At 31.6% G+C, this 72089-nt stretch overlaps 2 protein-coding genes across 2 annotated transcripts; one reads left to right on the forward strand and one right to left on the reverse strand.

Moving 5' to 3' along the window:
- The first annotated feature begins 25708 nt into the window (after positions 1-25708).
- Positions 25709-26478, forward strand: LOC139891820 (uncharacterized). The gene has a single exon (XM_071874825.1). It carries the CDS (start codon positions 25821-25823, stop codon positions 26313-26315), a length of 495 nt encoding a protein of 164 aa, XP_071730926.1. The 5' UTR covers positions 25709-25820; the 3' UTR covers positions 26316-26478.
- Positions 26479-27793: 1315 nt separating this feature from the next.
- LOC139894424 (pentatricopeptide repeat-containing protein At5g67570, chloroplastic) lies at positions 27794-34173 on the reverse strand. Its single transcript, XM_071877710.1, has 9 exons — positions 33525-34173; positions 33225-33416; positions 31941-32022; positions 31645-31836; positions 31458-31571; positions 30293-30386; positions 30049-30206; positions 28923-29357; positions 27794-28696 (listed from the first exon to the last, which is right to left on the reverse strand). Exons 1-9 carry the CDS (start codon positions 34115-34117, stop codon positions 28019-28021), a joined length of 2538 nt encoding a protein of 845 aa, XP_071733811.1. The 5' UTR covers positions 34118-34173; the 3' UTR covers positions 27794-28018.
- Positions 34174-72089: the final 37916 nt, after the last annotated feature.

Raw genomic sequence — 72089 nt, forward strand, 5'->3', positions numbered from 1 at the left:
CTTTTCTTTGTTTTTACCCCTTTGTGTAATCGAGTTAGCTAAAAATCTATGTATTACTCTTAATTCGGCTCTATCTATATCCAAATAAGAGTAGTTTCCCCCTTTAAAACGGTGGTGGCTTGTCATTTGACTCCACACACCGTGTGTATCAAAATTCTCATCTATTTTCCTACCGTTTAGTATCAATCCTCTACAATCGGCAGACGCTAATTCCTCAGGCGTATATATACGTAAAGCCTGAGCCATGTCTAGTAAAGACATGTGGCGCATCGAACCGCCTAACAAAAATCTAACAAAAGAACGATCGGTTAAACTGGCTACCCGATCATTCAACTCTATACTACATAACAACTCTTCACACCATACTTTATATACAGGTCTGCGTATGGTGAATAAACATATCCAGTCATTAAAAGAAGAATTACCATACCTCTGTACCAGTAATTCCCTAATTGGCCCGGCCAATTCTACAGCTTCCAAGGGTCCCCATTCTATGACCCTCGGTACCTCAACAACCTTAGAGTGAAGAGTATGCAAACCCCGTTGATATTTTGGATAATCTATCCAAAGTCTGTCAAATCGCAGGTTCGGGTGCAACTGTTCCAAGTGCATATCTGAAAAGGTCATGACTGGATGAGGTACATCCTGCTTGTAGTAGTTATCTACCTCCTGTTGTTCCAAGTTCTCAGCAGGAGCATGACGGGCTTGGGATGAAGATTCACCCCTTTCAGTCTGCAAAACACATCAAACACAAATTTTGTGCATCCAAATATGCATTAGTGTCAGCAAAATCATCAATCAAAATAATTACAATGACATTATCAATTTATATCAAACTTAAGCTTATTTTCACATTTTTATCAAATCTACACTTTTTCAAATAAGCATATACGAAAATTTTCGCCAAGTTCATAAACATTCAACTCAAATAACATGTCAAAATAATCATTACTAGCAAATAAACAAGTCTCAAATGGCATTATCTTTCAAAAATCAAATTCATGAATTTTGGACTTGAAAAAGTCCACTTTAATTCTCAAAATCATGTTTAGGCTCAAAGTTTGGATCTTTTAACTACCTAGACATGTTACACTACTCAATTTAGCAACAATTCATGACAAAAATCGGCCATAACCTGTTTATATCAAAAAGCCCCAAATTTCTCAAGAACACAAACCCTAGATTCTAAAGATTTTGAAGTTTTTGGCTTCAAATCATGTTAACAAGCATCAATCTAGGTTATACATGCATAATATACTAACAATTTAACACTAATTACACTAAAAATTAACAAAATGTAAATTATGAAAATATTCTCAAGAACACACTAAAATTCGGATTTAAAGGTGATTTGGGGTGTAATTGTACCTGTTTTCTTGAGTAGTTCCTAGATATCATCCTTCTCAACATGATTGTAGTGTAAAATTTGAAGATTAACGGTGAAAAATCGAGTTTTTGGGATGATTTTCGTGGGTTTTCTCGGGTTTTTTCGAGCTGTATTTGGGTGTTTTTGTGTGTGTGTGAGTGATCAGTTCGTGTGCAGCTGTTTTATTTTTTTCTGTAATTTGGTCCCTCCGCGAGTCGCGGAGGTTTTCACTTAAAACTCCGCTAGTCGCGGAGTTATTATTTTTTTTTTTTTTTTTTTTTTTTTTTTATATAATCTTTAACTTATAAAACAATTAAGAAATTAATTTTAAAATTTTGTTTCCCTTGTTATTTAGGACGAGGTCGTTTCGGATCGATGTCCTAGTCCGTCCCTCGACAAAATTTTAAAATTTGTCTTTTTGTAGCGATTGTTTTAAAAGCTAAGATTTTTGGGTTTTTTTTTAATGTTTTTGCATACTTTAAATCAATAAGATTAAAAATAATGATAATAAAAGTTCTCGTCCCTCCCTCGGGTAAAGCAATTTCGGTTCAAAGACCTAGTCTTCAACTTACGACGAATTTTAAAAATCATATTCTTAACTTAATGAGATAAAGTAAATTTTTGTTTTTAAATTCACACAACATAAATATAAAATTCAAAATTAATATTAAAAATTCAAAATTCACACCAAACTTAAAATTTGAAATGCATAAAATTAAAATTTCATATTTTAAAAATTAAAAATTCACACCAAACTTAATTTAAAAATTCATATTATAAATTCACACCAAACTCATATTAATTTTTCAAATATTTACAATTTTAAAAATATTGTTTTTACAAAGTTTACAATATTAATTTAAGATTTAAATATTAATTTTTTTTTTAAAAACATGGTAAAAATAAAATTGAAAATCTTTTTGTCTTTTTATCCCACTTTAATCAATCAAATATTATCAAAAATATGCGCCCCTCTTTTCGGTAAAGTAATTTCGGTTCCAAGACCTAATTTAACTCATGACGAATTTTTGAAATATTTTGGGTTGATTGATTAAAGATATTTATACCTTAAGAATAAACGTTAAATTTCGCAGTGATGTAATAAATTTTTGAATGATATCAATAATTTCGGTCGCCAAACCTAATTTTATTTAATACCAATTTAATACTTTTTAGCGAACAAATTAGCGTTTATTATCAAAAGGTTAAAAATAAAAATAAAAATAAAAACTGTACAGACATACCTGTGACATAGATTTCTTAGTTATATGATCTATTATATTCATAAGATAGTCGGTTTAATTGGTCTTCCATGGCTACATAGGCGTAACCTCTAGCATTCATTGTCTTTTCTTCTAAACATATGAACGGTCCGTCTCTGCATAAAGTAACAAATTCGGTATTTGAATAGGTTTGATTATTTGAACATTTACCTCCATGTGACCATTTTCCGCATTTGTGACATTTTTCTAGGTGTCGTGCTCTTCTTTTCGCTGCGGATTTTGATTTTCCTTTACCAAACTGTAACTTATTATCTTCGCATCTGGATCCTTTTCTAACTCCGTCCATTCTTTCTCTGATTACTGATACTAATTCACTCGGTAGTATGTCATTATTTCTTTTAGTGATCAAAGCATGTAGCATTAGACCATGGTTTAGTTCACAGGCAGTCTTCATTTTGTAAAAACCTAAAAAAAATAAAAATTCAGAATGGGGGGAGAAGACTAGTTCTTTAGGGTCTGCTAGGGAAAGACCATACGTGTTCCATTTTCGAGAACTACACGAAAACAGACAATCTAACTCTAACAGAAATACATATTATCCTTTAAAGACTTGATTCTCCCCACACTTAGTTAGCTGTGGTGTTGAAATTGTGATTAACTTCGTTGTCGACCTCCATCGGACCATGTATGTAATGTTTAACTCTGTGACCATTAACTTTAAATTCAATCCCATTTGAATTTATTAATTCTATCGTTCCGTATGGGAAAACTCTTTTGACTATGAATGGTCCAGACCATCTTGATTTCAATTTTCCAGGAAATAGCTTGAATCGTGAATTGAAAAGAAGAACTCTGTCTCCTTCTTTGAATTCTTTTGAACTTCTGATTCTTTTATCATGCCATTTCTTCGTTCTTTCTTTATATATTAACGAATTTTCGTATGCTTCATGTCTTAATTCTTCTAATTCGTTTAGTTGACTTAATCGTAGACGTCCAGCTTCATGTAAATCAAGATTACATGTCTTCAAAGCCCAAAATGCTTTGTGTTCAATTTCTACTGGAAGATGACACGCTTTTCCATAAACAAGTCTAAAAGGTGTGGTTCCAATTGGAGTTTTGTAGGCTGTTCTAAAAGCCCAGAGTGCATCCTCCAATTTAATGGACCATTCCTTCGGATTTGATCCTACGGTTTTCTCTAGAATACGTTTTAAAGCTCGGTTTGTATTTTCAACCTGTCCACTTGTTTGTGGATGATATGCGGTGGAGATTTTATGAGTTACTCCATATCTTTTAAGAACTTTCTCAAGTTGATTATTACAGAAATGAGTACCCCGATCACTTATTAAAGCTTTCGGTGTTCCAAACCTTGCAAAAAGACGTTTTAAAAAGTTTACTACAACTCGTGCATCGTTAGTTGGGAGAGCTTGTGCTTCCGCCCATTTAGATACATAATCAATGGCTACGAGTATATATAGATTATTATGAGATTTTGGAAATGGACCCATAAAATCAATACCCCAAATGTCAAATACTTCACATACTTGGATGACATTTTGTGGCATTTCATCACGTTGACTTATTTTTCCGGCCCTTTGACATGCATCACAGGATTTGCAAAGAAGGTGTGCATCTTTGTAAATTGTAGGCCAATAGAATCCAGCTTCATAAACTTTTCTTGCTGTTAGTTGAGGCCCATAATGCCCTCCTGTTGGTCCTATGTGACAATGGTTTAAAATTTTACTAGCTTCATCTCCAAATACACATCGGCGTATTATTCCATCGGGACAACTTTTAAACAGATGTGGATCTTCCCAGAAATAGTGTTTTATATCACTGAAGAATTTCTTTCGTCTTTGGTACGATAATCCTTTTTCAAGGAATCCACAAACTAAGTAGTTTGCATAGTCTGCAAACCATGGGATTTCTTTATAATCTATCTTCAATAGATATTCATCAGGAAAGTTGTCTTGTATGGCCGATTCATTTAGAACTTCTAATTCGGGATTTTCAAGACGAGAAAGATGATCAGCGGCGAGATTTTCTGCTCCTTTTTTATCTCGGATTTCAATATCAAACTCTTGTAAGAGTAAAATCCAACGGATTAATCTTGGTTTAGCATCTTGTTTTGAAAATAGGTATCTAAGAGCAGAATGGTCGGTATAGACCACCGTTTTTGCTAGAACTAGATATGATCGAAATTTGTCAAAAGCAAAGACAATAGCAAGGAGTTCTTTTTCAGTAGTTGTATAGTTCGTTTGTGCTCCTTGTAATGTCTTACTAGCATAATATATAGGTTGAAATCGTTTTTCAATCCTTTGTCCTAAAACGGCTCCCATTGCAAAATCACTTGCATCGCACATTAGTTCAAATGGTAGATTCCAATTTGGTGTTATCATGATCGGCGCATTAGTGAGTTTTTCTTTAAGAATATTAAAAGATTTGATACATTCATCTGAAAAGATGAATGGCGCATCCTTTTCTAGGAGTTTATTCATAGGAGTGGCAATTTTAGAAAAATCTTTTATGAAACGTCGGTAAAAACCGGCATGCCCTAGAAAACTCCTAACTCCTCTAACATTGGTGGGATGTGGAAGTTTAGCAATTACATCTATTTTAGCTCTATCCACTTCAATTCCTTCTTTTGAAATTTTATGTCCAAGAACGATGCCTTCTTTAACCATAAAATGGCATTTCTCCCAATTAAGTACTAGATTTGATTTTTCGCATCTAATTAGCATTCGTTCCAGATTAACTAGACATGATTTAAATGTATCCCCGAAGACTGAAAAGTCATCCATGAATACTTCCATGCATTCTTCTATCATGTCGTGAAAAATCGCCATCATACACCTTTGAAAGGTTGCAGGGGCGTTGCAAAGTCCAAATGGCATGCGTTTGTAAGCAAAAGTACCATAAGGGCACGTGAATGTGGTTTTCTCTTGATCTTCGGGTGCTATTGGAATTTGAAAATATCCGGAAAATCCATCTAGAAAACAATAGTAACTATTTCCGGCTAATCTTTCCAACATTTGATCTATGAAAGGTAAGGGAAAGTGATCTTTTCTGGTGGCGTCATTTAATTTTCTATAATCAATACATACACGCCATCCTGTTACAGTCCTAGTAGGAATAAGCTCATTCTTCTCATTTGTGATGACAGTCATGCCACCCTTCTTAGGCACGCATTGAACTGGGCTTACCCATGGACTATCAGAAATTGGATATATCAAACCTGCATCTAGCAGTTTAATAATTTCCTTTTTAACTACATCTTGCATATTAGGATTTAGTCTTCGTTGGCGTTGCACATACGTTTTATGACCTTCTTCCATAAGGATTTTATGTGTGCAATACGAAGGACTTATTCCTTTAATATCATGAATCTTCCATGCAATGGCTGGTTTATGAGCTTTCAACACAGAAATGAGTTGTGATTTCTCATTTTCAGTAAGAGAAGACGATATTATTACAGGTAATTCAGATTCACCATGTAAATAAGCGTATTCCAAATGGTTTGGAAGTGGCTTTAACTCTAATTTTGGAGGTTCTTCTATCGATGATTTATATCGATATCTGTCTTCTTCTTTTAGCATTTGAATTTCTTTTGTTGTTGGTTCATATCCATTAGCTATAAGTGTAGCTAACATTTCAGCTTCATCAATTGGTTCATTTCCTTCTCCTAAAGAACATTCTCCCGTTCCTTGTAATTCTGGAAATTCTTCTAATAATTCTGCATGTGCATCTATAGTTTGAATATAATAACATGTATCATCTGCAGATTGTGGTTGTTGCATGGCTCTATCAACTGAAAAGGTAACACTCTCATCCTCTATACTTAGGGTCAGTTTCTTACCGAACACGTCTATCATTGCTTTAGCCGTGTTTAAGAATGGTCTTCCTAATATGAGAGGAACTTGAGAATCTTCTTCCATGTCCAAAACAACAAAATCTACTGGAAATACTAAAGTACCAACTTTAACTAGCATGTTCTCCATTATCCCTCTAGGATATTTTATTGATCTATCGGCTAGTTGTATGCTTATTCTGGTTGGTTTCAATTCTCCAAGGTCTAGTTTAGCGTATAGTGAATACGGCATTAGATTTATACTAGCACCTAAGTCTGCCAATGCTTCTATTGAACTAAGACTACCCAGAAAACATGGAATTGTGAAACTTCCTGGATCAGATAGTTTTTCTGGTATCTTATTCAACAGCACTGCTGAACAATTAGCATTCATAGTAACAGCCGAGAGTTCTTCCATTTTCTTTCTATTCGTGATTAGATCTTTCAAAAATTTAGCATATCTTGGCATTCCTGAAATCACATCAATGAAAGGAAGATTTACATTTATCTGTTTAAACATATCCAAGAATTTGGATTGCTCGGCTTCAAGTTTTTCCTTCTTCATTTTACTCGGATAAGGAAGTGGTGGTTGGTATGGTTTAACATAAGGTTTATCCTTAACTGTGTTATCTTCATTAACCTTTTCAACTACCGGTTCTTTTTCCTTATCTTGATCAGGTTGTGGTTCTTGTGGAGTAGGAATAGTTTCATCAGAAGTTACCGGTATTTCAGGTGGTTTAAGTGTTGTACCACTTCTTGTGGTAATAGCTTTAGCTGTTTCATTCCGGGGGTTAGCGTTTGTATCGCTAGGTAGACTTCCCGGTTTTCTTTCACCTATTAACCTTGCTAGGTTACTTACTTCTTGTTCCAGATTTTGAATAGAAGCTTGTTGATTTCTAAATGCTTGAGCATTTTGTTCATTGGTTTGTTTTTGAGATGTGAAAAACTGCGTTTGAGTTTCAACTAGCTTCGTCATCATATCTTCTAAATTCGGCTTCTTATCATCGGTTTGTTGTGGTGGTTTGTTTTGAAAATTCGGTCTTTGCTGATTGTAAGTATTATTGGATACTTGTTGATTGCTAGGACCTTGTTGGTTGTTGTATGGAATATTTCGGTTATAATTCTGGTTTTGATTGTAAATCGGTCTTGGCGGTTGATAATTATTCTGATAATTATTTCCAGGCCTTTGGTTTATGTATGAAATATTCTCTCTTTGTTCCATTGTTAATTCAATACTGAGACAATCTTTTGTCAAATGTGGTCCTCCACACTGCTCACAACTAATTCGTATAGCATGAATATCTTTAGTCATCTTTTCCATTCGTCTCTCGAAAGCATCTATCTTTGCGGAAATGGAATCTAAGTCATGGCTAGAATCGGCTCTAGCTGCTTTAGATGATCTAATGATGTCTTTTTCTTGGTGCCACTCATGTGAGTGGGAAGCAGTGTTATCAATAATTTTGTAAGCATCAGTTTCGGTTTTCTTCATAATCGAACCACCAGCTGCTATATCTATGTCTTTTCTTGTAGTGATGTCGCATCCTTGGTAGAATATTTGTACTATTTGACAGGTGTCTAAACCATGTTGCGGACATCCTCTTAACAACTTTCCATATCTTGTCCACGCCTCATATAGAGTTTCATTTGGCTTCTGTGTGAACGTAACAATTTCTGCTTGAAGTCTTACGGCTTTAGATGCAGGAAAGAATTGTTTAAGAAATTTATCAATTAAAACATCCCATGTATCAATCGCCCCTTCAGGTAACGATTCCAACCAATCTTTGGCTTCTCCCTTTAAAGTCCAGGGAAATAACATGAGATATATTTGTTCATCCTCCACTTCTCGTATTTTAAATAGTGTGCAGATCCTATTAAAGGTACGTAAATGTTCATTTGGATCTTCCTTCGGTGCACCACTAAATTGGCATTGATTAGTCACCATGTGTAGAATTTGTCCTTTGATTTCATAATCTGGCGCATTAATGTCTGGATGGGTAATTGCGTGACCTTGGCCAGTGCGTTTAGCTCTCATTCGGTCTTCCATACTTAAAGGTTCCAGATTCTCCATAATTGAATTTGTTGAATCGGTATCACTAGATGATTCTGATTTAATAGTTCGTTCCTCAACAATCTCTGTTTGAATGATTGGTGGTTCCGGAGGAAAGTTTAATGGTTCAGGATCTATGAACCGTTCCTGAATATTTTCTGGATTCTCAATTGTGAGGTTTGTTTCAAAAACTGGATTATCGGAAATTTGAACTGAAGTACTTGGTCGACTGGATGACGATTCTAAAGAAAAATCAACGGCGGTTATATTTGTTAAACGATGTCTTGATCGAGTTACAGGTGGTGAACGTACAAAAGGTGATGAACGTCTTGCTCGGTGCATTCACAGAATATCCTATTAGTTTTTAAAAGGAAAGAAAAATTATAATAAGTTATCCAATCAATAGACTTTTCTGATTTTGCCCACGTTTCGAATAGCCAAAAGATGCAGCAGAGGGGCAGGATTCGTTTGGTCTCAATATAATTGAGGACTGTTTGGCTCCAATAACCCGGTCCACGTACAAATCCAACTATTACTACGAACCAGAAAATTTTGATGTCTATCAATTTAACCACTTAAAATAAATTTTCGTAATTTTAAGAAATTTAGATAAGAAGTAGATAAAATTCTATGTCCTAAAAACTAGAATGGCGAGAAATAAGAGAGAAAAAGATTGCGCGTCGAAAAATGTCGAAAAAGAAAAATGGTTGAAAAATAAAAGGTGACGGAAAAATAAAAGAAACTTATAAAAACTTAAAAATACTTAACTAATTTAACCTTATTACTACAACTAACTTAAAATTATAATCGCAAATTGATATTACTAATTGGAATGATAATTGATACATAGTAAAAGGTCTAAAAATATTAAAGCTTACAAGAAAAACTAAATCCCAAATGGAAATAACTTAAAAAGAAACTAAAACTTAAAAAGGCGTCGCAAAATTCTAAAGCACCTAAATCTTAGTCTAAAGAAAAAGCACTTAAGGAATTCTACGGCAAAGCCTAAAAATCTAGGAGTAAAAATAACTATAGCAAAAACTAAGTTTAAAATTAATTATGAGCTAAAAAATACAAATATTACGCTACAACGATTAAAAAGGTATAAAATATAAAAATATACAAAAAGTTGTAAAAAGTACAATTTTTATAAAAATATTATTTTTATATTATTTATTTAATAAAACTACAAATAATACAATTTTATTAAACTTATTAATACTAAATATATAAATAAAAAGTATAAGTAAAATTAAAACTAATAATAATAATAATAGTAATTAGGTTTTAATAATAATAATAATTAAAAATAATTAAAAAAATAACCCGTGATTAGGGTTTTGTCCGTGTGTCAGAGGGCCTCCGCGAGTTGCGGTGAATAAAGAGGAAAACCCCGCGAGTCGCGGGGTTCCAGAAATCAGTTGACAGGTTTTGTTTTTACGCGTTTTTCTTTATTTTTTTTTTTTTTTATTTTCTTTTTTTCTGTTTTTAGTTTAAATAAACGATTTTTAATAAAATTTATATTTTTATAAATTAAAATAAAGATAAAGAAACTTATAAAACTTAAATATTTAACAAAATCCTAAAAATGCTAATATTTTTGTTTCTTTTTATATTTTTGAATAATTAAAACGTAATTTTTACAAAAACGAATTTTAATAAAATTAAACTAAAAAAAAAAATCTTTTTTTTTTTATATTAGCGTTGCGCTTCCGGCTTTTAAGATGATTCCCCGGCAGCGGCGCCAAAAATACTTGATGTCGAACGAGGTGTATATAAAATAGTTTATAATTTTAGCAGGAAATACTATTAAATACGATACAATTTTACACAAGATATTTATTTATTTATAGAATGGATATACTTAAACCTTGCTACAACACTTATAGGCAGTGTACCTAATCGTACAGTAGTGTAGTTTTTAGTAAGTCCGGTTCGTTCCACAGGGAGATCTTTAAGCAAAGCTCAACGCTATATTAGTTTACTTTTATAAAAATACAAATATATATATAAGTAATATTATTATTATAAAGAGGGGTTTTTACCGTTTAATGACCGGTTTGTCGATTTTAAAACTTTAGTCGCAGTTAAAACCTAATGTAAAATATAAAATAAATACAAGACTTTAAATTAAAGCGTAAAGTAAATAACGATAATGAAATTGCGAATAATAAAAATGCGATAAAATTAAATTGCGATAATTAAAAAGTACGATAATTAAAAGTGCGATAAAATGAAATAACAATAAATAAAAGTGCGATAATTAGAAGTGCAATTAAATATAAAATAAAGGAAATAAAATATGATATAAAAGAATTATGCTTATTTAAACTTCCGTAATCATGATGTTTGACGTGTTGATTTTAGTTTTATGCCCATGGGTTAATTGTCCTTTGTCCTGGATTATTCAATATGTCCGTCTGGTTTTTGTCCATAACAGTCCATCAGTCATAAATATAAATTGCAAGTGTCCTTGTCAAATTATTATTATACCCGAAGATAAATATTCCAACTAATTGGGGATTCGAATTGTAACAAGGTTTTAATACTTTGTTTAATGAATACACCAGGTTATCGACTGCGTGTAAACCAAGGTTTTACTACTTTGTTAACAATTACACCAATTACCCTTGAATGTAATTTCACCCCTGTTTTGATTATTCTAGTGGCTATTAACCCATTCCCGTGTCCGGTTAAATGAACGATTATTCGTACATATAAATACCCCGCCCATCGTGTCCGATCGAGTGTATATGGTAATTTATAGGGACGCCCAATTGTAAATCTTTATATTAACATTAACAAACTTTCATTTAGTTAAACAAATATAAAGCCCATTAATAGCCCATAGTCTAGTTTCCACAAGTGTCGTTCTTTTGTCCAAACCCCAATTATGGTACAAAGCCCAATTACCCAATTTTAGTAATTAGCCCAACATCATGATTACTTCGTTTTAAACAAGCATAATAATAACTTAGCTACGAGACATTAATATAAAAAGGTTGAACATAACTTACAATGATTAAAAATAGCGTAGCGTTACACGGACAGAATTTCGACTTACACCCTTACAACATTCGCTAACATACCCTTATTATTAGAATTATAATTAAAATTAAAATATAAAATATAAATTATAAATATAATACGTATATATTGAGAGAGATTGAGAAATATATGATATAAATTCGATCAGAATTCGGTTGGCTTTATAGCCAGAAATGAAATTTGGGGCTCCGCGACTCGCGGCAAAAAGCCCTTCAAACTCCGCGAGTCGCGGAGAGGTATTTTCATTTTACACCCTTGGAGTTTCTGGCTGCCGACGGTTTTAATAATATATATATATAATATATATATAATTAATATAATTAATTATATATTATATTATATTTATATACATAGTTAACTTGTAATTTTTAGTCCGTTGCGTCGAGCGTTAAGAGTTGACTCTGGTCCCGGTTCCGGATTTTCGAACGTCCTCGCGTACAATTTAATATCTTGTACTTTGCGTTTTGAATCTTGTACTCTTGTGATTTTGAGACGTTTCTTATCAATGATTGGAACCTTTTTGATTGTCTTTTGTTCTTTTGAGCTTTCTGGTCGTTTGCGTCTTCAAATCGTCGAATCTGTCTTTTGTCTTCACCTTTTATTATTTAAACGAATATCACTTGTAAATAGAACAATTGCAACTAAAAGCTTGTCTTTCTTGAGGAATAATGCTATGAAATATATGTTCGTTTTTAGCATTATCAACTTATTTGATCAACTACAAGGCTCGTCGGTTTATTCAAAAATCGATTTACGTTCTGGATATCATCAAATGCGAGTAAAGGAGGATGATATTCCAAAAACTGCTTTTAGGACGCGTTATGATCATTACGAGTTTATGGTTATGCCGTTTAGATTGACTAACGTACCAGCTGTGTTCATGGACCTTATGAACTGAGTGTGTGGGCCATATCTTGACAAGTTTGTCATTGTTTTCATCGATGACATACTTATTTACTCAAAGAATGATCAAGAGCACGAAGAACATTTGAGAAAAGTGCTAGAAGTATTGAGGAAAGAAAAACTGTACGCTAAGTTTTCAAAGTGTGCATTTTGGTTGGAAGAAGTTCAATTCCTCAGTCACATAGTGAACAAAGAAGGTATCCAGGTGGACCCGGCAAAGATCGAAACCGTTGAAAAGTGGGAAACCCCAAAAACTCCGAAGCATATACGTCAATTTTTAGGATTGGCTGGTTACTACAGAAGATTCATCCAAGATTTCTCCAAAATAGCAAAACCCTTGACTGCATTAACGCATAAAGGGAAGAAATTTGAATGGAAGGATGAACAAGAGAAGGCGTTTCAGTTATTGAAGAAAAAGCTAACTATGGCACCTATATTGTCATTGCCTGAAGGGAATGATGATTTTGTGATTTATTGTGACACATCAAAGCAAGGTCTCGGTTGTGTATTAAGGCAACGAACGAAGGTGATTGCTTATGCGTCTAGACAATTGAAGATTCACGAGCAAAATTATACAACTCACGATTTAGAATTGGGTGCTGTTGTTTTTGCATTAAAGACTTGGAGGCATTATTTATATGGAGTCAAAAGTATTATATATACCGACCACAAAAGTCTCCAATATATATTTAATCAGAAGCAACTGAATATGAGACAACGCAGGTGGATTGAACTGTTGAATGATTATGATTTTGAGATTCGATACCACCCGGGGAAGGCGAATGTGGTAGCCGACGCTTTGAGTAGAAAGGACAGAGAACCTATACGGGTAAAAGCTATGAATATAATTATTCGTACTAACCTTATTACTCAAATAAAGGAGGCGCAACAGGGGGTTGTAAAAGAAGGAAAGTTGAAGAATGAGATACCCAAAGGATTAGAGAAACATATTAATATTCGGGAAGACGGAACCCGATATAGGGCTGATAGAATTTGGGTACCAAGGTTTGGAGATGTGAGAGAAATGGTACTTAAAGAAGCACATAAAACTAGATATTCAATACATCCCGGAGCGGGGAAGATGTATAAAGATCTCAAGAAACACTTTTGGTGGCCGGGTAGGAAAGCCGATATTGCTAAATATGTAGGAGAATGTTTGACGTGTTCTAAGGTCAAAGCTGAACATCAGAAACCATCAGGTCTACTACAACAACCTGAAATCCTGGAATGGAAATGGGAAAACATTATCATGGATTTCATTACTAAATTGCCAAGGACTGCAAGTGGTTATGATACTATTTGGGTAATAGTTGATCGTCTCACCAGGTCAGCACACTTCCTACCAATGAGAGAAGATGACAAAATGGAGAAGTTGGCGCGATTGTATTTAAAGGAGGTTGTCTCCAGACATGGAATACCCGTCTCTATTATCTCTGATAGGGATGGTAGATTTGTTTCAAGGTTCTGGCAGACGTTGCAACAAGCATTGGGGACTCGTCTAGACATGAGTACTGCCTATCATCCACAAACTGATGGGCAGAGCAAAAGGATGATACAAACACTTGAAGACATGCTACGAGCATGTGTTATTGATTTCAGAAATAGTTGGGATCGACACCTACCGTTAGCAGAATTTTCCTACAACAACAGTTATCATTCTAGTATTGAGATGGCGCCGTTTAAGGCACTTTATGGTAGAAAGTGCAGGTCTCCGATTTGTTGGAATGAAGTGGGGGATAGACAGATTACTGGTCCGGAGATAATACAAGAAACTACCGAGAAAATCATCCAAATTCAACAACGATTGAAAACCGCCCAGAGTCGACAAAAGAGCTACGCGGACAGTAAAAGAAAAGATATAGAGTTTGAAATTGGAGAAATGGTCATGCTTAAGATTTCACCTTGGAAAGGCGTTGTTCGATTTGGTAAACGGGGGAAACTAAATCCAAGGTACATTGGACCATTCAAGATTATAGATCGTGTCGGACCAGTAGCTTACCAACTAGAGCTACCTCAACAACTCGCGGCGGTACATAACACTTTCTACGTCTCAAATTTGAAGAAATGTTTTGCTAAAGAAGATCTCACTATTCCGTTGGACGAAATCCAAATCAATGAAAAACTTCAATTCATTGAAGAACCCGTCGAAATAATGGATCGTGAGGTTAAAAGACTTAAGCAAAACAAGATACCGATTGTTAAGATTCGATGGAATGCTCATAGAGGACCTGAGTTCACCTGGGAGCGTGAAGATCAGATGAAGAAGAAATACCTGCATCTATTTCCAGAAGATTCGTCAACACTTTCAACATCTTAAAATTTCGGGACGAAATTTATTTAACGAGTAGGTACTGTAGTGACCCAAACTTTTCCATGTTTATATATATTAATTGAGATTGATATTTACATGACTAAATATTTTCAACGTGTTAAGCAATCAAACTTGTTAAGACTTGATTAAATGAAATAAGTTTCATATAGACAATTGATCACCCAAGTTGACCGGCGATTCACGAACGTTACAAATTTGTAAAAACTACATGTTGTGGTATATATAGACATATATATGGTTGACATGAGTTTATGGTGAGTAATTATCTCACTAAGTATATTAACAATGTGTGATATACATAAGAAATGAGATTACTAAGTTAAGAAACTCGAAATGATATATATAGCGATTATCGTTATGATAACGTCTACTAAATACATATGTATCATATTAAGATATTGATACACTTTATTTAACATGATAAATTGATATTTAAATATATCATTAAGTGTGTTAACAATGAACTACAAATGTAAAAACGAGACTACTAACTTAATGATTTCGAAACGAGACATATATGTAACGATTATCGTTGTAACGACATTTAAATGTATATATATCATATTAAGATATATTAATATATCATAATATCATGATAATATAATAATTTAACATCTCATTAGATATAATAAACATTGGGTTAACAACATTTAACAAGATCGTTAACTTAAAGGTTTCAAATCAACATTTACATGTAACGACTAACGATTCCTTAACGACTCAGTTAAAATGTATATACATGTAGTGTTTTAATATGTATTCATACACTTTTGAAAGACTTCAAGACACTTATCAAAATACTTCTACTTAACAAAAATGCTTACAATTACATCCTCGTTCAGTTTCATCAACAATTCTACTCGTATGCACCTGTATTCGTACTCGTACAATACACAACTTTTAGATGTATGTACTATTGGTATATACAATCCAATTATTAGCTCTTAGTAGCCCATGTGAGTCACCTAACATATGTGGGAACCTTCATTTGGCAACTAGGATGAAATATCTCATAAAATTACAAAAATATGAGTAATCATTCATGACTTATTTACATGAAAACAAAATTACACATCCTTTATATCTAATCCATATACCAACGACCAAAAACACCTACAAACACTTTCATTCTTCAATTTTCTTCATCTAAGTGATCTCTCTCAAGTTTTATCTTCAAGTTCTAAGTGTTCTTCATAAATTCTATAAGTTCTAGTTTCATAAAATCAAGAATACTTCCAAGTTTGCTAGCTTACTTCCAATCTTGTAAAGTGATCATCCAACTTCAAGAAATCTTTCTTATTTACAGTAAGATATCTTTCTAATACAAGGTAATACTCATATTCAAACTTTGATTCAATTTCTATAACTATAACAATCTTATTTTCGAGTGCAAATCTTACTTGAACTTGTTTTCGTGTCATGATTCTGCTTCAAGAACTTTCAAGCCATCCAAGGATCCTTTTAAGCTAGATCCATTTTTCTCATTTCCAGTAGTTTTATCCAGAAAACTTGAGGTAGTAATGATGTTCATAACATCATTCGATTCATACATATAAAGCTATCTTATTCGAAGGTTTAAACTTGAAATCACTAGAACATAGTTTAGTTAATTCTAAACTTGTTCGCAAACAAAAGTTAATCCTTCTAACTTGACTTTTAAAATCAACTAAACACATGTTCTATATCTATTTGATATGCTAACTTAATGATTTAAAATCGAAAAACACAAAAAACACCGTAAAACCGGATATACGCCGTTGTAGTAACACCGCGGGCTGTTTTGGGTTAGTTAATTAAAAACTATGATAAATTTTGATTTAAAAGTTGTTCTTCTGGGAAAATGATTTTTCTGATGAACATGAAACTATATTCAAAAATCATGGTTAAACTCAAAGTGGAAGTATGTTTTCCAAAATGGTCATCTAGACGTCGTTCTTTCGACTGAAATGACTACCTTTACAAAAATAACTTGTAACGTGTAATTCTGACTATAAACATATACTTTTTCTGTATAGATTCATAAACTTAAGTTCAATATGAAACCATAGCAATTAGATTCACTCAAAACGGATTTAAAACGAAGAAGTTATGGGTAAAACAAGATTGGATATTTTTGATCTTTTTAGCTACGGGAAATGTTTAACAAATCTATACAAATCATATCCTAGCTAACTTATATTGTATTATACATGTATTCTAATATATTATGTAATCTTGGGATACCATAGACACGTATGCAAATGTTTTGACATATCATATCGACCCATGTATATATATTATTTGAAACAACCATAGACACTCTATATGCAGTAATGTTGGAGTTAGCTATACAGGGTTGAGGTTGATTCCAAAAATATATATACTTTGAGTTGTGATCTAGCCTGAGACGTGTATACACTGGGTCGTGGATTGATTCAAGATAATATATCGATTTATTTATGTACATCTAATTATGGACAACTAGTTGTAGGTTACTAACAAGGACAGCTGACTTAATAAACTTAAAACAGTAAAACGTATTAAAATTGTTGTAAATATATTTTGAACATACTTTGATATATATGTACATATTTGTTATAGGTTCGTGAATCGACCAGTGGCTAAGTCTTACTTCCCGACGAAGTAAAAATCTGTGAAAGTGAGTTATAGTCCCACTTTTAAAATCTAATATTTTTGGGATGAGAATACATGCAGGTTTTATAAATGATTTACAAAATAGACACAAGTACGTGAAACTACATTCTATGGTTGAATTATCAAAATCGAATATGCCCCTTTTTATTAAGTCTGGTAATCTAAGAATTAGAGAACAGACACCTTAATTGACGCGAATCCTAAAGATAAATCTATTGGGCCTAACAAACCCCATCCAAAGTACCGGATGCTTTAGTACTTCGAAATTTATATCATATCCGAATGGTGTCCCAGAATGATGGAGATATTCTTATATATGCATCTTGTTAATGTCGGTTACCAGGTGTTCACCATATGAATGATTTTTATCTCTATGTATGGAATGTATATTGAAATATGAAATCTTGTAGTCTATTGTTACGATTTGATATATATAGGTTAAACCTATAACTCACTAACATTTTTGTTGACGTTTAAAGCATGTTTATTCTCAGGTGAATACTAAGAGCTTCCGCTGTTGCATACTAAAATAAGGACAAGATTTGGAGTCCATGTTTGTATGATATTGTGTAAAAACAGCATTCAAGAAACATATGTCGATGTAATATATTTCTATTGTAAACCATTATGTAATGGTCGTGTGTAAACAGTATATTTTAGATTATCATTATTTAATAATCTACGTAATGTTTTTGAAACCTTTATTGATAAAATAAAGGTTATGGTTGTTTTAAAAATGAATGCAGTCTTTGAAAAACATCTCATATAGAGGTCAAAACCTCGCAACGAAATCAATTAATATGGAACGTTTATAATCAATATGAACGGGACATTTCACATCCCAGGTCAGATGCGCCGCATCTGCACCTGAGTCAATGAGACTGTTTTAAAAACTTACAAGTCTCGAACCAAACTTCAATTTAACGCAATTTATGATCCCTAAACATTTAAAACATGTATCTTATATCGTTGGAAAGGTAATTTGACAAAGAACACAACTAAACACATTTCAACAAACAATTCAATACTTGCAACAACCCAATTCACATTCAATGCTCATCATTTAATGCACTCAAGTTCATAAATGCAACTCAATGATTCGGGCAACCAATTTACATGAATGACATGCCGTTTCGAAGATAATTAAACATACAATACAACTAAACACTTACTAATAACATCTCGTGTCATTCAAAGCATCAAAAGTTCATTTCAAGCTCATTAACACTAACTCGAATTCACCAAAATCAATAATCAAGTTTGTGAAGTTTTCTAAAGCAACCTACACATCAAATTGTTGCTAATGATGCTAGGAACATATTTAATACTTGCGCTTTATCATAACAACAACATTAAATCATCCAAAACTCAAAATCAAACACACACTTTTCATGTTCATGCTAGTTACACTAAAACAACGAGATCGAGCATATAAATCATATATTCATGTTAGACTTGAGCCATAGACACTAATTAACAACTTTATAAGTTAAAAACATCAAGAATACAAAATCTAGTGATTTTAGAAAGTTACCCAAATGTAATAAAATCGGTATGAAATCGAAGAGGAAGTTGCAAAGATTCCAAATATGTAATTTGTTTTGTTGCTAGCTTCCTAATCCGAATTTAGATGATGAATTCTTGTTGGTGTTCTTGAGAGAGAAAAAAGGAAGTAGTAAAAAGTGAAAGAGAAGAATTGAATGGATGAGAGTGAAGTGTTGACCCTTTGACCTAGTCAAAGGTTTGGTCATTTGGCAAGTTTGGTCCCTCTAGTTTCATTCGGGTGCGTGAATTACCTAAACGAGATAATTTAAAACGCGTATTAACGGAAGATGTTATAAATATAAAACGGACTTTGAATAAGTAAACGGAAAAGTAAACGGAAAAAGGTGGGATGTTACAGAGAAAACTTTGCATTCACAAAATCATCACCATGTATCTTATTTTGACTGCATTGTCAACGGATGTATTATTGTAAACTATTATTTACGGTGATTGTCTATATGTAGAAATCATCAGATGTTAAAAACCATGGATTTAGATATTCATTTATGGTGTGCCTTTTCAAAAGAATGCAATGTTTACAAAACGTATCATATAGAGGTCAATACCTCGCAATGAAACCGGTGAATAACGTACTGCGTCAATAGCGATTTTGGCGGGTCGTTACAAACAATTACTCAAGAAAAAATGTTCTATATCTATATGATATTCTAACTTAATGATTTAAAACCGGAAAACACGAAAAACACCGTAAAACCGGATATACGCCGTCGTAGTAACACTGCGGGCTGTTTTGGGTTAGTTAATTAAAAACTATGATAAACTTTGATTTAAAAGTTGTTCTTTTGGGAAACTTATTTTTCTTATGAACATGAAACTATATCCAAAAATCATGGTTAAACTCAAAGTGGAAGTATGTTTTCCAAAATGGTCATCTAGACGTCGTTCTTTCGACTGAAATGACTACCTTTACAAAAACAACTTGTAACCTGTATTTCTGACTATAAACTTATACTTTTTCTGTTTAGATTCATAAACTTAAGTTTAATGTGAAACCATAGCAACTTGAATCACTCAAAACGGATTTAAAACGAAGAAGTTATGGGTAAAACAAGATTGGATAATTTTGCTTGTTGTAGCTACGTGAAATTGGTAACAAATCTATATTAATCATATCCTAGCTAACTTATATTGTATTATACATGTATTCTAATATAATATGTAATCTTGGGATACCATAGATACGAATACAATGTTTTGACATATCATATCAACCCATCTATATATATATTTCGGAACAACCATAGACACTCTATATGCAGTTGTGACGCCCCGTACTAAATCAACATGTACGGACCATCAACAACAGGATCATTATAAGGTCAAACACTATATGTTGTTTCAAAAGAAGTTTGCATTCATAATCAAAGGTGATGTCTTAACCAACATCGAAAGTTCTACAACAAAAGTATGCTTCAATGAACAGAAGCAATTAGTAATAGTGCGTGACCCCAACGGTCGTTACAAATCATTGTTCAAAAGTAATAATGTTTGAATGCAAGATAAGGTGTTTCATGCGGTGACATCTCTAGAAAGCACAGCGGAAGTCTACAAGGCATGACTAGTACAACAGCGGAAGCAAGCTAACCTTAAGCACCTGAGAAAAAGATGCTTAAAAACGTCAACACAAAGGTTGGTGAGCTATAGTTTAAGTATAACAGTAATGTAAGGTAGGCCACGAGATTTCAGTGCTACAAAGAGCGTTTCAAAACAGTATGATAAAGTATATGTTTAACCGTGGGCACTTGGTAACTAACTTAACGTTTATAACCCCCTGAAAGTACACTTGGCGCGTGCGTATATTTACGAAGTATTAAACACCCGTTAAATGCTAGCACTACTAGCTCGAGTGGGGATGTCAAACCCTATGGATCCATATCTAAGATTCGTGTTCACCGGTTCAAAGACCAATGACTAAACGTTACCGAGCTAAGGGGAAAGTTTATGCCGTTGTATAACCCACAAATATATAAAGTTTAAGTACTCGTGCCTAGTATGTAAAACGTAAAATGCGCATGTATTCTCAGTTCCCAAAATAGTTAAAGTAAAAAGGGATGCTATAACTCACAGTGATAAAGTAGTAGTAAGTTGACACGGGAAAAGTAAGCAAGTATGGTTGTCCGAAAAGGTCCTAAACCTAAGTCAAAAGTTACTAAGTCAGTAAATCGTTCCCAAAGGTTTAAATGTATGTAAATTAGGTCTTAAGGGTCATCATCATTCATCATCAAACAAAAGTATGAAGTATGTTTCATTCTAGAAAATAGTTTAAAACAAATACTGACTTCGATCAGTCGCTACGGACTCTATACAAACTGAAATAAGGTGAGACCAGTGACCATGGCTCCGTATATGAGTCCCCTATAGGCTGACCAATTTTTAGAACCAAACTCGTCTTCGTTTGACCGTGGTGACGGTTTAAGTGCGAGTAGGTCGGAATTTTCAGCAAAACGTTAAAAGGACATAGTGATATTCGGAAGGCCATAGATCCTAAACCGTAACTCGGATTAAGACGAGTCTTAAATGAAAAATTATCTACTCAAACAGAGCTAACTAAAAATAACTTTACAGTAGCCCAGGTATTCTGATCAGTTCCAGAAAACAGTAAACAGTGTGTTCCAGTGGGTTCTTGGTGCTCGATGCTCATCACGGTTCTCATCCTTGATGCATATAGCTTCAAGTGTACAACTCGTTGATGTGTTTGCATCATCTTTACCAAGTTTTGACCATAATAACACAAGTGTAAGTCTAAGATAAGTAGCACAACTCAATTAAGTGTTGCAAGTAGTTTGATGAACCAAAGTTACATCAAGATCTTAGATCCGACACATACATGAACTCTAAAAGTAATATTGAACTACAAACTTGAAAGTAAACTAAATAATTAAGATCTTAAGTTGTAGAACATAGTTCTTAGTTAGATCTTAAAGATCCAAGACCCAAAAGTCTAGATCTAAAGTTACTAAGTTAAATCCTAAGTCATAACACTTGAATCTTTACTTTAATGAAACCATAAGTTATGAAACTTAGATTCTCATCTTGAAAAGTGTATGTAAGCTTACAAGCTCTTATTTACAACAAATTAAGAAGACCATAAGCTATAGAAACTTAGATCCAACGCAAGTATATGAAGTTATAACTAGAAAGTTATACTTCCATGTTCTTGAACTTATAAAGTTAACTTTAGTTTCAAGAAGTATGAGATCAAGATTAACTTGTAATACTTGACCATTAAACCAAATTCACAAATTCAAAGATGCATAATATAAAGAAATATACTAAATAAACAAGTAACAAGTTCATGGTTGTTCATACTTTTAAAGATTCAAGCCAAGGCTTTGATCTTTAAGAAAATAAACTTTAAGTTTACAACATGAACTTCAAGTAATGATTTTACAACTCATGAATTTTAATCTTTTAAAACTTCAAAGGTAGAACCATAAACTAGAAAGTTTAGGTCCTTGTATGTTCTTGTATGAACAAGATAAAATGAAGAACAAACTAGAAAGTTTGATTCTTAATAACTAGTAAAGAAACAACAACAAACCAAGTAAGTAAACAACAATCAAAGACAAGTAATTAAACAAGCACATGATGATGGTGTATATGTATCTAGGCTATGGTTTTTATGAGGGAAAGAGGATGAAAAAGAAGCCTTGTTACTTACAAGAATGGAGAGAAAAGATGAGAGAAAGTGTTAAGAGAAAAGTGTAGTAAGTTGTGTGTGTTTGAAATGAAGTTTACACAAGTAGAGAAGTAATACAAAAAAAAACTTTGGACACTCCTACAAGCCATATGGCCGACGGTTTCAATCAAAAGAAAGGGAAAGGAAATGTCCACAAGTCTCTTGCATGTATTTGGCTCAAAGTAGTAATAAAGTGAGTTGTTATGGGAAAGTGTTGTAATGGAACAAGTAACTAGTCTTCTCATGACACTAACTAACTAGTTAAGTCTTAATGGACTACTTATAACAAAAGGGCTCCTAAATTAATCCATTAAGATAAGTAGGGTGAACTTCTAAGTCCATTAACATTAATAAAAGCCCAAGTTCAAGTAATTAACAAATAAATCCAATAAAGCCCAAGTAATTAACTAGTAACCTTAGTTAATTAAAAATGATTAATAAAAAAATTAATCATGAATGTAAATAATATTCAAAAATATTATTCATGTAAAGTTCGTGTGTCACAAAGACGTGTCGGGCATTAAAAAGTCATGTACGGTAACAAGTAAATGTATAAAGATACATTCATTAAATCACAAATATTAATAATAAACATTATTAATTAAAGATGGAAAACCCAGGGTCGTTACAGCAGTAATATTGGAGTTAGCTATACAGGGTTGAGGTTGATTCCAAAATATTATATATACTTTGAGTTGTGATCTAGCCTGAGGCTTGTATACACGAGGTCGTGGATTGATTCGAGATAATATATATATTGCTTTATTTTCTGTACATTTAACTGTGGACAACTTGTTGTAGGTTACTAACGAGGACAACTGACTTAATAAACTTAAGCAGCAAAACGTATTAAATATGTTGTAAATATATTTTGAACATACTTTGATATATATGTACATATTTGTTATAGGTTCGTGAATCGACCAGTGACCAAGTCTTACTTCCCGACGAAGTAAAAATCTGTGAAAGTGAGTTATAGTCCCACTTTTAAAATCTAATATTTTGGGATGAGAATACATGCAGTTTTATAAATGTTTTACAAAATAGACACAAGTAAATGAAACTACATTCTATGGCTGGATTATTGAACCGAATATGCCCCTTTTTAGTCTGGTAATCTAAGAATTAGGGAACAGACACCCTAATTGACGTGAATCCTAAAGATAGATCTATTGGGCCCAACGAGCCCCATCCAAAGTATCGGATGCTTTAGTACTTCGAATTCATCATTTCCGAAGGGAGTCCCGGAATGATAGGGGATATTCTATTTGCATTTTGTTAAGGTCGGTTACCAGGTGTTCACCATATGAATGATTTTTATCTCTATGTATGGGATGTATATTGAAATATGAAATCTTGTGGTCTATTATTACAATTTGATAAATATATAGGTTAAACCTATAACTCACCAACATTTTTGTTGACGTTTAAAGCATGTTTATTCTCAGGTGATTATTAAGAGCTTCCGCTGTTGCATGCTAATATATGGACAAGATTTGGTGTCAGCATGCTTGTATAATATTGTTTAAAACTGCATTCGAGATTTATTTTGTTGTAACATATTAATATTGTAAACCAATATGTATTGGTAGTGTGTAAGTGTGATATTTTTAGATTATCATTTCTGGATAATCTAGGTGGTGTCTTTTTAACCTTGTCGATAAAATAAAGGTTATGGTTCGTTTTAAATACGAATGCAGTCTTTGAAAGACGTCTCATATAGAGGTCAAAACCTCGCAACGAAATCAATTAATATGGAACGTTTATAATCGATATGAACGGGACATTTTCGTTTCTTCCCTACTTAGCTTAGCCATTCATCAACAGTGATTTGTAGCCTGTGAGTTTCCCCTTCATATGGATTCATTCTTCTAGGATTAGGCATTCTGTATACAACTGGTTCATCTTCCCAAGTGGTATGCTTGTCATTCTTCTTTGGGGAAGATGAAGTATATGAATAAGGTAGTTCTATTGTGCCAGAAGGACCCACCGGTGAATAGTGACGAAGATCATCCAGTGTCCTATCAAAATCAGCACTAAGCTAAACGATAAGACCAACCTATATTTGGGTTCATTAAATAACGCATGTTAATTTGGAAAGGAGATCACGATTATAAGGGGATATAATCTTATTCAAACCCTAATCGTTAGCCTACAAATACATGGCTCTAAAACCCTAAGAGGTACACGTTACATTCTACGTAACACAAAGCATAGTCTCACGTACGAATTACATTTGTACGATCTTCATCATCGATTCAAGACTTTTAGGTAAGTTCATCGGACTATGAATCCTTCATGTCTTGAGGGCACTCAACCTTTTATGCTAGGTTGTTGGTGGACTCACGATCGGCCACCCCCCACTGGGATAATACTGGCTTCGGTGTGGGTTATCCACGACTATCATCGGAGGTTCTAATATCGTTTGTCCTTAAACCCCAATTAATATTGCACTCAAGCGTGTGTTCACCTTAACTCTGTGAAATATGCTTGATCAAAAACATTTACATAATATCTCGATAGGTTTGGTTAAAAATAAGTTCTTTCACCGGATGAACATATATAAAAAGATTTCATTCATTTACTTATTTATTTTCTAGACAATTTTTAATATATAGACTTCATAAATTATGAAAGATTTCATTTTTATCTCAAGTTTTACATTTCAAACTTTTGTTAGTTGATTAATTCCTTTTTGTTTTCTATTTTTAATTATTTTATATTCGATTTATCGAAACTTTGAATGCACAATACTAGTTTTTATTTCTAACATCAACTTTTTAGCTTTAGCTTTAGCTTTAGCATAAAAAATAACTAGAAAAAAAAGCATTAAATAAATGTAATCGGAAAAATGAAGAAAAAATGTTAATCATCAAATCAAAACGAATACAGAAACAAAACAATGCAAATGGGTAAATATGTTTGGAAGCACATACTTTTGGTAGGTAAAGTTTAAAAATTACTTGAGCTCGGTTAAAAACTCTTCCATCTTATGAAGTTAAATGTTGTGATAAATGAAGGGCTTTTTTTTTTATAGTTTTTGGAATTTGATTTGAGGCGAGCTAAATATCAAACTTACCCCCTTCTCCTTTTTATCAGAAAATAAAGAAGCTACGAAACCCTAAACCCCCAAATCAAATTAGAAACCCTAACTTTTTAACAGCAGCCATACAACAAAATGATGGCTAGAATCGTACCCAAATCATCGTTAACCAGATTCATCTCTCATTCACATAACTTTTGCACAGCTACTCAAACGCAAAAACTCGAAAGGATCGCCGACGAGATTCTAAGCCTTACGAAACTCGAAAGAAATGATTACGCAGTATTGTTACGTTACAAGTTGGGATTTAACAAATATGGTCCGGCGATCACCGGAATTGGATCTTCGTCTATCGCCGGAGCCGGAGCCAGAGCTGCCTCCGCCGGAGCAAAATCGGATGTGAAAGCTGCCGAGAAGGTTGTATTTGATGTCAAAATAGAGAAATATGATGCATCTTCGAAGATTAAGATTATAAAAGAAGTTAGAGGTTTTACTGATTTAGGATTAAAAGAAGCTAAAGATTTAGTGGAAAAGGTACCTGCGGTGGTTAAAAAGGGTATTACTAAAAAAGAAGCTGAATCAATTATGGCAAAGCTTAAGGATTTAGGTGCTACTGTTGTATTGGAATGATCTTTTTTAAAATATAATCATTTTGAATAAATTTGATAAACTGCCTGCAGATCAAATTTTGGTTGAATTGATTATTATGTTATAGTTTTGTTGTTCTGGTTATGGTCAAATATAAAAGATTTGATGTTTAGATAGTGTCAAAATATATTATGCTTGATTGTCATTTTTTGGCTCCAGTTTTTTTTTTTTCTTTTTCCAACTGGTTTTATTTGCTTATGATTGTGTAAAAGTCTTGAGTTTGAAGTTGTTGTTCTTTAGCAGCACATATGACTACTAGTAGTTATTTATACTTGATGAAACACAGGCCATAATCCGCGAATGTTGTGGCCTGTTTCAGTTTCCAATTTCAATGATGATTAAGGAAATAAAAGGAGTATTTTGACCCAAATGGTTGGATCATGAGGTCTAGGACTATTGTCAAGGAACCATCATCTTCAGATGGTAGGAAATGCAGACTAGGTAGCAACAACGATGGTATGTTTAGTCAAATACATGAATCTTAAGTAGTGTTTAATGGCCAAGTAGTTGTCTGTATTATTATACTTGTTTGAAGCTGTAGATCTTGAGCCCCATAGTCATATTGTGATCTTGAGCCCCATAGTCATATTGTGATCTTGAGTCCCATACTTACATTGCCAAATACTCCAGTGTTTTGGGTTAGACTTGGTGTATGGTTGAATTCAATTTGGAGTGTTAACCTGGTGATTTTGGTGTCATCCACCAAAGTTGTACAACAAGAATCTTTTAAGTACCCCTTTTTCTTCCAGTCTCTTATTACCAGGTAGGTACTACTATAAGTCTATAATCTTCCTTTTATAACTACTCACACTATGGAGATATATTATGATACATTTCTTTATAAGCTTCTTGTAGATCATAAGTGTGTAGTTGGCAATTTCAAAGGTTGTTCATGAGACACTTTTTTGTTTCTTGGTTTAGGCCATAATAGGGGTTCAACTGTTCAATCTTGTAATTTATGTGCTTTCAAGGCACCTAAGTTCGAATGCTGGCCTCTCCTTGTATTTGTTTATGCTGATTTCATCTTGCTGATGAAAATTACCTTTTATTTAATATATGATCTTTTTTTTTTTTTTTTTGGCCCGAAAAAAACTGATTTGTAATAATTTATTTATTCATTCATTATAGCCAGACAACCAAGTATCATACTCTATCTAATCTTGTTTTAGAGTTTAGGTGTTAGATTGTTATTCAGATTTGACTTCAATTCTATGCTACTCAAACAACGTAGGATTTGTTTACGCATAATTGTTTCACTGAAACAAGCTCTCTAAGAAATAGCTAGCAAATACTAAAAACCGGTACCAGGTTTGAATCCCAACCGGTACCGGCTTTCTTATAGTATTGGGTTCTTAGTTTTTGGCTATTTTGGTTTCGGTGCAAACAGGAACGGTTGGGTTCAGTACCGGTATCAATCAATCAATCTCATTCCTAATTTAAGCCGTGAAAAAAGATCCAAATACAAATAATGCAGCTCCGTTTGGTACAACAGCTTTTGTAGTTCTATTCAAGCCAAAGAATTTGTATCGAGAACCAGTCTATTCTACTAGCCAACGATGACCACTTTATATGACATAAACTTCCTCAAGCTAATATGTATTTTAAAAAAACTGAAAACTAGATTCTATGTTGTAAGTAAATGATATATAAACTTACATATAAACCTATAAGAAATCAAATTAAAATCAATTCCTTGCAATCTGAAATGGCAAAAAGACACCACCACCTTTCATCATGCTCTCTTTCCAATTTTCCAGTATACCGTCCGCTGACGGCAACTTTCTTCTCTTGGATTCATCCATTTCTCCAAATTCACCGGTCAAGAAATCATCCTCCGAATCATAATCATCATCATCATCATCAAAATCCTCATTATTAGTTAACTTTGACCTTTCATTATTAGAAATTTTGACACTTGATTCATCAATCGTTAACTCATCAGCAAATTGTTCCATAATACTGTCTAATTCACCTCCTTTAACATCAGATGGTGACTCGCGTGTAACGTTACCATCTGGACTCGATCGATATGAGTTATTTGACTTTGACCCACAAAGTGATTGCAATAGTCTTGATAATTTATAGGCCGAGGCTTCCATTGCTACATCATGTGTGCCACCAATCTTGTCGAAAAGTTTTCTTAAATGAGTCCTAGTGATTTTACCTTTGTACTCTTCAAACAATCCTCTCCATTCCTTTTCTCGAACTTGGAATGGGGCACAAGCCATGCTGTTAAGAATGGTCAAAGCTCGGTCAAAGTCATCTTGGATCATCGCTCGACATATTATTTCAACAAAAAATGATGATGGCGGTATTTCACCAGCTTCCAGCATTACGTCAAACGCATGCTCCAATAAATGGGTCTGAAATAAACATCAAAAACAAAAACAAAATTCAAGTTATGGAACTTCAAGATAAATACGGTTAACATCGTATCGTTTTCATTAAGTTTTAAGCTACAATAGTCTTTCAACACCACAAGAAATGACAATTTCAACCCATTTATGTGGGTTGCAATTTATGTCAAACGGGACAAATTATAAGGGTGCTAAAAAGGGTAACGAGATAATTGATAAGAAAAGCACATACCTTTCCAGCCCGGGATGCTTCAACAAGCAGAAACGCGTGTTTCTTCGGATCAAGCTGATACCCAGAAAAAACCATTTCTTTATACACAAAATCGAAATATTCCCATTGATGTGCGCTAGCAGATACTCTAAGCATTTCACCGTACGTGTATGCATCCGGGCTAACAAATGGACCATCACGACCCAAACTAATATTATGACCATTACATCTCTTTGTATCCTCGAATAACTCTTTGGCTTCAAAAAACATATCGTTTCGCCCATAAACTTTCAGCATCGCATTTATGATCCCAATGTCGGGGGTACAATGGTCTTTGCTGATTTCAAAGATTCGTATACAATTACCGATATGCCCTCCATCCATGGAAGATAAGATCATGCCGGTGAAGGTAACCACCAAAGGTCTAGTTAGAGCAACTCTTTTCATCTTGTTAATCTGCAGTTGGTATCATTTAACGAGCGCCAATCAATATCGATATAGGATCAAACAATTTTAACATAGGATATTATTAATAGTTACACTAATATGTAACCTTATAATTAAGTTCGACAATATTTACTTAATATACTTGTATACATATTCTACGATTCGTATAAGCATTGCATTGAGATCAATAACAAATAAAACTATATAATATAAAAGTATCACAATTCCGGATGGAAGGCTCTGAATGTCGGGAAACAATAAAATTGAAAATTGTAAGCATTCGAGATGCGAGCGTTTGAGATTCCGAATTAACAAAATGTGAGACCGTATGAAAGATAAATATGACCAAAACGGTGACATTATGGCCTTCATACGGACTCCATTTTAGTTGTATCAAAAACTCAAAATTCGTAACTCAAAGGGCTACAAATCCCCCATTACTTACCCAAATTTTGGGAGGGACACCCTGCCCTTATCTAGATTCTAACCGGATCATATAAATATAAATGTAGAATAAATTTGCGAAATACAAATACATTTCATTACACCACAATAATCGGCTGTGAATTGCACATCCATCCATAAGAAGGACCACTAAAATTTGACGACATGTGTAAAGAATAATTAAATTACCTCGAGAATATCTTTCAAAAAAAAAAAAAATACCTCGAGAATATCTTTCAAAAAAAAAAAAAATTACCTCGAGAATAGCTTCTTGCCACATCCCGTTGTAGCAAAGACAAAACGCAAGCTCACAATAAACAGAGGCAGCTCCAACAACACCCTTGCGTTCCATATCCCTGACCGCCTCTACTGCTTCATTGACTTTACCTTCTTTTGAAAAAGCCTTAACCAACACTATACATACATAAGTAACCTTCATCAACATGCATGACGTCATGATGATGATGATGATGCAGTTAAAGGGGAGACGACAAGGATACCTTTGTAAGTAAGGGCTTTCGGAGCATTACCACTTTTCTTCATTTTCTCAAAGTACTCGTGAACACGCTCATACTTCCCGGACGCCATCATAACCTTTCAACAAGTTACCGTAAGTGTTAATTAACAAACACTCCTTTTAGTTCACAGATTTCAAAATATTAATGACATGTAATAATATTACTACGAAAACTATTAACGTCGAGCAGGCTTTTAAAAGATTATAAATAAATACATCTATTTTAACAACAAATATTTTATTCAGAAAACTAGCAAAGAGTTTCAAAAATACAAAGGGAAATTACAAAGAATTAAGAGGATTATGTAACCATAAATTCAAATTGATACTCGATTTACAAAATCTACCCGATAACCATTCAAAGGAAGAAACAAAAATGTTATCGAAGAAGGGGTTACTTGTGAAATTGTTGTCATTGAAAATGATATTGTTTTAATAATTTTCCAAAAGTACATAAAGTAGCCATGGAAATGGTTTCAGTGATTACTTATTTAGGTATACCTATAAAAGCAAAACGGTGAGAACCATAGTTCAAAACTCACCAAAGGAATCACGGTAAAGTAATTCGTACAACATTATAAAAGTTATGTACATTATTAACTTTTTGTATGGCATTGTATAGTATAATACTACAACATACGTATAATTAGTGATATGAAATTTTCATCACCCTAAATAGTGAAAAGATTAATCTTATATAACCTAATAAAGTACCCTTGACCTAAAATTAAACCTAATTTACATACATAAGGTACAACTGTAAATTTATAGTGCGCTTAGTTGAAAGTGAAGTTGTTTTACAGAAAAAACAAAGCCTGCGGAGAACAAGTTAAAAAAATGGCATTGAAAATGGAAAACTACATTTCTAATTTAAAACTACATATTTGAACACTCTAATTAAAAGTTTTAAGTTTTTAAATTTTTGACTTTCCAAAGAAAGAGAATTACTCTGTTTTTACAGCTCCAATATGCCAGCATTTGAACTCATTTTCAAAATCCACACAAGTTAATTAAAGATAGAAACATGGAGGAGGAAAGTTTGATATATTTCCAAACGGATTAACGCACCTTTAGCTTATAATTTCTCTATACAATTTGAGAGCATAAAAAATAACTAAAACTACACAAATATTTAAATAAATGAGTACCTCCATTGCAAGTCCATAAGTTGCTCCACTGGGTTGCAGACCACTTGCTCTCAATTCCTCAAACACCCACGGGACTCCCTTCCAGTCACCAGATAACGTACAAGCATTCAGTACCTGCCAACAAATTTACATAATTACCCTTACATACATCTTTAATAATAGATAACGACTTAAATCTACAACTTACGGCATTATATATAACCAAGTCTGGCTGCAGAACTGGATTCCAATTTTTTCGTCGATTTTTCTTGATCATCTTTGAAGGTTCTTGCTTCATGCAATCAATTACACTCACCAATTCTTTAAGAAGACCAGATTGACCAAGTGCAATGGCAATGCAGTGATATGCAGCCATATCGGGGTAAATGTGGTAATCACCCTACATTAATTAGTTTCAAGTGAGAGTTCATTCATCATCCCATAATAATAAGATCAAAATACAACTTTGGTATATAAGTAACAAGATGTGCTTTTTATAATTACTCGCATCGTATTAAATATTTGAAGGGCTTCATGGGGTCTTCTTGATTTTCCCAAAACTGACAAGAGTTTTGTGTACACGAATCTGAAAATTAAAACACAGGCAGATAACATTATATGCATGAATATGTAAATTGTAAAGACTATGTACAAACTATATGGACAGTTAGACACGACTTACCAATACCAAAAATCCAAAATGAAATGTCAACAAACCACGAAGCCAGTAATATGACATGTATCGTTAAAAGTTGAACGCCAAAGTGGTGATTGGAGAAAATTGTTTATAAAGTCCCTTTAACTAAGTGTTCATAGTGTTACATAACTCGGAATTACTCGGCGAGTACCCGGTTTTGCAAATCAGGAGTACTCAAACTCGGTCAAAAAACTTGATCAAAATCGGTCAAAGTCAACCTTGGTCGACATCTGAGTACTCCCTAAAAAGTCACGACAGGTTACTCCCCGAGTAGCGATTTTTGCAACCGTGCTTCATATAGAAATATTTATAAATAGGAATTTTTGATTATCTAAAGATATTCAGAATATACAAAAAGTAGTCATAGAGATTTCTATGAAATTTCCTACTTATCAACAACAACAACAACATACCCAATCCCACATGTGTGGGGTATGGGGAGGTGAGACGTAGACAATCCTTCCTTTATCCCCGAATAAAGAGAAATCATTTCTCCACCCCGAGTGAAACACTCACAAAAGTAGAGAAAGTCCTCCCCCTCTCTGTTCGACGGATAAAGAGATTGCTTCCAAGAGGACCTCCGGCCCAAAAGTAGAAAAGAGAGAAAAAAAATTAATAATAATAATAATAATAATAAAATAATAAATAGAACAAAATAAAACAAAATAAAAATAAATAAAGTAAATAAAAAATAAAATAGATACATACATGATAGAAAAAGTAATAGAAAAGAGACGCCATGAAAATGGTAGAAGCAAATTTTCATGGATTTTAAATCAAGCCTGGAGTTCAATTTAGCCACTAATAGTCGCCAATAAATCGACGCTTGCTGATTATTTCCTACTTATCCCTAGCATCAATTAACTGATTATTTGCTTACTTAAGTTGCAATAAATAGTTCCAAACACCCCAAATCACATAGATAGAATCATAACATAATTCTTTGAATAAAGTTCATAGCTTTATGAGTTACAACAATTCAATTAAATTATTCACATATAAAAGACCTATATTGCACCAAAAATAATGAAATTTAGGAATTAACTTCACCAAAAAAAATAAAAAAAAATAAAAAAAAAAAAAAAAAATACCTGCTCTTGAAGTGCTTATGTTGTTTAGAATCATAAACCCATTTGACAACAGATAAAGCATGCCTCCATTGTCCTTTATCACCAAGTCCTCCCACAATTTTCAACAATTGATCTTCAGTAAACTGCAATTCAGACTGTTTCATCATCCTAGAAAACTTCCAGTTCTTCATACTTGCCTCTGTTCCACTAAGCCTATATATTATATATTTTAAACCAACACACAATTATTATTAAAATAAATAAATCTACAAAGTTTATAACTTTATACCAAAAGACAAGTACAACAATTTGCATACTTACTTATCAACAAGAAATCGAATTGCTTCGGTATCACTAACTTTTCTTCTGGGTGGTACCCAATTATCATTCTTGTTGTTTTCAAGAATTCCATTTTCTAATTCAATATCATCATCCAAAATCCATTTAAACTTATCCCGTTCTTTTTCAATAAACTCACTCAATTCTTCCAAATATTCATACTTTAAATTATCATTACCAACAAACTCTTTGTTGGCATTAGAATACTCCATCAACTCACTTTTTTCTAATCTCTCCCATGGTTTCCCTACCAATAAGGAGTTAAAGTTCACATCTTTTTGATCCTTTGTGGCTTTAATGATTGCTTTATTGAAGGTTTTGAATTCAGCTTTTAGGGTTTCAAAGTCAGCAAGTTCTTGTTGTTCTTGTTGTTGTTGTTGTGAAGTTTGGTCAATTGGGTTGCGGCGGCGGTTGATTTTCTGGAGGTGTTTTTTGCGGAGGGTGTGGATAAGTTTAGGGGTTGGCGTAATGCCATTTTTGAGGAGGTTATGTTTGATAGGTTCGGTGATTTTGGAGTCTGGTTGGGAACAAGGTAATGGTGGCCGAGGAGGTCCTCTTAATCTTAAGGACTCCATTGATTTGATTTCGTTGTTGTTGGTGGATGTTGTTATTAATCAGCAACTAGTAAGATTTTATTAGGTAATCTTTGTGACTGGTAGCGACTAGTGAAACTAGAGAAATAGGAAGACGGAAAAACGAAAATTCAGGGTCCTTTTTTACCTTTTTTTTTTGTTTTTTTTTTTTGACAAAATTGCTCAAGACTTCGTGTTATGGGTTTTTGCTCAAATTGTCTATGTGTTAACAAAACTGCATAAATCATCCTTAAATGTCAAATAACGTCACAAATTGGTCATTGCCTTAACTTCTGTTAAACTCTTCGTTAATACACGTTGATCCCTGAAGTTTCTTAAAAATTTCACCCATAATTCTCTTCATCATCGTATTATCATATTGATGAAGTCACTGCCATTTTATCATTCCCAATCAAACCAAGTCTCGAATTCTTACTTCTTTTTAATTAATTCATATTAATGTGGATGGATTTCTACCTAGCATCGTGCATATGCAAAGTCTTATATGCCATTAAAGTCAAACTGTCAAGTAGCATCAATTGAATTATTGTATATTACGGGATACGTGTAGTTTTTCTATATATATAAAAAAAATCAATGCCGGTTTTACTTAATTAGTATCAACGAGAAGATATGGCCGTTGAATATTTAGGTGAAGTTTGTTTAAGATTTTTTATGAAAATGATAATTTAACACTTTACCCCCTGTATGGGGGGTCGATTTGATTTTTTAGGAAAAGTGTGGGGGCCTTTGTTGTGCAAATGGGGGAAAATTGAAAAGACAAAAATGCCCTGACTATTCATTTCCACTATCTCTTTTAGAATACAGGTATAATAATTTATAATTTAATCAAATGAAAATGAAATTGTTTTTATTGAATACTTTGTAAAGGACTACGTGTCAGGGTTTCTTACTTTTAAGTTCAATATTTGACTGCTAGTATGTTGTTGGGTTGATCTTTGCAGTTTGCAGGGCTTTTTATATGCTCAAAATATCGCTGCCAAAGCTTGAATGAGGTATGCTCATCAAGTAAGAATTTTTTTTATTTTTATTTGATGCAGTTTGAATTTATTTTCATTTGAAATTTTTATTTACATGAAGTATACCTTTATTGCCTCGTCACATACTGTGAATTGACGGTACTCCAATATGGTTCGCATATTTTCAAATTGGTTCGCCATTTTATGATAAAAAATGTTGTTATTGATCATGTATTTTTGAGCTTTTTTCAAAATCAAAACCCTATTTTTTGTGATTTGATAATCATTATGATTGTCATACCCAATTGTGGGTGTGTTATCAATATTCTCTTGAAACTGTTTTGTTTTATTTTGGCCGATCTTTGGGATGAGAAATAATTTATAAGATACGCAAAGCTTCATCTTGAAGATGATGAAGAGGATTTTTGTTGCAATCTTTTAAGAAACTCCAGGGACCAATCGTGTAATTTTGACTAACCGAGAGTATAACAAAAGTTAAAGCAAGGACTAATTTGGGACGTTATTTGGCATTTAAGGATGATTTATGCAGTTTTGTTAACACATGGACGATTCGGGAAAAAACCATAAACATAGGGATGATTTGGGTAGTTTTGTCTTTTTTTTTTTTTTTTTTTTATATTTCTTGATCTATTTTTAATCAATAAAAAATTGATGTTTTTTATCACTATATTTAATCTAAAAATTGATTAATTTTTAGTTGACAAAGAGTCAAATGCCCTCCTCAAAATGAATGAAAACGGAGATAAATTAAGAAAAGAAAAGTAAAAAACCCCTTAGGTCACTCCTTATTAGATTTCTATCACCCCCATTTGTGACTTCACAGCTAAATAGTTCATTTTTTACTCCAAAAGTGAAAACGTGACAAGGTCATTTTTTTAACCTTCATATATTCAAAATGTCAAAATTTTTTGTTAAATATTTGAGTGATGTGATAAATCTGATTGAAATTAAGTGGAAAAAATAAATTAATAACAAAAAGGACAAATTACATAAAAAGGTAACATATTTACCTTATTTCTTATTTTCGGTAAGCTATTTCATTTTGCAAGATAAAAGCATTCTTTTTCTAAAAGTTAATTATAACAACCCTCATTTTTTCGTTCTGAAGTGACTAAAATGCCCTTAGAATTTCACCAGGCTGTTTTGTGTATTTGAGTTAGGGTTGTTATCTGTTCATAATTAATGATTTTAATTAATACTTGAATTTATTAACCTTAAACCCTAACCCTAATACTAAATTAATAATATAAACTATATGTAAATGATAAAATGTGACATTTGTATAAATTAAAAACTAATGAGAACTAAGTAAAATTTAATAAAATACATGGACAAGATGTAAAAGATTAAATAAAACTTATTTAAAATAAAAGTAACATTTTAATAAAAAAATATATATATAATATATAAATAAATAAAATTTCCGAAATAAAAAGAATATATATATTTATAAATAAAAATCGGCTAGTATTATTGATAAAAAAAGAAAAAAAGAAAACTTAATCCCTAAGCTAATCTAATCCTAATCCATTTCAATTTCCTTGCATCCTAGTCTTGATCCAACTCCTTGGTCACCAAGTTTCCTATCAATCCTAATAAGATTACAACTCTAAAACTCATCTATAAATAGCCTCATGTATTTCCCATGTTTGCACCACAAATTAAATCACACAAATCTCCTCTCTTTTGCTGCAATTAGGCGACAGATTTTCCAGCCTATCACCATCCCTTTGTCGACCAAAAACATCCCAAAATCACCACCAAGTCGCCACTTCCTACTGCTGTGATTTCAGTCGATCACCACCACCATCTCCTTGCTGCTGTTCGTGACCCAAAACCCTACAAAAACGGCTCCTAATCGCCATCACTTTGCAGCTCCAAAATAGCCTGCATCGACCACCTCTTGCAGCTCCTGCAGTCGTCCAAAATAGCCCAGAAATCGAGTAAGTTTGCTTCTATTTCTGCTGTGTTATTCGACACCACAACAGCCCTTCAAAGTTTAATTATTGCTGCTTGTTTTCTGCTGTAAATCGTGATCAAAACAGCCCCAAGAGTGCTGCTGTTTTGCTGTTTCATTCGAGCCAAATCAGACCCAAGAAACCTTTATTTGAGTCTTGTTTTCCTGCTGGTTCTTGCGTGACAAAACTGACCCAAAACCCTCTGTTGGGTCGTGACTGTGATGACCCGGGAATTTCCGACCAAATTTAAACCTGAATCTTATTTGATTTCAATACGATAAGCAAAAATCTGTAATGTTGAGTCTCGAAAACTTAGAAACGGGTTACATAAATGCATTTTGCCCTTTTTGACCATTTCTGACGATTCACGAACAATTGGATGTAATTAAATATGTATTTAAATAAATAAATATAAAAGTAAATATACATAATAATTAATTGTAATTGAAACAATAAAATCGAATATGTAAAATAATATACAAGATAATAAGGTTGTTATAAAAAATAATAATAATATATATATATAAAAATCTATATAAACATATATGAAATCTGTACATTATATGTATATTGTATTATATACAAAATGAGTAAATACTAAATATGCAAATATGTTATTACTTAATATGTAAGTATTACATAATTATAATATGTAATATTAATAGATTAAATTTAATGACAAGTTAGAATATAGTTGTTATATAAATATTATTACTTTTATTATTAATATAATCATTAATATTAATATCAGGTTTGATACATGCAATTAGATATATTATTATTAATATCATTAGTATTATTATTGTAATTATCATTAATAATATCATTAATATAATTTTCACTACAATTATTGTTATTGAGACATATTATTATTATTAATTATTAATATTAATATTATTATATTATTATTAGTATTGTGATTATTATTAATATAATTATAAATATTAAATATTAAAAATCCTTATATAAACTCGTAAATCCATATTGAAATCAGAATCAGTTTACATATCTTTCACTTTCTATCTAATTTTCGATTCTTGTTTGAGATTGATAGCAATCAATAATAGTAAACGTACGATTTTGTTATACATCAATTTCCCTTTTTAATTTTTTTGACTTATCTGTTTATCTATATCGATCTCATTGATTCTTTATAACAAGTATTCAAACTACTTTATTGATGAATCCACTTCACCACCATAATAACCATCACATATACATATATACAAAGTGAATTACAAACCCATCATCCTCTCTTACTTTTGTTCTTTTTCGAGCAATACCACAACCCTACTATATGCTTTAAACACTGTTTAATGAAATCATCACCAAGAACACCAACCCTTTCCCTATCGTGTTTCCTGCTCGTGATCTTTGTTTCCTGTTTCTCTTGCCCACATCGATCACTTGCCACCACCGTGAAAACCGCCATCGAACTCAACCATAATCACTTTCTTTAATTCATAACTGCAATTGAAAACCATACCATGTAATTACCCCCGTAGTACACGCACCACTCTTCTTCCTCCCTCTTTAATGTTTCTGTATTACATGGCCATCACACATCATTATATCATCCATCTATTTTCGTTACCAAGAACAAAGTACAACCACCATCTCCATCTCTCTACAAAACCTTGATCTTGAACTACTTCATGAATCACCAACCCCCCCTCTTATTCGATCACCAAGACACCACCATGCACCTACAAATCCCTTGCTGCCGTCCATCAAAACCATTACAATACCACCTAAAAACATCACACACCTGCTGCTAGTCCTTTGCTGTATCTTCCTGTACGATCACAACCATCTGTGATCTGCTACTGTTCTGTGATTTTTCTGTCGCCACTCGAACACCCATATCACCACCTTAACCATCATGGAACCATTATCATCAGACACTACTGCTGTTGCTTTCTTCTGTTTGCAGTTCGAACACTACACAAACAATTAAATAATAGTTGCAATTATGTTCTTCTATTTTTCTCTCTGTTACAAGTCGATTATTAGGATGGGAATAAAAACTGAATAATAATGTTATGGATGTAAAGTTAATGTTGCAAGTGGGTATCACACAAACACAAAAAGGTAGCATTTTCTTTCTTTTACAGCTAGCATTTTACTGTTAGTATATTATTATTGGAATGTGATGTGGGTTAGAGATGGGGACGTGTATGGGATTTCCATATCCAACGAAATTTTTTTTTTGTTAAACGGCTCCTTATTCTACTTTTAATTTGAATCGAATCATTGAGTGGGCTGAGGGTCAAATTATACTTTCTATTGGGTCGAATAAATGGGGTGGACTGATACAATCTTATGGACTAATAAGCTTTGGGGCCGATATCCATATTTTTATTGGGCTTCTTTGAACATTAGCATGATGGGCCGAATTATATAGGTTTAGTTAGATGGTGGACTAATTTTTTTTTATTGGGCCGACAGACACTAAATGTTGATTAGGGTATTACATGTTAGTAATAGCAATGATGATGAAATAGAAGATGACTACGATATATGAGTTTATGTATGTTGATGATAAGTGACGATGATAATCACGATGGCTTATGTTAATGATAATAGATTGATGATATGTTGAGGATGATGAGAAAAGTCGATAATGATAAATAAGATAGTTGTTATAATAATGATTTATGATGATGATGGTTACGGATTGCTAGATGGATATGATGATGATGACGAGATCATGATGTTGTGAGCATGATGGTAATGATATATGATAACATGATACACATAATATGGTGATATAGTGATAAAAATGATGAGGCTATATTATGATAATAATGAAATTATAATAATAAGAAGACGATAATTATATAATAGGAATGATTATGATTAAAAAGATTTAAGGAACGAATTTCAATAGAAAGTAAGGGGTAGATCAGTGCTTTGGATATATTATTGGGTTAGCGGGACGTCGCGGGTTCAAACCCGGACTTGAGCATTATTTTTAAGGGCTACTTCTTGGAGGTAGTTTACTTATTACTCATTTTTTTATTATTATTATTATCATTTTTAAAGTATGTAGTATTATTATTGAAACTAAATTTTTATATAAAAATTATCATTTTTATTATTAGAACTACCATTATTATTATTATTAGAATTATCATTATTTTTATCATTATTATTTTTATTATCATTTTTATTATTTCTAACACTAATATTATTATTGTTATCATTATTATTATTATTAGTATTATTAATATATCAAATAAAGATTTTCTATATAAAAAATATATTATTTACATAAAACATAACTATACTAAAATGTTTGTAATAAATATTAATTATCTATTTATTGTATATAAAAATAAATATAGTTAATTTAGTTATTAATGAAACGTACAAGTTACTAAAATAACAATTAATAATAATACCTAATTTTGTTCGAATTCCATTATATGTGTTAATATACATATAAATGATATAGGTTCGTGAATCCGAGGTCAACCCTACTTTGATCAGTTGTTCAATGTCGTCATATGTAATTTTACTACAAAATACAGTATTGTGAGTTTCATTTGCTCCCTTTTTAAATGCTTTTGCAATATATATTTTTGGGACTGAGAATGCATGCGCTGCTTTTATAAATGTTTGACGAAATAGACACAAGTAATTGAAACTACATTCTATGGTTGAATTATCGAAATCGAATATGCCCCTTTTTATTAAGTCTGGTAATCTAAGAATTAGGGAACAGACACCCTAATTGACGCGAATCCTAAAGATAGATCTATCGGGCCCAACAAGCCCCATCCAAAGTACCGGATGCTTTAGTACTTCGAAATTTATATCATGTCCGAAGGAGGATCCCGGAATGATAGGGGATATTCTTATATGCATCTTGTTAATGTCGGTTACCAGGTGTTCAATCCATATGAATGATATTTTTGTCTCTATGCATGAGACGTATGTTTACAAGAAATGGAAATATGAAATCTTGTGGTCTATTAAAATTATGAAATAATTATTTATGTTAAACTAATGAACTCACCAACCTTTTGGTTGACACTTGAAAGCATGTTTATTCTCAGGTATGAAAGAAGTCTTCCGCTGTGCAAATGCTCATTTTAAAGATATTACTTGGCGTCATTCATGACATATTTCAAAAGACGTTGCATTCGAGTCGTTGAGTTCATCAAAATTATTATTAAGTCAATTATAGTTAGATATATTAAAAAATGGTATGCACGCCGTCAACTTTCGATGTAATGAAAGATTGTCCTTTCAAAAACGAATGCAATGTTTGTAAAATGTATCATATAGAGGTCAAGTACCTCGCGATGTAATCAACTGTTGTGAATCGTTTATAATCGATATGGACTTCGTCCGGATGGATTAGGACGGGTCTTCACAGTTGGTATCAGAGCGGTGGTCTTAGCGAACCAGGTCTTGAATTAGTGTGTCTAACTGATAGTTGTTTAGATGCATTAGTGAGTCTGGACTTCGACCGTGTCAGCATGTCAAAAGTTTTGCTTATCTTTTCGTGTCAAAAATTACTTGCTTATCATCCTTAAAGTCTAGACACATCTTACTGCCTCTATTGCATAGATAGTGTATAGATAAATTCGTATCTTAGCGTATCTGTTACTGTAAACCTTGCCTGACATATTCCGTAGATTCCTCTGTAACTTATGAGATTTTAGTATTTTATATGCATATGTAAATTATGTATTTCAGGGTACTAATATACATCCTATAATCTATTCTTATCAAAAATCCTTCATCTGATCGTACGAGACGAATCCCTTAACTAGTTCGAGTCCCTCGGATTCCGACAGCTATTCCGATAGTTATCCCGACAGTTATTCCGAATGAATAGTCATCTAAGCTCCGGAAGCAACGTCACCAGAATGAATCAACCAATCATCCATCCCCAATTCATCTGATGGATTCGTAGTCGACTTAATCAATGGAGACACGCAGAAGGCGATCCCTTCCACTAACCGAATTCACCTTTTGGCGAAGAACCTGAAGCACTTACCGGCGAACCTGTTCGTAACACCATTTTCACCCTAATTTCTCGAATATATCGCCACGACTATATCATAACTCAGGTCCTAAACCTTATTCATCCGCTCGTTCCGACCGACAATCATCCCGGAGTAATACAAGAAGTCAATGAACTTCGCGCTCTAGTAATAAATTTGGAGAATATGGTGCAAAACGTACCAGCTTCAGCAACATCACCAGCACCAACATCAATACCAGTACCACCAACAACTCAAGTTCACATCATACACCTCAACATCTAATTATGTACCTCGAGCATAATCATCAATCTGCGAATCGTTCTACATCATTTATCTTCGTTCGACATGATAATTATGTAACCTCTAATGTTTTAGAGATTATGTACTCTAGTTCTAAACGTAAACCAAATGGGTTTAATGTCATACTAACTCATTAAATCCATGATTACATCTGAAGAAAATATATACGTATATATGTTTTCATAAAGATTGTAATTAAAAATTCTTTTGTACAAACTGTTAACGGGTAGGTAATACCTGAGGAATATTTAGACTTCACCTTAATAATTTACACTGTACATTCGTCGAATCTGATTCAACGGTCATTTACTATCCTACTTACATCTTCAGATATACGAATCCGTTCACCACAGAATAACCATTTTCATTCAATTTCATATTTGGATTTTGACCTATCAGAATCCAACAAGTGGCATAATGAAGAAAACATTTGACAAAATAAAATTTATTAGAAACAAACAAATTAACTATGAGAAATTTTGTTAAGAATCCACGCTAACTGTTCCTAGCTAATTGTTCCTAGCTAACTGATTACATTATATTTATCGCAAGTTAATTATCGCAATTTACATTCTCGCAATTTTATTTATCATCATTTAATTTCTGTTATTTACTTTACGCACTTTATTTATCGTTAATTAATTTCTGTTATTTATTTTACGCACTTTAAATATCGGGACACGTATACAAGGTTTTGACATATCATATCGACGCATTTATATATATTATTTGGAATAACCATAGACACTCTATATGCAGTATTGAACGAGTTCTCTATACAGGGTTGAGATTAATTCTACAATAATATATATAATTTGAGTTGTGATCGAGTCTGAGACATGTACACGGGTCACGACACGTATTAATTAATTCGAATATTATATATTAAACTATATATGAATTATTGGACTGTTAACTATGGACTATCAACATTGGACAATTAAAATGAATTAAAATATTGATTATAACATAGGAAACTAAACAATTCTTCAAGTTTGCCACTTGATTTCATCCTAAACCTCATTTGTATCTTGACGATTACAATCTGCGTTCAAACCTTTCATGATTCTTGAAAACATCTAAATCGAGAGGATGAACCAACTGCACTTCATCTACAGAAGAAAAGATTGATGCATATAGTTATGCACATGAAAACACTCGGAACCTGAGTAAACGTTTAACACGTATCTGTACTAGCTCCTTTGGCGTTATTATTACTGAAAATAACTTGCAATCCCTTCCCAAATTAGCCAGTTTTGTCACAGCTTCAGCAAGTCAACTTCGACTTTTCACTCGGATTAGCTTATTATAACTCTGATATATAAGTTTACCTTTCGTCATCGATACCGAAAAACCGTTTATATCTCACTACATTAGCAGTAAACTTACCAGCAACTTCATTGATCTTTGATTTTATGAAAAGTTATTATATTCATTGAAATCCTACCACCTACTCATCTGCATCTGATAACGAGAATTGTCGTACCAAATACCGAGAGTCAGCAATCAGTTTTGAAATCTCGCAGCATGTCTACATCAACAGTTATATGTAAACATATAATATTTATCTCTTAGAATTATGATCTTCCATTCTGAAATTTTAAAAAGGGCACCCAGCCTACGAATTAATACATTGAACTTTGAAAAAGCTGAATGAAGCAGCAGAAAACTGTAGGCAACCGTAAACGACCTTAGTCGTCGAAAGTTTGTTGATAAAGAATAGTATGTTGGAAAAGCTCAAAAACGTTGGAACTAGAAAACGGATTGAGCTAACCACGAAGGAGACCAAGGACAAATACAAGGACCAAATCCTATATTCAAAGGATCCAGGTAATTCTGGATCCGATGAAATCTTTAGAGAATATCTTGCTCCTAGGTCATGTTAAAATCTTGCGGAAAATCTTTCTTCATCAACCATCGAACCTAGAAATTTCAAAATATCATCATCAATATCTTCGATATTTCTGAGGATATTTTCATAAATATTCTCGTCCGAAATTATATACCTCTTCGTGCTTCCTGTGTATCATTATATCGGAAACATTCAATAGAAAATTTAATATCGAAAAGCAGATTATGCGAAACTATGAAGAAAGCCGTGGACAAATCACAAAGAATAAGTTTGACTTCAAAGAATCCAAATAATTCAATGCCTGCTGAAGTCTTTAGCGAATATCTTGCTCCTTACCCTAAACCCTTGCGAACAATAGTCTCCATCATCTTCTGATCTTAAATATTCAAGGATATTATCGTATCTTTCATTATAAATATCCTCCATATTTCTGAAGATATTTTCATAACTATTCTTATCTGAAATCATTAATCTCTTCATGCTATCAGTGTTACATCATATAGAAACTGTTAGTTTCTATATTCTGTAAACTTTCGAGCTTAAAATATGAATGTTATTGAAGTAATGTTGGGAACTGATGCATGAGTTAGTATAATATAATAACACTTGATCAACGTGATTATATTACAGTAAGTCATGCTGAGTTTCTAAATGGGACATGATGATTCACCGATTATAACGTCATCATCTGCCATGTTACAAGACTCTTACATTTTATCTAATATATATACATATCAAGAACATATTTTCTTGATAGTTCTATCTTTCCCGGATATTCTGGTAATTTGACGAATCAAGATCGTGTTATACCCATCTCTTTCTTAGAACATTAACTATGTTCATTTCGAAATTCATATCTATGAATTCTGGACCGTTGCTCGCTTTAATAGAGGTCGAGAGGATAATAAAAAGGCAAAGAGATCTAAAATATAAGAGAAAATATAAAGCCCAATGACAACACCGAAATTACAAACCGTGGATATCAGTACGTATAGAAATATAAAGACATGGGAGGATTATAAATACAATAATCCATAGAGCATAATAGAAATAAACAGATTCTTCAGGTGGGAGTTGGAAAAGAAGAACGATCATTGCGATAGTTAGAATAAGAACAAGGATCAGAACAGGGTTAAGCATTTTCATAAATCTTTTGAATTTGGGAATTGAGTATAGAAGTGGTTAAAACAAATGGAACGAAAAAGGTAAATTTATAAAGGAAATATCAGACGTAGCAATCGAGGCAGATCACCGTATTTAATTATAGAGATCTTAATTTCCTTACTCGCCGAAAAATCAAATCTTTTGAATTTCGAAGATTTTCTTTAAAACCCTTGAATTCCGGAATTCAACAAGATAACGTCAAAAGCTAAGACTCACCTTGTTTTCTAAATTCCACCGTGACTACGTCAAAAGTTAAATCTCTATCTAAATCTATTGTGACAGCTTCATTCGTACGCTTCACCTAATCGAATCATGTTATCTATATTAGTCAATAATGATAAAACTCCATTCATCAACTCATATTTGTCATGAAAACATTTTTATTGTTAGCCATGACCACCTCACTCAAATTTCGGGATGAAATTTCTTTAACGGGTAGGTACTGTGATGACCCGGGAATTTCCGACCAAATTTAAACCTGAATCTTATTTGATTTCAATACGATAAGCAAAAATCTGTAATGTTGAGTCTCGAAAACTTAGAAACGGGTTACATAAATGCATTTTGCCCTTTTTGACCATTTCTAACGATTCACGAACAATTGGATGTAATTAAATATGTATTTAAATAAATAAATATAAAAGTAAATATACATAATAATTAATTGTAATTGAAACAATAAAATCGAATATGTAAAATAATATACAAGATAATAAGGTTGTTATAAAAAATAATAATAATAATAATATATATATATATATAAATCTATATAAACATATATGAAATCTGTACATTATATATATATTGTATTATATACAAAATATGTAAATACTAAATATGCAAATATGTTATTACTTAATATGTAAGTATTACATAATTATAATATGTAATATTAATAGATTAAATTTAATGACAAGTTAGAATATAGTTGTTATATAAATATTATTACTTTTATTATTAATATAATCATTAATATTAATATCAGGTTTGATACATGCAATTAGATATATTATTATTAATATCATTAGTATTATTATTGTAATTATCATTAATAATATCATTAATATAATTTTCACTACAATTATTGTTATTGAGACATATTATTATTATTAATTATTAATATTAATATTATTATATTATTATTAGTATTGTGATTATTATTAATATAATTATAAATATTAAATATTAAAAATCCTTATATAAACTCGTAAATCCATATTGAAATCAGAATCAGTTTACATATCTTTCACTTTCTATCTAATTTTCGATTCTTGTTTGAGATTGATAGCAATCAATAATAGTAAACGTACGATTTTGTTATACATCAATTTCCCTTTTTAATTTTTTTGACTTATCTGTTTATCTATATCGATCTCATTGATTCTTTATAACAAGTATTCAAACTACTTTATTGATGAATCCACTTCACCACCATAATAACCATCACATATACATATATACAAAGTGAATTACAAACCCATCATCCTCTCTTACTTTTGTTCTTTTTCGAGCAATACCACAACCCTACTATATGCTTTAAACACTGTTTAATGAAATCATCACCAAGAACACCAACCCTTTCCCTATCGTGTTTCCTGCTCGTGATCTTTGTTTCCTGTTTCTCTTGCCCACATCGATCACTTGCCACCACCGTGAAAACCGCCATCGAACTCAACCATAATCACTTTCTTTAATTCATAACTGCAATTGAAAACCATACCATGTAATTACCCCCGTAGTACACGCACCACTCTTCTTCCTCCCTCTTTAATGTTTCTGTATTACATGGCCATCACACATCATTATATCATCCATCTATTTTCGTTACCAAGAACAAAGTACAACCACCATCTCCATCTCTCTACAAAACCTTGATCTTGAACTACTTCATGAATCACCAACCCCCCCTCTTATTCGATCACCAAGACACCACCATGCACCTACAACTCCCTTGCTGCCGTCCATCGAAACCATTACAACACCACCTAAAAACATCACACACCTGCTGCTAGTCCTTTGCTGTATCTTCCTGTACGATCACAACCATCTGTGATCTGCTACTGTTCTGTGATTTTTCTGTCGCCACTCGAACACCCATATCACCACCTTAACCATCATGGAACCATTATCATCAGACACTACTGCTGTTGCTTTCTTCTGTTTGCAGTTCGAACACTACACAAACAATTAAATAATAGTTGCAATTATGTTCTTCTATTTTTCTCTCTGTTACAAGTCGATTATTAGGATGGGAATAAAAACTGAATAATAATGTTATGGATGTAAAGTTAATGTTGCAAGTGGGTATCACACAAACACAAAAAGGTAGCATTTTCTTTCTTTTACAGCTAGCATTTTACTGTTAGTATATTATTATTGGAATGTGATGTGGGTTAGAGATGGGGACGTGTATGGGATTTCCATATCCAACGAATTTTTTTTTTGTTAAACGGCTCCTTATTCTACTTTTAATTTGAATCGAATCATTGAGTGGGCCGAGGGTCAAATTATACTTTCTATTGGGTCGAATAAATGGGGTGGACTGATACAATCTTATGGACTAATAAGCTTTGGGGCCGATATCCATATTTTTATTGGGCTTCTTTGAACATTAGCATGATGGGCCGAATTATATAGGTTTAGTTAGATGGTGGACTAATTTTTTTTTTATTGGGCCGACAGACACTAAATGTTGATTAGGGTATTACATGTTAGTAATAGCAATGATGATGAAATAGAAGATGACTACGATATATGAGTTTATGTGTGTTGATGATAAGTGACGATGATAATCACGATGGCTTATGTTAATGATAATAGATTGATGATATGTTGAGGATGATGAGAAAAGTCGATAATGATAAATAAGATAGTTGTTATAATAATGATTTATGATGATGATGGTTACGGATTGCTAGATGGATATGATGATGATGACGAGATCATGATGTTGTGAGCATGATGGTAATGATATATGATAACATGATACACATAATATGGTGATATAGTGATAAAAATGATGAGGCTATATTATGATAATAATGAAATTATAATAATAAGAAGACGATAATTATATAATAGGAATGATTATGATTAAAAAGATTTAAGGAACGAATTTCAACAGAAAGTAAGGTGTAGATCAGTGCTTTGGATATATTATTGGGTTAGTGGGACGTCGCGGGTTCAAACCCGGACTTGAGCATTATTTTTAAGGGCTACTTCTTGGAGGTAGTTTACTTATTACTCATTTTTTTATTATTATTATTATCATTTTTAAAGTATGTAGTATTATTATTGAAACTAAATTTTTATATAAAAATTATCATTTTTATTATTAGAACTACCATTATTATTATTATTAGAATTATCATTATTTTTATCATTATTATTTTTATTATCATTTTTATTATTTCTAACACTAATATTATTATTGTTATCATTATTATTATTAGTATTATTAATATATCAAATAAAGATTTTCTATATAAAATATATATTATTTACATAAAACATAACTATACTAAAATGTTTGTAATAAATATTAATTATCTATTTATTGTATATAAAAATAAATATAGTTAATTTAGTTATTAATGAAACGTACAAGTTACTAAAATAACAATTAATAATAATACCTAATTTTGTTCGAATTCCATTATATGTGTTAATATACATATAAATGATATAGGTTCGTGAATCCGAGGTCAACCCTGCTTTGATCAGTTGTTCAAAGCCGTCATATGTATTTTTACTACAAAATACAGTATTGTGAGTTTCATTTGCTCCCTTTTTAAATGCTTTTGCAATATATATTTTTGGGACTGAGAATGCATGCGCTGCTTTTATAAATGTTTGACGAAATAGACACAAGTAATTGAAACTACATTCTATGGTTGAATTATCGAAATCGAATATGCCCCTTTTTATTAAGTCTGGTAATCTAAGAATTAGGGAACAGACACCCTAATTGACGCGAATCCTAAAGATAGATCTATCGGGCCCAACAAGCCCATCCAAAGTACCGGATGCTTTAGTACTTCAAAATTTATATCATGTCCGAATGAGGATCCCGAAATGATAGGGGATATTCTTATATACATCTTGTTAATGTCGGTTATCAGGTGTTCAATCCATATGAATGATATTTTTGTCTCTATGCATGGGACGTATGTTTACGAGAAATGGAAATATGAAATCTTGTGGTCTATTAAAATTATGAAATGATTATTTATGTTAAACTAATGAACTCACCAACCTTTTGGTTGACACTTAAAAGCATGTTTATTCTCACGTATGAAAGAAGTCTTCCGCTATGCAAATGCTCATTTTAAAGATATTACTTGGAGTCATTCATGACATATTTCAAAAGACGTTGCATTCGAGTCGTTGAGTTCATCAAAATTATTATTAAGTCAATTATAGTTAGATATATTATAAAATGGTATGCACGCCGTCAACTTTCGATGTAATGAAAGATTGTCCTTTCAAAAATGAATGCAATGTTTGTAAAATGTATCATATAGAGGTCAAGTACCTCGCGATGTAATCAACTGTTATGAATCGTTTATAATCGATATGGACTTCGTCTGGATGGATTAGGACGGGTCTTCACAGTGACCTTCTACTGTAATTCAGCCTCTGTTGCAGTCCATATTCATCATCTCTCTTGATCATAACTTCCTATGGTATACCTAAAACCCTAGTTAATTATACTCTTAATTTATTTAAGTTAATATAATTATGATGTTGTATAAATTATGAGTAATAAGAATAAGCATGTTATGTTATAAGTATTATGTAATTTAATAAGAACTTGTATATATGAATATGAAGATGATAATTAATGATTAATGAATAAGAATGATTATAAGAATATGATTATAATTAAGTATTATGATTATAAACTTGAAAGTGTTAGTAAATAAAAGTTGATGATTTATGTACATGAAGTATTATGATCTAATTATAAACTTGAAAGTGTTAGTAAATAAAAGTTGATGATTTATGTACATGAAGTATTATGATCTTGATATATAAACTAGATAAATAAATGGTTAAAAGCTTTAATGAAAGATTAAGATTATGTATGGTGAACATGATTAATAAGATTGTCAAATTAAAATATTATGATTAAGGTTAAAAGTATGATAAAAGATGTATGATTATGATTAGATTAATAAGTTACTAAGTTATGAATATTATTAGGTTATGATTAGTTGCTATGGTAAAAGATTGAACATGAATTAGATGTGAATATGATTTAGGTTACTTGAATAAAGATTTATGTAATGATAGAAGTTTTAGGTTTAGTAAATAATAATGATAATAATATACACATGCATGCATGCATACGTACGTATGTACATGTACACATTGTAGATATATGTGTGTGTGTATATGTAAATATATACATACGTGTATATGTATGTGTATGTATGTATGTATATGTACGTGTGTATGTATGTATGAGTGTGTATGTGTAAGTATATAAGGTTAGTAAAACATAAAAAGTAAAGTAATGTAAGTGTATATATATGTACCATCTTTTTATTTATATATATATGATGATAATAATAAAGAAGAATAATAATATTATTACTATAACATGTAAACTTATCTATATGGTAACGCCTTAATTACACTAAGTAATTTTAATAGTAATTTTAAGAATAATAATAATTCTGATAATAGTAATTTTAATAAAAATGGTAATTTTACTAAAAATTGATAAAGTAAAAATAATAGTTTTAGCAAAAATAGTATTTTTAATAGTAATGGTAAGTTTAATAATAACTATTGTTTTAATAGAAATTTTAATATTCGTATAATTAATAATACTAAAATTAATGTTTAAAGGGTACTCCAAATATACTAACTTTAATGATAATGATACTTAATCTCCTTAGTAATAATAATAACTATACATATGATAAGAATGCTAATATTAATGATGATTATAATTTGCATATTAATACTATTAATACAAAATGATCATACTTGGTACTAATTTTAATGGTAATAATATTATTTGTACTTTTAATATATATACGATTCCTATGTAGCTAACATTTTCGTTTTAAAGTTATTGAGTATATTAAGTAGTAGTTATTGATTAAGTCCTTATTAATATTTATGTTAAATTTTAAACCTTTATGATTTTCTATAAGTCTAAGTATATATATATATATATATATATATATATATATATATATATATATATATATATATATATAATTATTAAGTACATTAATAATTTGTTGTGTGCATACACCTATAACGTGAAGGTTATAATTAAAGATAACGTACAAAGTCTACAAACATCACCGCTACTTGTGGCCTAGGGTGGTCCTTGTTGCCTTATGGGAACCGCTTGTGGATTTCGAATGCCATGACTTAGATTCTGGTCAAGAATCCTGGGCGCCCGGTAACAACAGATCATTCGAGTAACTTGCATGATAGCAACGAAGTTTGGGCAAGATTGTACAACGTATTGCTAAAGATTATAACCCGAACTTTCTATAATTGGAAAGTTACTATAAGTGGAAGTTTTCCATAAATAGTAACCTTCCGAAAATGGAAATTCTTTTAGAAAACCAACAATATTACTGTTGAGTACTCAAAATAATTAAGGATTTAATTATGACAAAACTGTAATTAATTTGCACTAAAATGTTATGTGCAGCCAGCACAAGTTTGTTTATGTATAGACAGCAGATATTGCTGTGTCGAGTGTTTAGTTTACTGCTTAGTGTACCAGCACACGGTAGACAGTGTTCTACAATTAGCACATGATGTATACTATGAAATTCAATAATATCAAGTGACTCAACAATGAAGAACCAGCATAGCTGGAATGCAGCTTACTACACAAGACAGCTATGCTCCATTACAAGCATAGTAGTTTTCTGAGTGGTCTACATCAATTGTACTATTCAACAGAAGTCAAAGACAAAGTTGAGCAAAAAATGACACGCGTCGGAGGCTGACAAGTGACCTTACAAGACTACGTGGGAATGCATAAGATTAACGCATGTGCAGACATGTGCTATACTTTGTCAATGCCTAGGGAGCACAACATTCTATTTGTTTAAACAAATAGTGGTGCCAAACCGAATTGGGGTGTTCCTGCAAATAACTACCAAAGAGGAAAGAGGAGAGCACGCTCTCTGATGTAGTTGTCCCTACAAGTACAGACATCCTATGTACAAGTGGACAATGGAACAATTACATGGATAAAAGGACTACTATAAATTGTTGTATCCAGTATTGTAACAACTAGTGGTGTGGGTTTTATTATTTAGAGTCCAAAAACGTGTAATAGCTTTAAGTTTATCCTCTTAGCTATAATCTAGGTAAATCTGTATCAACCAACTATCATTCCGCCAAGGATAGTTGTAATTCTTTTTGATTTTATCAATAAAGAATAACCGTTGAAAATTACCTCTGACTCTATTTAATTTACTTGCTTGAATACTAAATTGTGTTTAACTGCTAAGTTAATTAAAGGGAAATTGTATTCATCCCCCCTCCTCTACAATACTCCTGTTGTTAATCAAGGGACCAACAACTGGTATCAGAGCTTCAGTCTTGTTAATTTAATATCTTAGATCTGAATTCTCTCATGGCTGCATATTTAAATACAGCTTACCTTGAAAATGGCTCATCCAATAGACCACCCAAATTTGATGAAGATGAGTATGAAACTTGGAAGGCAAGGTTCATGCTTCACCTGGAGTCTATTGACCCACTTATGCCTGGTATTGCCACAGATGGTCCATTTGTCCCAACTAAAACTATTGATAGCATTCCAGCCACTGCTGACATTCCTGCCATTCCTGGCAGAGAGGTTGTTCTCACTCCAGCCAAATGGGATGCTGAGGATAAACGTCGTGTTGGACTTGACCCTAAGATCAGAACTCTGTTAGCTATAACTTTACCTAATCACCTGTTCAAACTGATTAAGGGAAAACTGAATGCTAAGCTTATGTTAGACTATCTAGATGTTACTTATGAAGCCATGGATGAGGTTAGGCAGAATAAGATTATTTCTTTGAAAAGAGAGTATGAAATGTTCTTTGCCTATAAGAATGAGACCCTTAAGCAAACCTTCATTAGGTTTAACTCCTTAGTTGCTGACCTGCTTACTTTGAAAATCACATATACTGATTTTGAACAAGTAAATAAATTTATTGACTCATTGTTTGCTAAATGGAAACCAGTGACTGACCCTCTAAGAACCACCCAGACTTTAAAGAACTTTAACATGTCTTCCCTCTATGGTACACTTTGGAACCATGAGAAGGCAGAAGCTAAACTTGAACTAAACTTGAAAGAAAACTTTAAGCCTGCCCCCACCACTTCAAAATCTTCTAAAACAGATGATACTGCTCTTATGGCTGCTACTAAAAAGAAAGCTCAAAAGGCTTTACTGGTTCAAAAGTTGACAGCAGAAGAAGAGTCAGCTGAAGATGATGTGGATAGTGGTACTGGGTCTGAAGAAAGCAGTGATGATGAAGATGATGTGGAAGGTTTTTTTAACGACCCGTCAAAGTACACTTGACGACCATCGTTATCTTGGTCCCACAGTTTGATCGAAACTCTATATGAATTTAATAAAACAACCTTGCATTCTTTATTTTAAAAATGATTTCCTATAAAGGAAATCTACCAAAATGTATAAGTTTAGAAAAACTATACATAAATACTTTAACCAAAAGTTGACCAAAACAAAGTTAACAAACACCCACTATTTAATGTATCAAAATAGAATGCAAGTTAATTTTTAACAAAAGCTGTCATCATAAATATGCAGACTCTCTAAGCACAGCGGAAACAATCAATCATTAACCTGAGAATAAAACATGCGAGTAACTGTCAACAAAAATGTTGAGTGAATTATAGGTTTAATATTGCAAACAATATTTAATGTAAACCATAAAAATTTATGTTTGAAAACATAAAAACTCCTTTTTGGACGACAAAATTATATGCTAGAAAACATATAAAAACATTATTCCATTTTCCGTGAGCCACCTGGTAACCACTTAACCCTTTATTTACCCTTGCCAAACACAATAAATAATATACACCGAACAAGTGTATCTACAATAAATTACGAAGTACTAAACATTCCGATTATAAATTGCTAGCGCGACTAGCTCGAAATGGGGTTGTCAAACCCGATAGATCTATCCGTAGGATTCGCGTTCACTAGTAGAAACCAGTGATTATAGTTACCAGACTAGGGAATATTTTTTTCAACTCACAATGAATAATTTAAACCAACTTCCACTTGTGTCCAAAATATAAAATAAATTGCATGTATTCTCATCCCAAAAGATTTAAAATAGAAAATGGGACTATAACTCACCTTAATAGCAAACGAAGTAACCACACAAAAATGTGAACAGCAAACGAAGTAAAGTGATCAGGAATGATCACAACGCCGACCTATAAATAAAGCAGATCGATATAAATAACTAACTTAGGTCAAGTCTTAGTATGATAGCTATTGTACATGTTGCAAGTAGACATAGAACAACACTCAACATGCATCGGTTTGATCAGAACAGCGTACGGACACACACTTTCTATTTTTAGAAAGTTTCTATTTTTAGCAGGTTTCCATTTTTAGAAAGTTTCTATTTTTGAAAAGTTTCTATTTTAGGAAAGTTTCTATTTTTGAAAAGTTTCTATTTTAGGAAAGTTTCTATTTTAGGAAAGTTTCTATTTTTGGAAAGTTTCCATATTTAGAAAGTTTCTATTTTTGGAAAGTTTCTATTTTAGAAAAGTTTTTATTTTTGGAAAGTTTTCATATTTAGAAAGTTTCTATTTTTAGAAAGTTTTAAGTTAGGAAAGTTTCCTTATTTAGAAAGTCAATAAAAGTCAACTAAAATTCAAAGTCAACCGAAAGTCAACTCAAAAGTCAACCTCGGTCAAACATAGTCAACATTAATTTTAAAAGTGTAAGTTGTAATAATAATATAAGTTATAATGTTAATTAAAGTTAAATATGTATAATTAGGTCATAACATAAGTTTAATTAAATTAAAATGAATTATTAAGGTTAACATAAGTTTAAATGATATATTTAATATAACATAAGTATTTAATTAATTAATTAAATATTAGTCATAATATAAGTATTATTAATTAATAATAAATTTTAAATCATATCATAAGTATTATTAATTAATAATGAATTATTAATCATATCATAAGTTTCTAATTATAATTATTAAATCATAAGTATTTAATAATTAAATTATAATTAAATAATAACTAAGCCTTATAATAATTAAATAATTAATTAATCCTTATTATAAGTCTTATTATAATAATTTCATAATATAAGTTTAATACTTATCATAAGTATTTTCCATTAATAATAAAAGTATTATTAATCATAAGTTTAATTAAAAGTTTAATTAAATCATAATTAATTAATAAATGATATAATAAATATATATCATAAGTCTTAAATTAAATTAATTACTTTTTATATCATAAGTAATTTATTAATAATGAAATTCATTATTTTTATCATAAGTCATAATTAATAACCATAAGTTTTAATTAAAAGTTCATCGGGTCATAACTTGAGCCCCGGGAATCAGTTTTTTTAGCGAGCCTTATATATATCTTCACCTAACCAACCCACCCGACACCTTAATGTGCTCAAGAGCATCCCAAGAACAGTCACCAAGTCATGAATTATAGCCCTTAATCAGTTTGGGCCTTTAATCCGCTCAAAAACGTGTTTTAGTCATAACGGGTGATCCGTGGATCGGATTTCGATGACCCGAACATGAAAGTTCATCCCATCATCAATCCTAACACACTAGTACACCCTAAATACTCTAAAAATGGTCACAATGTCAGTCCACACCTTGTTCAATTCGTTTTTATATTTTAATTTCAATTAAACACCATTTTAATCATATCTAGAGCTCCGGGAATCGAAATAACATGAATCCGGAGTCTAAAATTAATGTATTGATGAGAGGAAATCATCTAAACACTTTAATTTCACTAATTTCACTTTTATATCAGTTATGTTCTCAGAAAATAACAAACAAACCGCTGTCCCAAATCAATCAAACCGAAAACATATATAATCGAGCATTTCTACGCATACAATCAACAATACAATAAGATATAAGCATCATACTATCATAATATCACATAAAAATAGAAAAATAAATGAAAAATTGAAAAGCTAGGGTTATGGTTTATACCCTAATCAATAATCAAGTGATATGAACGCGTAGAGGAGAACGAGAGCAATCCGATTATGTGTAAAGCCCTATGATCCAAGCAAGAATTTTAATGGATGATGATGATGATGATGTTGGTGGTAAGTGATGGCTCAAAAAAAAAAGAAAAAGGGAGGATGAGAGAAAAGAAGACTTACTTGATTTAGGTTTAGAATAGAATGAGAAATAAAATGAAAGCAAAATTGAAAAAAATGAATATGGGACAAGGGGCTGGTTTTGGCCGAATTTTTGAGAGGGGTGGGCCCCTCATGGCCCACTTTGGCCAAATGGAAGAATACTTATGGGCCGATCGCCCGAACGAAGCCCGAAACGCGAAAACGCTACTACGCGATTAATTATTCGGAGAGATAACATATATGCGACAAATAAATTATATAAACACTATATATAATCATATGACATCAAAATATCGTATTTAAAATAAATTGGAATTAAAAATCCCAAAAGCTCGACCGTTGGTTTGAAAACCGAAAAGATTCGCCGGATAGAAATTCGCGACACGTAGAAACGTACGATATAAACTATGAATACAAATATTCATTTAACACATAATAATTAATATATTATTACTAAAATAATAATATAGGTCATAGAAATGACGTGGCACGAATAACAGTTAACGGTCGTTAAATAATTAACGTTAAAAGATAACGGAAAAAGTAGGGTCGTTACAGTACCTTCCTGTTACGGAAATTTCGTCCCAAAATTTTAGCAGGTGCAGGGGTTGACTCGCCATCTGAGAACAAATGCGGGTACTTCTGCCTCATCTGATCATCTCGTTCCCAAGTGAACTCGGGCCCGCGTCTGGCATTCTATCTAACTCGAACGATAGGAATTTTACTCTGCTTGAGCGTCTTAACTTCTCGATCCATAATTTCAACTGGCTCCTCAATAAAATTGAGTTGTTTATAAACATGAAATTCATTAAGAGGAATGGTTTTATCGGCCTCGACCAAATACTTCTTCAAATTCGATACATGAAAAACGTCATGAACATCGCTGAGTTCTTGTGGCAGTTTCAAACGATAAGCCACGGGTCCAACTCTCTCTGTAATCTCAAATGGTCCAACAAAACGAGGATTCAACTTTCCCCTTTTACCAAAACATACCACACCTTTACAAGGTGATACCTTTAACATAACACGATCACCAACTTGAAATTCTATATCCTTCCTTCTCTTATCGCTATAACTCTTTTGCCGACTTCTGGTGGTTCTCAATCTTTCCTTAATCTGTACGATCTTCTCGGCAGTCTCATGAATAATTTTTGGACCTGTGAGTTGAGCATTCCCGACCTCATTCCAGCAGACATGAGACCTACACTTTCTACCATACGAAGCTTCAAACGGTGCGGCTTTAATACTTGCATGATAGCTGTTATTATAAGAAAATCCAGCTAGTGGCAAATATCTATCCCACCCATTACCAAAATCAATAACACATGCTCGTAACATGTCTTCTAACGTTTGAATGGTCCTTTCGCTCTGAACATTCGCCTGGGGATGATAAGCGGTGCTCATATCTAACTTAGTTCCCAAGGGTTCCTGTAAGGATCGCCAAAACCTCGATACAAATTGGCTGTCTCGGTCTGAAATAATAGATCCAGGAACACCATGTCTAGAAACAATATCCTTCAAATACAAACGAGTAAGCTTCTCCATCGAGTCTATTTCCTTAATAGGCAAAAAGTGAGCTGGCTTAGTGTGTCGGTCAACAATCACCCAAATGGTACCATAACCACCCACAACTCTCGGTAACTTCGTAATAAAGTCCATCGTAATACCTTCCCACTTCCACTCGAGAATTTCAGGTTGCACCAAAAGTCCTGACGGTTCTGATGTTCAGCTTTAACCTTAGCACAGGTCAAACACTTAGCCACATATGTAGCCACATCAGCCTTCAAATGAGGCCGCCAATACAACTCCTTAAGATCATGATACATCTTTCCTGAACCAGGAATGAATAGAGTACCTAGACTTATGAGCCTCATCTAAAACAAGTTGTCACAGATCACCAATCTTCGAAACCCAAAGGCGTCCCGTAAAATACCGAGTACCATCGGTTCGTACCTCTAACTGTTTACTCAAGCCTCGGACCTTCCCGTTACAAAATTCTCCTCCTTCAAGGCTTCTTGTTGTGCCTCAAGAATCTGCCTTGCGAGGTTTGTTTGAATTATCATATTCAAGGCTCTAAACCTGCGAGGTTCAGCCCTTTCTTTACGACTTAACGCATCGGCCACAACATTGGCCTTTCCCGGATGATATAGAAGTTCACAATCATAATCATTCAACGTCTCAATCCATCTTCGTTGCCTCATATTCAACTGTTTCTGATCAAGGATATGTTGAAGACTTTTATGATTAGTGTACACAGTACTTTTGACCCCATATAAGTAATGTCTCTAATTCTTGAGTGCGAACACAACAGCTCCCAATTCTACATCATGGGTTGTATAATTCTGTTCATAAATCTTCAACTGACGTGACGCGTAAACAATGACTTTCTTTCGTTGCATTAAAACACAACTAAAGTCTTGACATGGAGCATCACAATAGATAACAAGATCATCACTACCCTTAGGTAGTGATAATGTCGGTGCAGAAGTTAACTTCTTCTTCAGAGTTTGGAAAGCAGACTCTTGTTCACTCTTCCACTCGTACTTCTTCCCCTTATGCGTTAAAGCAGTCAGAGGTTTCGCTACTCGTGAAAAATCTTGAATGAACCTTCTATAATAGCCTGCTAATCCTAGAAATTGGCGAATTTGAGTAGGAGTTTTCGGAAATTTCCCATTTCCCAATTGCCTCAATCTTAGTAGGATCAACTTGAATTCCCTGTTTAATAACAACGTGCCAAAGGAATTGAACTTCTTTCAACCAGAACGCACATTTAGAAAAATTCAGCATACATCTCTTCTTTTCTTAACAAATCAAGCACTTATCTTCGTGCTCTTGATCACTTCTTGGAATAGATAAGGATATCATCGATGAAAACGTTAACAAATTTATCCAGATTTGAGCTGCACACACGGTTCATGAGGTCCATGAACACAGCAGGTGTGTTAGTCAATCCGGACGGTATAACAAGAAATTCGTAGTGACCATAACGGGTACGAAAAGCGGTTTTTGGAATATCAGTTTCTTTAGCCCGCAGTTGGTGATAACCGGAATGAAGGTCAATCTTAGAATAAACGGACGAACCTTGAAGTTGATCGAACAGATCATCAATTCTCGGAAGAGGGTAACGATTCTTAACCGTAAGCTTGTTCAATTCCCGATAATCAATGCACATCCGGAACGAACCATCTTTCTTCTTAATAAACAAAACAGGAGCTCCCTGTGACGACCCGAAAATTTTCGACTAAATTTAAACTTTATCTTTATATTATTGTGACACGATAAGCAATGTTTGTTAAGTTAAATCTCAAGGATTTTAAACTATGTTTATACATTCATTTAAACCTCGACCAAATTCCAATGATTCTCGAACTATTAAATGAACATATATGAATATGTATGTATATGTGTATATGTTATAAATTGAAAATGTCAACAAAGTATTTAAAAGTATAATGCTTTATATGAATGTATTTGTTTCAATATGATTATCGACGAAATTAAAAAAATATATATTAAATGATTGAATTATCAGAAACATTGAATTATGATTACAAGTCTCTGTTGAGAGGTCCACTATGATTTGAGAAATCTATTCCTCTTAACGATATTCGGAATAATTTGTAAAGCTATTTATAAATAAAAATAAAAAGTGTCATTTACGAAAGTTAGACAAAAGCTATTGGAGAATTGGTTTCCATAATATTCTATTAATCTATTTTCAAACGTACAAAAACGTTTTCAGTTTAAAAAGAACTTTATTATTAAAACGTATATAACTTTTATAAATATCTAGAATCACTTTTGACAACTCATTACTTAACCAGTATAATAAATATAACGATATTTATATTTTATTTCATTAAATATATATAACGATTTAAATTAATATTATATATATTTATACACGTATTATACATACATAGTTTTTATATTTTTACTATACTTTAACTTTACCTTTACTTTACTTTACCTTTACTTTAACTTTAATAATTCACTTTAATAATTCATACTTTAATAATTCACTATAATAATTCATACTTTAATAATTCACTTTAATAATTCATACTTTAATAATTCACTTTAATAATTCATACTTTAATAATTCACTTTAATAATTCATACTTTAATAATTCACTTTAATAATTCATACTTTAATAATTCACTTTAATAATTCATACTTTAATAATTCACTTTAATAATTCAAAAATCTATTATAAATAGAATTCAATAGGTTTCATTATTTTATAGAAACTTGAAAATATATTTCTCTAAACTCTCTCAATCGATTTACATATATATATATATATATATATATATATATATATATATATATATATATATATATATATATATTTGCTCTATATTATTTCAAGATATTATTAGTATACATAAAATATTACAACGGAGTGATGTCCGAGTGATTTCAAAATAGTTTTTTGAATGAGTCGAAGCTAAGGAAATTATGGGTTATAGCTATGGAGGTGATGGGTATGGTTCATGGGTATGCTCGTGAAGTCAATCTAGTTTTTATCATCTCCGTTGCGTCTACGTACTTTCCTGCAATATTGAATCTCAATATTGATACGTGAGCAATCATAACTTAACTTTTATATATCAATAGTGTATCCCTGACTAGTGCTCAAGTATATAGGATTATGCATGCTTGTACATTCGATATTGTCCTTAGATAGGTTTGTTGAATCCTGAATTAGATACATATGCTACTGAGATAGGGTATATGATATGCATGTCATTGGAAAGCTAGCGAAAAATTAAGAACTTTTCATTTAGATATCGAATGGTTTCGATGAACGGATTTGAAGTTATAGTCAACTGAATTTTAGTATTATTGTTAAAATGATTATTATTACTATCGTCGTTATTATTTTAATAGAAATATCATTGTTATTATAAAATATCATTATTACTATTATGTTAGTATTATCATTTTATCATAATAACATTTTTAGTAAATATAAATATTGTTATTTTTTTTATAGAATAATAATAATTATTATTACAAAATAATACAACTTTTACTTATTATTATTATGATCAATGTTATTTTATCAAATAAATAGGGGATACAAAGATATTTTTCACCACGCGTAATATAATTACATTAATAATACTTACCACTATAGTTTTACGATATTAAGTGAACTTTATAAATTTTACTACTTAAGATATATAAAAGTATATTTTATCATATATAAACGTTAATATAAATTTTTATTAATAAATTACTTTTATTATTATAAAATCTAATAAATATATTTAAATATATAAAACGACTATAGCTAAGTTATATAATAAACACGTATAAATTTTAGAAGTCATTTTGGGTCAAGTTGACTTTTGCATATTAGTCTCGAGCATTAGGATTGTGGTACACTATGACTTGACCAAAAATTGTTAGACAAATATTGACCAACATATAAATATATATAATTAATATAGGTTCGTGAATCCGAGGCCAACCTTGCACTTGTTAAATGACGTTATATGTATTTTTACTACGAAATACAGTATGGTGAGTTTCATTTGCTCCCTTTTATATATATTTTTGGGACTGAGAATACATGCGCTGTTTTTATAAATGTTTTACGAAATAGGCACAAGTACTAAAACTAATTCTACGTGGGTTTAAACCAGAAATATACACTTAGCTTGGTAACATTAAAATACTTGTCTATGTACGGTAGGCACGAATCCTAAAGATAGATCTATTGGGCCTGACAAACCCCATCCTGACTATGGGATGCTTTAGTACTTCGAGGTTATTTTAAACACACCTGATCTGGTGTACTTCAGAGGGTAAAACATGAACGTTAAGACTTGTTACCGGGTGCCTACAACTTATAGAATACTTTTATACACTTGTGAGTGTACATATATTTATAAACGGAAATCTTGTGGTCTATTAATATATTGAAATGATTATTATGATAAACCTGTGAACTCTCTAACCTTTTGGTTGACACTTTAAAGCATGTTTATTCTCAGGTATTAAAGAAATCTTCCGCTGTGTATTAGCTCATTTTAAGGATATTACTTGGAGACTGTGACAACCCAGAAATTTCCAACCAAATTTAAACTTTAATCTTTATATGTTTCCGACACGATAAGCAATATTTGTTAAGTTAAATTTCAAGAATTTTAAACTATGTTCATACATTCATTCAACCTCGACCAAGTTCCAACGATTCACGAACCATTAAACGAATATGATTATATATGTATATGTGTATATATATTATAACTTGAAACGTAAACAAAATATTAGATTAAATACTTTATATGATTGTATCTGTTTCAAAATGTTTATCAATGGAATTAGAAGATAAGATCAAATGATTGAATTATCAGATATATTGAATTATGATTACAAGTCTCTGTTGAAAGGCCCACGTTGATTTGAGAAATCTTTCCATTTTAACAATATTCGGAAAATGGTAAAGTGATTTATAAATAAGAACAAATTGTCAATCATTGAGAACTAGATAAAGGATAGTGGAAGATTGAATCTCATAAAGACTCGATTGATCTATTTAGTTTCAAACGTACAAAAACGTTTTTAGTTTAAAAAGAACTTTATTATTAAAACGTATATAACTTTTATAAATATCTAGAACCACTTTTGACAACTCATTACTTAACTAGTATGATAAAGATAACGATATTTATATTTTATTTTATTAAATATATATAACGATTTAAATTAATATTATATATTTATACGCGTATTATACGTACATAGTTTTATACTTTTACTATACTTAAACTTTACCTTTACTTTATTTTTACTTTACTTTAACTTTAATAATTCACTTTAATAATTCATACTTTAATAATTCACTTTAATAATTCATACTTTAATAATTCACTTTAATAATTCATACTTTAATAATTCACTTTAATAATTCATACTTTAATAATTCACTTTAATAATTCAAAAATCTATTATAAATAGAATTCAATAGGTTTCATTATTTCATAGAAACTTGAAAATATTTTTCTCTAAACTCTCTCAATCGATTTACATATATATATTTACTCCGTATTATTTCAAGATATTATTAGTATACATAAAATATTACGACGGAGTGCTGTCCGAGTGATTTCGAAATTGTTTTTCGAGTGGGATAGGATTAAGGAAATTATGGGTTATAGCTATGGAGGTGATTGAGTATGGTTCATGGGTATGCTCGTGAGGTCAATATAGTGTTTATCATTTCCGTTGCATCTACATACCTTTCCTGCAATATTGAATCTCAATATTGATACGTGAGTACTCATAATTTAACTTTTACATACTAATAGTGTATCCCTGACTAGTGCTCGAGTATTTAGGATTATGCATGCTTGTACTTTTGATATTGCCATTAGACAGGTTAGGTTGAATGTTGAATTTGTTATACTTGCGGTTGAGATAAGGTATAAGATATGCATGTCCTTGGAAAGCTAGCGAAAAATTAAGAACTTTTCCTTTAGATATCGAATAGTTTCGATGAACGGATTAGAAGTTATAATCAATTGAATTTTCGATATTTTTATTAAAAATGATTATTATTATCGTCGTTTTTATAGTCGTTCTAGTTTTATCTTATTATTATCATTATTATTATCTTTATCAATAAAAGGGATTTATCATTAAAAATTGTTATTTTTTTTATTATTACTATCGTTATTATCGTTAAAGTTATAATTAGTATTATTATTATTATCCAATTATTATTATTATTATTATTGGTATTATTATTATTATTATCATTATTAATATATATATCATTATTTAAAAATGGTTATTGTTATTGTTATTATTATTATTACTATATTATCATTAAGATAATTATTAGTATTATCGTTAATAATGTTATAGTAACTATCATTATTAATATTAGTGTAATTAAAACAAATATTTGTAACAGCTAATTATTTTGATTACTATTATTATCATTATTATGAACACGATATAAAAGACGATTAAAAGCTATTAAACGAAACGATTAGGAAATAATGGGTAAGAGTATCATGATGAAATTAAAATATTATAAGATATTGATTTAGATAAAATTATCGTTCTTATTATTTTTATCATTACTATTATTATTAAAAGTATCGTTAGTATTAAAACTATCATTTTAACAAAAATTATCATTTTAATAGAAATGTCATTGTTATTATAAAATATCATTATTATTATTATTTTAAATAGAATTATTATTTTAAAGATAATATTAAAAATTATCGTAAATATTAAAGTTATCATAATTAGAATTATCGTTTTATCATAACGTCATCTTAGTAATTATAAATATTGATATTTTTATAATAATAATTATTATTACAAAATAATACAACTTTTACTTACTATCATTATAGATATTATTTTATAAAATAAATATGTGATACAAACATATTTTACTACGTGTAATAACTTACTTTAATAATACCTATCATATTATCTTTATGATATTAAATGAACCCTATAAATTTTATTACTTAATATATATAAAAGTATATTTTATTATATAAATTTAATATAAAATTTTATTTATTAATAAATAAATTATATTATTTACTCTAATAAATCTTTTAAAAATATTTAAAAATATAAAACAACGATATTTAAACTATATATTAATCATGTATAGATTTTTGGAAATTATTTTGAGTCAAATTTACTTTTGTTGACTTTTGCATATTAGTCTCGAGCATTAGGATTGTGGTACACTATGACTTGACCTAATTTGTTAGACAAATATTGACCAACACATAAATATATATAATTAATTTAGGTTCGTGAATCCGAGGCCAACCTTGCACTTGTTCAATGACGTTATATGTATTTTTACTACGAAATACAGTATGGTGAGTTTCATTAATCCCTTTTTAAATGTTTTTGTAATATATATTTTTGGGACTGAGAATACATGTGCTGTTTTTATAACTGTTTTACGAAATAGACACAAGTAATTGAAACTACATTCTATGGTTGAATTATCGAAATCGAATATGCCCCTTTTTATTAAAGTCTGGTAATCTAAGAATTAGGGAACAGACACCCTAATTGACGCGAATCCTAAAGATAGATCTATTGGGCCTAACAAACCCCATCCAAAATACCGGATGCTTTAGTACTTCGAAATTTATATCATGTCCGAAGGAGGATCCCGGAATGATAGGGGATATTCTTGTATGTATCTAGTTAATGTCGGTTACCAGGTGTTCACCATATGAATGATTATTTTTGTCTCTATGCATGGGACGTATATTTATGAGAACTGGAAATGAAATTCTTGTGGTCTATTAAAATGATGGAAATAAATGATTATGATAAACTAATGAACTCACCAACCTTTTGGTTGACACTTTAAAGCATGTTTATTCTCAGGTGTTAAATAAATCTTCCGCTGTGCATTTGCTCATTTTAAAGATATTATTTGGAGTCTTTCATAGCATATTTCGAAGAACGTTGCATTCGAGTCATTGAGTTCATCAAAGATTATTATTAAATCAATTTATAGTTGGATAGTGGATATTATGAAATGGTATGCATGCCTGTCAATTTTCGATGTAAAGAAAGATTGTCTTTTAAAAACGAATGCAATGTTTGTAAAATGTATCATATAGAGGTCAAATACCTCGCAATGTAATCAACTATTGTGAATCGTTTATAATGTATATGAACGGGTCCTTTCAGAGTCATTCATGGCATATTTTGAAAGACGTTGCATTCGAGTCATTGAGTTCATCAAGATTATTATTATGTCAATTATAGTTGGATGTATTATGAAATGGTGTGCATTCCGTCAACTTTTGTTGTAAAGAAAGTTTGTCTTTTAAAAATGAATGCAATGTTTGTAAAATGTATCATATAGAGGTCAAAATACCTCGCGATGTAATCAACTATTGCGAATCGTTTATAATGTATATGAACGGGTCCTTTCAGTTGGTATCAGAGCGGTGGTCTTAGCGAACCAGGTCTGCATTAGTGTGTCTGACTGATAGTCGTTAGGATGCATTAATGAGCCTGGACTTCGACCGTGTCTGCATGTCAAAAGTTTTGCTTATCATTTTTGTCGGAAATTGCCTGCTTATCATTCTTAGTCTAGACACGTCTTACTGCATTGATTGCATGAATAGTGTATAGACAAAATTCATATCTTAGCGTATCTGCTAATCCATATCTTAGCGTATCTGTTACTGTAAACTTTGCCTGACATATCCCGTAATTTCCTCCGTAATCTACGAAATCTTTTGCGCTATATATATAGATATTCTATGTAATTAGAATACCACCCGATAGCCGAAAAATCATTTCATATCGAAAAATTCTTTATTCAATCGAACAAAATGGAATTCGTCATTAGTTCAAGTCCCTCGAATTCCGATATGGAATCCCACTCAAGCTCCGAAAGCAGTGTGACCGGAATGGATCAACCAATTAGCCATCATCTATTATGAATGAATTGGGGATAGGTTCGTAGCCTCCTCAATAATTGGAGACAAGAAGAAGGTGATCCCTTCCATCCACCACATTGCCCTCTTGGCGATGAACCTGAAGCACTTATCATCGAACCGGTCTGAAACACCATTTTCTCTCTCATTTTCAGAGTATCTCGTCACGATTATATACTACATCAAATTCTAGATTTTATTTATCCGCTCGTCCGAACCGACAATCACCCCGATGTAATAGAAGAAGTCAACGAGCTTCGCGCTCGAGTAGTGGCTTTAGAGAATATGGTGCAAGGGTTACAAACACCAACAAATAACGAAGTATTAATTCATAATTTCAATTTTATTGAGTAAATACTCCGTAAAAGTTATGTAATTTCTAAAGTCTTTAGGGATTATTCAGTTCTAGTTTCAACCGTAAATCAAATGAGTTTAATTTAATATTAACTCATTAAATCTATGTTACATATGAAGAAAATATGCACATATATATTTTCATAAAGACTATAATAAAATTCTGTTGTACAAAATATTAATTGTGAAATTTTTTTTAACGGGTAGGTAATACCCGAGAGATATATAAATTCACAATTAATATATTACATTTTTCGAATCTGATTAAGCAAATCATCAACTATACTCTCAAAATCTCACAACAATATACATTCTTGTATAGAAATCAAAACAACCATTCTCACCCAAATTTGATTACGCATTCTGATTTTGACAAATCAAAATCCAAGTCATGATTTAACAGAAGACATCACTCTTAGATTCCTACATCTTTCAAAGCTATACTTTGACTTCAAAACCGTGTTAGAACATCATATGTATATTAACGATTACAAACTGTGTTCAAACTCTCCGAAGTTTTCGAAGACACTTCAAACAATGAACAATCGAGATGATGATCCAATCACATATTACCCACATTTATGTACCTAAAAAGCTCTCGAAGCTAAAGTCATAGTTCGACGCGTATCCGTGTCAGACCCTTTGGCATTTATTAGCTAAAATGACTTTTCAATTCCTTTTCAAAGTAGACAGTTTTATCACAGCTCCAGCAAGTCAACTTCGACTTTTCAGTCGGACTAGTCTTATTATAACCTCGATAGATACGTTGCTCTTTCGTCATCGTTACTGGGGACCTTTCATATCTCGCCACCTTAGTAATAAACTTACCAACAACTTCAATTATCTTTGACTTTTCGAAAAATCATTATATTTATTGAAATCACATCATTTACTCATTCGCATCTTGTAACGAGAATTGTCATACGAATCATCGAAAAATAGTAACCAGTATTTTGAAATCTCGCAGCATGTCTACGCCAACAGTTATATGTGTACGTAAAACGTCTATCTCTTGGACTTACATACTTTGAATGTGAAGTTCTAAAAAATATTCTGAACTGCAAACTAGTTCTTGAAATGCTGACGAAGCATCAAAAACTGTAAACGATCTTAACAGTAAAAAGTTTGATGACAAATAATAGTAAGGTGGTAAAGCTGAGAAAAAGAGAAAGTTTGGAACTGGAAAACGGATTGAACAGACTATGAAGGAGGCTGTGGACAAATCACAAAGACTAAATCTGCCTTCAAAGAATCCAAATGATTCAGTGCCTGCTAAAGTCATTAACGAATACCTTACTCTTTATTCTAAACCTTTACAGACAAATCTTCATCATCATCCATTAATATTAGAAATTCTAAGATATTATCATATCTTTCATTATAAATATCCACGATAATTCTGAAGATATTTTCACAACTAATCTTATCTGAAGTCATTTATCTCTTTGCGCTATCAGTGTTACATCATATAAGAAACTATTAGTTTCTATATTCTATAAACTTTCGAGTTTAAATTATGAATGTTTTGAAGTAGTGTTGGGAACTGAAGCATGAGTTAGTATAATATAATGACACTTGATCAACGTGATTATATTACAGTAAGTCATGCTGAGTTTCTAATGGGACATGACGATTCACAGACCATGCCGTCATCATGTTCCATGTTACACGACTCTTGTATTCTATTTAATCTCTAAAAATATCAAGAATATATTTTCTTGATGATTCGGTCTTTTCAGGGTATTCTGGTAAATTAACAAATCAAGATCGTGCCATTACCATTTCCTTCTTAGAACATCAACTATGTTCATTCTGAAATTCATATCTGCGAATACTGGACCATTACAAACGTTGCTTAATCGCAAGAAGAAGAAACGAAAGGACAAAACTCCAAAATAGAAATTGGAGTATAAATCGCAGCAAATAGAAGGGAGCATTAACTTGGATGTCAATGATTATAGAAGACAAAAGCAGGGGCTTTGAAATATAAGGGAAGATATAAAACCCAACAACCATCCAAAAATTATAAACCGTATATATCGATGCATATAGCAATATAAAGACACGGAAGAACTAAAAACACTATAAAACCGAGAATATAGTAGAAGTAAATAGATTCTTCCGGAGGCAGATGAAAAAGAAGAATGACAGATATGAAAGTGAGGAGTATATCGAGAATCAGTACTGGATGAAGCATATTGACAAATACTTTAAAATATGAGTTGAGGGAGAAAGAATAGAAGGTGTGAGTTGTAAGGAAACGAATGAGGTGGATTTATAGTGAAATACCCGACAGAGAAATCAAGATGGATTATCGTATTAATTCGAAGAGAATCATAATCTCCTTAATCACCGAAGCATCAAATCCAACATAGATTACAAAGATTTTCTTTAAATTCGGAGATCAATTGTGATGACGTCAAAAGATATGACGAATCACTATAATCTTATTTCCTTCATTTACGATAACTTCCCTCATACGCTTTGAGTAATCGAATTATTTTATCCATACTTCTTATACATGATAAAACTTCATAATCGTCATAATAACATTCTCATTGTTAGCCATAACGACCTCTATCAAATTTCGGGGACGAAATTTCTTTAACGGGTAGGTACTGTGACGACCCGGAAATTTTCGACTAAATTTAAACTTTATCTTTATATTATTCTGACACGATAAGCAATGTTTGTTAAGTTAAATCTCAAGGATTTTAAACTATGTTTATACATTCATTTAAACCTCGACCAAATTCCAATGATTCACGAACCATTAAATGAACATATATAAATATGTATGTATATGTGTATATGTTATAAATTGAAAATGTCAACAAAGTATTTAAAAGTATAATGCTTTATATGAATGTATTTGTTTCAATATGATTATCGACGAAATTAAAAAAAAAATATATTAAATGATTGAATTATCAGAAACATTGAATTATGATTACAAGTCTCTGTTGAGAGGTCCACTATGATTTGAGAAATCTATTCCTCTTAACGATATTCGGAATAATTTGTAAAGCTATTTATAAATAAAAATAAAAAGTGTCATTTACGAAAGTTAGACAAAAGCTATTGGAGAATTGGTTTCCATAATATTCTATTAATCTATTTTCAAACGTACAAAAACGTTTTCAGTTTAAAAAGAACTTTATTATTAAAACGTATATAACTTTTATAAATATCTAGAATCACTTTTGACAACTCATTACTTAACCAGTATAATAAATATAACGATATTTATATTTTATTTCATTAAATATATATAACGATTTAAATTAATATTATATATATTTATACACGTATTATACATACATAGTTTTTATATTTTTACTATACTTTAACTTTACCTTTACTTTACTTTACCTTTACTTTAACTTTAATAATTCACTTTAATAATTCATACTTTAATAATTCACTATAATAATTCATACTTTAATAATTCACTTTAATAATTCATACTTTAATAATTCACTTTAATAATTCATACTTTAATAATTCACTTTAATAATTCATACTTTAATAATTCACTTTAATAATTCATACTTTAATAATTCACTTTAATAATTCATACTTTAATAATTCACTTTAATAATTCAAAAATCTATTATAAATAGAATTCAATAGGTTTCATTATTTCATAGAAACTTGAAAATATATTTCTCTAAACTCTCTCAATCGATTTACATATATATATATATATATATATATATATATATATATATATATATATATATATATATATATATATATATATATATATTTGCTCTATATTATTTCAAGATATTATTAGTATACATAAAATATTACGACGGAGTGATGTCCGAGTGATTTCAAAATAGTTTTTTGAATGAGTTGAAGCTAAGGAAATTATGGGTTATAGCTATGGAGGTGATGGGTATGGTTCATGGGTATGCTCGTGAAGTCAATCTAGTTTTTATCATCTCCGTTGCGTCTACGTACTTTCCTGCAATATTGAATCTCAATATTGATACGTGAGCACTCATAACTTAACTTTTATATATCAATAGTGTATCCCTGACTAGTGCTCGAGTATATAGGAGTATGCATGCTTGTACATTCGATATTGTCCTTAGATAGGTTTGTTGAATCCTGAATTAGATACATATGCTACTGAGATAGGGTATATGATATGCATGTCATTGGAAAGCTAGCGAAAAATTAAGAACTTTTCATTTAGATATCGAATGGTTTCGATGAACGGATTTGAAGTTATAGTCAACTGAATTTTAGTATTATTGTTAAAATGATTATTATTACTATCGTCGTTATTATTTTAATAGAAATATCATTGTTATTATAAAATATCATTGTTACTATTATGTTAGTATTATCATTTTATCATAATAACATTTTTAGTAAATATAAATATTGTTATTTTTTTTATAGAATAATAATAATTATTATTACAAAATAATACAACTTTTACTTATTATTATTATGATCAATATTATTTTATCAAA

Source organism: Rutidosis leptorrhynchoides, chromosome 2, assembly GCF_046630445.1.
Source record: "Rutidosis leptorrhynchoides isolate AG116_Rl617_1_P2 chromosome 2, CSIRO_AGI_Rlap_v1, whole genome shotgun sequence".
Classification (NCBI taxonomy): domain Eukaryota; kingdom Viridiplantae; phylum Streptophyta; class Magnoliopsida; order Asterales; family Asteraceae; genus Rutidosis; species Rutidosis leptorrhynchoides.

What these genes read in the sequence shown, in the direction of transcription:
- LOC139894424 (XM_071877710.1), bottom strand. Translation starts at nt 34,117, where the DNA reads ATGGAGTCCTTAAGATTAAGAGGACCTCCTCGGCCACCATTACCTTGT. An exon ending in AAATATTTAATACGATGCGA is followed by an intron (nt 31,837 to 31,940) that starts GTAATTATAAAA and finishes TAATTAATGTAG; the next exon opens with GGTGATTACCACATTTACCC. An exon ending in CTTATGGACTTGCAATGGAG is followed by an intron (nt 30,387 to 31,457) that starts GTACTCATTTAT and finishes ACTTGTTGAAAG; the next exon opens with GTTATGATGGCGTCCGGGAA.
- LOC139891820 (XM_071874825.1), top strand. Translation starts at nt 25,821, where the DNA reads ATGATGGCTAGAATCGTACCCAAATCATCGTTAACCAGATTCATCTCT.